Source organism: Hyperolius riggenbachi, chromosome 8 (genome assembly GCF_040937935.1).
Source record: "Hyperolius riggenbachi isolate aHypRig1 chromosome 8, aHypRig1.pri, whole genome shotgun sequence".
Lineage (NCBI taxonomy): Eukaryota > Metazoa > Chordata > Amphibia > Anura > Hyperoliidae > Hyperolius > Hyperolius riggenbachi.
The window spans coordinates 150203220-150275308 of record NC_090653.1 but is presented as its reverse complement, the minus strand read 5'-3'; the positions used below and the strand labels follow the sequence as shown (position 1 = coordinate 150275308).

At 43.8% G+C, this 72089-nt stretch overlaps 1 protein-coding gene across 2 annotated transcripts; it reads right to left on the bottom strand.

The window, feature by feature from the left end:
* Positions 1-25783: 25783 nt before the first annotated feature.
* Positions 25784-57024, bottom strand: ZC4H2 (zinc finger C4H2-type containing). Of its 2 annotated transcripts, XM_068249628.1 has the most exons (5): positions 56813-57020; positions 46907-47078; positions 31600-31772; positions 28002-28164; positions 26185-26383 (listed from the first exon to the last, which is right to left on the bottom strand). In XM_068249628.1, the coding sequence occupies exons 1-5, from the start codon at positions 56863-56865 to the stop codon at positions 26270-26272; spliced, it is 675 nt and encodes a 224-aa protein (XP_068105729.1). In that variant the 5' UTR covers positions 56866-57020; the 3' UTR covers positions 26185-26269. The 2 variants fall into 2 exon arrangements, with proteins under 2 accessions (XP_068105730.1, XP_068105729.1); XM_068249629.1 differs by lacking the exon at positions 28002-28164 and having other exon boundaries at positions 25784-26383; positions 56813-57024.
* Between the last annotated feature and the right edge of the window lie 15065 nt (positions 57025-72089).

The window sequence follows — 72089 nt, the reverse complement described above, 5'->3', positions numbered from 1 at the left end:
AGGCTGGGAAACTGAGTTATTTTATAATGATCACGCTGCTTCTCGTAGAAGCATGCCGATCATTGCGGGGGCAGAGATCAACGAACCGGAATGGATTTTCCCGTTCATTGATCTCCGGGCGAGCGGGCAGCGGCGTGCACGATCGCGGGAGTCCGACCGGGAGCGCGGACAGCGGCGGCAGCGGCGGTAGCGGTGGGGGGTGCGTATATCTACGCTCCGGGCGGGGAAGTGAAGTCCAAAGGAGCGTAGATATACTGTACCCTGGCGGCAAAGTGGTTAAGCTAAGCAGCGCAGCTTTATTTGAAGGAGCGCCCCTGCTCTCCCTGCCTTAGGGCTACACTAATTAATCAGTTGCTCTCAGTAATAACTGAAAGAAAACTGATTTTCAAAATTATGTCCATGTTTTTCTATGGCACAGTTCCCACGCGTTTTAACTGAAATCTTTTTCACAATGTACTGCTATGGAAAAAAACGCGTACTAACCCATACTAACGTATTAAGTGTAAAAGGGTCATTACATAGCAGTGCTTGCTGCTATGTAAGGAGCACGCCTTCCTTAGTTGCGTACATAGCAACGCACGTAACTTTAACTGTGGGCCTTCCTTTGAAGTATCGTTACTTTACTAAGGGCACGTTTCAACTGCTAAATGATGCAAATGCGGCTAGCTAGCCGCATCACTTCCTCCGCCGGCCGCATCACTTCCGCATCTCCCGATGCGGAATTCCATGGAGGAGATGGGACGCGGCAGATGCTGCCGTGCGATAATCTGCAGCATGCTGCAGATTCACAGATCGCACCGCTCCGCACAACATGCACGCAGTGGAAACTGTTCCACTGGCGTGCATGTGTTTCAGGACACCTGCGGTGCGATGTGGCTATGTAGCCGCATCGCACCGCTCCTAGTGGAAACGGGTCCTAACAGCTACTACTATGTTAAATTACATAGTTGTAACTGTGTAATTGTAATTTTGCGTAAAATGGCCTTTGCCCTGCTATGTAAGAAGCGTGCCTTCCTTAGTTATGTGCATTGCGTACATAGCAAGGCGCGTAACTTTAACTGTGGGCATTCCTGTGAAGTATGGTTACAGCCATACATCACTAATAGCCGCTACTAAGTTAAATTACATAGTTTTATGAGGTGCCCAAACTTCCACGGTGTCCAATATTTCTCGTATATAGCAGCGAAGGCAGTGGCAGGTTCAGATAGGGTTAGGCATCAGTATGGAGGAGTTGGTTAGGGTTAGGCATCAGTAGAGGGACTGTAAGAATAGGGTTAGGTTTAGCGATACAAATATTGGTATTATAATCGGAATTACTACTGCCCAACATTAGAATATTGTTAATTTTGAAAGCCTCATGGATGATACTACTATCTACTGACGCAGAGAAGGCCTTTGACCATGTCCGGTGGGAGTTTATCAGAGGCACTTTGCAACGCATTGGGTTATCATGTAAAATGTTGGCATATGTTATGACATTATACGGAGCTCCATCAGCAAGGATTAAGGTCAACGGAGAACTCTCAGAATCATTTGGTATCTCCAATGGCACGCGCCAGGGGTGCCCTCTCTCCCCTTTCATTTTTGCCCTTTCCCTTGAACCACTATTCCGCACTATTAGAGCATATACGACCATTAGGGGATTACGATTTCCCTCGTCGGAACACAAAATGGCAGCATATGCCGACGATTAGCTTTTTTACATCACCTGCCCACATATCTCGATTCCCAATCTTATGCATGAGTTTTTCATGTACGGTAAATTGGCTAATATTAAAATTAATTACAGAAAATGCGAAGGCCTTAATGCAGGTTTAAAGAGAATCTGTAATGAAAAAAAAACCCTCTGCACCTGCGCAGTAGAGCGGATACAATCGGGCTCAACTATTTCCACCTTAGCCCGACAGAAGAGCCACTAGTGTGCCTGCGTAGGATTGCGGTAGATAAATATATCACAGCTTGTCAAACCTTGACGAGCCAGCGCTGGATTCCCCCGAGATTCAAAGGATGGGGAAGCCTCATTGGGACCCTGAGGCTTCCCCCTCCCCAGGTAAGTATCCTCCAGAGAGGGTTTTTTTTGGTTACAGAGTCTCTTTATGTCCCCTGCAGCAATCTCAACTAGAAGCTAATTTTCCATTCAAGTGGTCGCCTAAGGCAATTACCTACCTTGGTACTACAGTCTCAACTAATCCGTCAGAGATCTTCTCTCCTAATTATGCTCCCCTCTTATCAAAAATTAAATTAGATCTTAAGACGTGGAACGTTACCAAATTTACCTAATTTGGTAGGATTAACATTATTAAGATGAATGTGCTCCCCCGATTCCTTTATGTCTTCCAGGCTCTTCCGATATTGGCACCTCTTTCTTACTTTAAGGAAATAAGGCAATGCTTCCAGAGATTCATCTGGCTGGGCTTTGACTACTCTGCTGAAGGAGCATAGAAGGATAGCGTTTCCGAATCTGATGCTATATCATGCTGCTGCAGTTTTCATTCGTGTAGTCGATTGGCACAGACATGGTCCCTATAAGTGATGGGGTGAGATGGAGAGAAATTAAAGGAGTCATCAGGGAAAATGTAATAAAATAATTGCTACTTACCGGGGGCTTCCTCCAGCCCCAAGCTTCCAGCATGTCCCTCGCCGCAGCTCTCCCAGCAGCCGTTCGCCGCAGCTCCGTCCCGCTCCCCAGCGATGACGTCAGGGTAACCTTCAGGTCGGCCTGTACTGTGTCTGCGCGAGAGGCGCTGTCAATCACCGCCACGTGGGCCGGAGCGGATTGCGCAGGCTGCGCAGTCCGCTCCGGCCCACGTGACGGTGATTGACAGCGACGCCTCTTACGCAGGCGCAGTACAGACCGACCTGGAGGTCGCCCTGACGTCATCGCTGGGGACTGCAGAAAATGTTGCCGGGCGCTGGCGCTGCTTGTCACATTGGGCACCATGTTGCATAATTTCTGGGATTTCCTATCACTGGTGCCCTTCTGGGACTTAGTAAATTATGGGTGTTGATCCCTCAGACAAACCAGCCACTGGCGAACTCAGGGGGCTATTCCGTGTGTCTGGAACCTCCCCCCTGCACTGAGCTGTGTATTCAGCCAGGGAAGCCCGCATAATATAAACAGCCTCATTCTCCCTCCCTTCTTAGGGCTGGTGCACACCAAAACCCGCTAGCAGATCCGCAAAATGCTAGCAGATTTTTAAACGCTTTTTTTTATTTTTATGAGGCGTTTTGCTAGCGTTTTGCGGATTGCTGCTGCGGTTTTCAGTATAGTAGATTTCATATATTGTTACAGTAAAGCTGTTACTGAACAGCTTCTGTAACAAAAACGCCTGCAAAACCGCTCTGAAGTGCCGTTTTTCAGAGCGGTTTGCGTTTTTCCTATACTTAACATTGAGGCAGAAACGCATCCGAAATCCAAAAAATGCCTCACCCAGGCATTTTTCGTTTCTGCAAAACGCCTGCCGCTCTGGTGTGCACCACCCCATTGAGATACATTGACCAAGCAGATCCGCAGCCGCAAGCGGATCTGAAAACGCCCAAAAAGCCGCTCGGTGTGCACCAGCCCTCACTTCTGGTGCTTCCCTCCAGCTAATAGAATGAGAGAGGCAGCCGAGCTTCCCTTACAACCCTCACAAGAAGATGCAGCCTGCAGTGAGAGAATGTTGATTATGGAGTCCTGGACTCTCCACAGCACAGATGTGTCAGACATGATGAAATTAGAGTGCAGGCAAGCTGGTAAATATGCACAGCATGATGCAGAGCTTGCCTGGACTCAGGGACTGTGGGCAAACATCTGTCTGGTCTCTCCCCATTGTTATAATGACTGCATGTGTGGATAAGGTGTGGATAACAAGCTGAAAAGTTGTTGACAGTCCCTAGACTCCAGGAGGGCTTCTTTCTGACTTGTGTGAGAGACTGACAGGGACAGGAGTCCGATTACAGGCAAGTAGCCTGTGTGATGTGGGACTTCAATACAGATAAGTTATCTGCTCCATCTCAGGCTATTCTCAATTTCTCCACTCCTCTCTCTGGGCTAGTGCACCGCCAAAATGACAATAGCAATCGCTAGCAATTTGTGAGTGTGATTTTGTGAAGTGATTTTCAGAGCGATTTTTGAATGAATTGCTCAAAAACATGCTACATGCAGTATACCTGCGATTTTGAAAAAATCACAACGCTGCTGTGAGAACACCCACATAGGGTAACATTAGCCAAGCGCTTTTCAAATCACTGTTGATTTGAAAAACGCTCAGAAGCACTCTTGGTGTGCACCAGCCCTCCCTCATTCACCTTTGTTTCCCTCTTCCCCTAGAGCTGACTGTGTGTTCTTGTCTTACAGGAAAGCTAAATAAAAGTGCAATCCTGGTGAGGCAAAATATTATTATTTAGTATTTATGTAGCGCCGACATCTTCCGCAGATGCATATATCCCTGCATCATATGGGTATCGCTTGCACTATGTGAAACTATGTAGCATATTCCACTGAATTGTCCGAACTAAGTCTATCTCCTGTTCCTCTCTTGGGGAGTTGTTCCAGCGCTGTACCCCGTTCACATTTGCTGCTACCAGAAGCCCTCAGAAACACTAGTGTCCTTGATTACTTCCAAAGATAGGCAGCTCCGTAATACGCCAGCGCACTTTTGTGCATGGGCAGTATGGAGCCACCTGTATTCGGAAGCACTCGGGGACATACGTGCTTCTGGACCTTTCAGGAACCCCCCCCTTAAAAATCCTGCGTTTGCCCCTGAGCTTACTACTTGTTAGATAATACGCCAAGGAGACTGGGCAAGTATAAGAAATCTCTCTCCAAACACATGATCAATGCTGCTTGGCTGCTCATCACACATCATTGGAAATCTACTCAGGCACCCTCGATAGTAGAGTGGCTGAAGGTGATCAAGCATATTAAACAAATGGAGGACCTGATCCTGATCCTGATCCCACCTTCTTCGGCCCTCCCCCCCTGGACCTTTTTTCTTTAATTGTCTTTTCATTGTTCCTTTTCTTTCTTTTCTTTCTCTCTATACTATTTCCCGTTCTTCCCTTCCTTACTTATGTGCATATGCCTATAGTGCCGGGTATTCTCATTGCTCTAAGAGACCACTCACAGTCAAGGAATGGTTTTTGTGCACCCAGACCGCTTTTTGCCCATTACATGTAGGAAGTGTCCCAGAGATGTGTTCCCTTTGGGCTCTGGAACCTTCTATTACCTGGCTGCTCGATGTGGCCTGCAGCACTGGTTCTGGTCTTTTGTCACATAGAGGCAGCTGTGTGTTCATTTCAGTTTCTATTACTGTTTATAGTATTTTATGTTTATCGCTACGTCATAAGGTATATTGAGTACTGACATGTTGCTAAGTGATCCTGATGTTTATACATTTTTACCATGTTTGTCTGCTTTCGTACAGCGCTGATTGGCCATGAAGTATATCTGTTTTCACTGACTCTGTGGGACATATGTACTGTTTATTTGTTGGCACTGTTTATCTCTTTTTGTAAACTGTAAAATGCCTTAACCCTCCTGGCGGTTTGCTAAAAAATCGGCAGGGGGCAGCAAATCTTTTTTTTTTTTTTAATTTTTTTCATGTAGCGAGACAAAGTCTCGCTACATGATAGCCGCTGCTCAGCGGCATCCCCCCAGCCCCTCCGATCAGGAGATCCCGTTCAAAGAACAGGATCTCCTGGAGGGCTTCCCCCATCGCCATGGCGACGGGGCAGGATGACGTCACCGACGTCATCGACGTCGTGACGTCAAAGGGGATTCCTATCCACCCCATAGAGCTGCCTGGCACTGATTGGCCAGGCAGCGCACGGGGTCTGGTGGGGGGGCGGCTGCGGCGCGACGGATAGCGGCGGATCGGCGGGTAGCGGTGGCGATCGGGCACTGCACGCAGCTAGCAAAGTGCTAGCTGCGTGCAGCAAAAAAAAATTATGCAAATCGGCCCAGCGGGGCCTGAGCGGTGCCTTCCGGCGGCATAGCCCGAGCTCAGCTCGGGCTTACCGCCAGGAAGGTTAAATAAAGAATCTTTAAAAAAAAAAAGCATATTGTTAATTTTACAGACATTCTACTAGCTGGTATCTCTGGTGCCCATTTTTCTAGGTGACTTTGTCATGTATGCATTTCAGTTACCTGCATTTAGACATTCCGTTAATTTTTTTTTTAATTAACTATAAGGGCTCAAACCCACTAAAAGCTCTTGCTAATGCATTGCTATGGGGGATTTTTATAAAATCACATCCCTCTAGTGGGATCAGACCCATAGCATAGCACCCATTGCATTACATTAGCAAGAGCTTTTCAAATCAAAAAGCACTCAGAAAAGCGCTCCTAGTGGGTTCCAGGCCTCATTTATAAATATTTTGTATCTCTCAAGACACTGAGAGATATATGGAGGTTTAAAAGATAATAGAGGCTACTCCACAGGATTAGATCCTATTTTGGATACTTAACCTCCCTGGCGTTCTATTAAGATCGCCAGGGCGGCTGCGGGAGGGTTTTTTTTAAATAAAAAAAAAACTATTACATGCTGCCAACTGAAAGTTGGCTGCATGAATGCCCACTAGAGGGCGCTCCCAATGCGTACTTCTGATCGCCTCCGGCGATCAGAAGTAACAAGGAAGGCCGCAATGAGCAGCCTTCTTTGTTTCGCTTTCCTCGTCGCCATGGCGACGAGCGGAGTGACGTCATGGACGGAACTGTCTGTTCCGGCTGCGCTGGGCTCGGGCGACTGGGGCGCTGCAGCGGCGATCAGGTAGCACAAGCGGCTGGCAAAGTGCCGACTGCGTGTGCTCATTTTTATTTGAATAAAATCGGCACAGCAGGGCCTGAGCGGCACCCTCCAACGGTAATGGACGAGCTGAGCTCGTCCAGACCGCTAAGGAGGTTAATAATAATAATTCCAATATTTGCATAGTGCTTTTCTCCTGTTGGACTCAAAGCGCTTATGAGGCAGCCACTAGAGCGCACTCAGTAGGCGGTAGCAGTGTAGGGAATTTTGTCAAAGCATTTCTTACTGAATAGGTGCTGGTTTACTGACTAGGAAGAGCTGAGATTTGAGCACAGGCCTCCTATGTTAGATGCTCTTTAACCCATTGATCCCCATGCCGCCTGGCATATCCAGGATGCTTGAGCTGTACAGTGTAGGGGTTCCCCCTTACTAAACCATTCCTATAGTAATTATTTTAGGAACCTAAACAGAAGCATCCTTGAATTTGCTGCAGGGTTTTACTATTGGTCTATGCACTGACCAATGGGATTCCTCTACAGCAAGGAATTCCATTGGTCAGTGCATAGATCGAGAGGCAGCAAATTTAAAAATTATTTCACCAAGGTTCCTTGTAGTGCCGGAATGGTAATGTATAGCAAGCCCTGGCATAAAACATCTTTTAATATATTGCCAAGGCCCTCAATTGGTCGTTCTGATCTGACCAATGCAAATCCTCCTGAGAGATTATTCTTACTGATCCAAACATAGGTCCAAAGGGGATCTATAGCAGTAGATTTAAACATGCTTTTATTTAGGTTCCCTTCTCACTCTTAAAGCTTGACTGCAATGATAGTATTATTGTTTAAAAGAGGGCACTCCCACTCTGGGATATGGTCTGTTGGAGCATCGTTTTTTGAAAGTGTGCCTATTTGCTTCTTAATACAGGATCATGTTTGTTTTCTGTTTCACAAGTATTTATAAATTGGATGCTCTGCTATTCTCTACAACATAGGGGGTACATTTTATTTAATTTACTGTGAAATGGAAAGCTTTTTATATATTGTACAGAATGACTTTTATTTCATTTATTTTAGTAATGAGACAGGTGATTATTTTCCAGGCATGGCATTGGGAAGGGATCCGTATTTTCATTTAATGTTTGCTTATATGAAGACAGGTAGTTTATTAAGGTTAGTACTGCAATGCGTATTCTGCTGTACCTACTGCAACAAAAAAATGACTTTACTTTTATTTGCTATTAAGTCCCCATGGCTTCAATATTTTATTTGCTGAAATGAATGTTAAATATTGTAAAATCCAGGTGAGCAATTTATTTGCTGTCAGTTTGAGATGAGAAAATTACCTTTTCATATTTGATGTTAAAAGACAAATGTTTCTTTTAACTATAATTGTACTATTCCTAATCCTTTGATCAGCTGAAAAAAAACACAGGCATCGCTCACCATTTCTGATGCTCCCTGCATGCTTCATGTGGAGCCAGCAGATCCTGCATGGGTGTGTAAGTTCAGGAGCAGGCATAGGCCTGTGCAGGCCCTGCAGCTGCACAAAGGTCCCATGACCTTAGGAACCCTGCAAGACTGGATTACCATGAATTCCAACTGATGCCCATCCACCTAGTGTGTATTCAGGGGTCCTGGGTGTTAGACTTTAGAGTATATGAATTTAATAAAATGCCCCCTTCTCAAAATGCTTCTTCTCCATGACCCACTTTCACCACTTTCTCTGCCAATGTTGAAGAGTACATACTTGTGTCCATGCTGCCAGGACCCACAATATAAGACAAGATGATGTACATGGGAGGGGATCACAATGGGGACAGTACACAGTGGTAGTGCTAACCACTGGGACAGGTCCACAGTGTGAAAACTAAAGAGATGGGGTGGGAGGTTGGCCATAGTGGTGATACTAACTAAAGGGAGAGGGTTACTGGGAGTACACTAATTACATGGGAGGAACTCGGGTAACTAAGTGATGGCCAAGGTCCATAGGGGTAGCCCTTAACATAGTAAGGACATTAACCACTTGACTACTACAGGTTGTTTTTCCATGCAAAAAATACAACGATAGGGAACATAGATACATATATTCTTGCAATCATGCACACCAGCGGCAAAACTTGTCCTTGCATGGTTCGAGGTGATCACTGTTACTGGTTGTAACAGAGATCATAAAACAACAAGCACAGAATGGCTTAGGGAACACATGCTCCCTTCAACTAATCAGTTCTGACTTTAGATCCACCACGATGCACAGGCATGCAGAAGGCATTAAAAGCAGAGTAAGAATATCTCCCACTGTGGCATGTGCCAGTGTTTGGTGGTTTATTCAGGTACAGGAACTTGCATGTGCAGATATCAAGTTAGGTGCCAATAGACCTTATAAAATCCTGACCTGACAGAAATGTTCTATATACTGTAGATATTTTTCCTTCCAATTCTTTTACTGATTCTTGCCTGTCTGCCTGCTCTGTCATTGACCCTTTGATCATCTGACTACCCTTTCTGTTACTGACCCCAGACCTGCCTGCTTACCAAAACTGTTGCTGAACACTGTTTGACTGTCTACCACCTATACTGCTGACCACATTGTCTAATTATCCAAACTGTTCCTGAGCCTGGTTGAATACGTACTTGTTGCTGACTGCTGCCCTGCTCAACAACTGTTCAAGCACTCTTGCCCCTCAGTTTATTGGCACCCTGTCTCAGTTTCAGAGGCCTATGACCTTGAATTGCAAGAGAGACCATCCTCATCACTGAGTCTCCCACCAGGTATCTCACACAACCTTAACTGTGAAAGATAGCTTGTGATCTTCCAGCAAGTACATGGATCCCTTCTGCTGATGGAAGTACCTTCTCTTATTCCTAACAGTAGAAAAGTAGTTCTCAAGCAACGGAAGACCAGACGCTGTTTGCATCTTGCTTTCCAAAATACCCTAATTTCACCTGTTTCACTGGTACAAAAGCCTGCAGAAAACAATCTAAAATGTATGGCTCTTTTGCTTCCCTTTTACCTGTGTTGCATTTGGTGTACTGCAATGACACATTCATTTCACAGAGTTAACAGATCTCATATATGTGTGGATTTTGGAATAAGGTATAAACTTTATTTGAGAGTGATCGCACATATCGAAGTAACAGGAGAATCAGCCAATGCAGTTTTTTGAGTTATTTATGCAAAAGCGTACAAAGAAGTTCAAAGGAAAGATCAGTGAAAACATTAAAGTAATTACAAATACGTCTTTACCAAAGACAGGTCCTATCTCACCAACATTCTCAGTAGAGAATGCAATTTTAGCTCTCTTTTTCTGTTTTTTACTTCCCAATATTACCTCAGCTTCAAAGGAAACAACCTTGACCACTGTCACTGCTGTGAAGTTTTTGAGGAAACAGACGAATGCCTGGCTAACGCTGTTTGCTAAGACACCAGGGCTCATATGCAATTAACTTTTTCTCCTGAGGGAGAGGTGAAGGAGATCTCAGTGATGGCACAGTGAGATGGGATGAGGGAGCAGGAATCGCACAGTGGGATGGGGAGAGGTGAAGGAGGTCTCAGTCATGGCACAGTGAGATGGGATGAAGGAGCAGGAATCGCACAGTGGAATGGGGTGAGGTGAAGGAGGTCTCAGTGATGGCACAGTGAGATGGGATGAGCGAGCAGAAATTACACAATATGATGGGGTGAGGTGAAGGAGGTCTCCGTGATGGCACAGTGAGATGGGATGGGGGAGCAGGAATTGCACAGTGGGATGGGGAGAGGTGAAGGAGATCTCAGTGATGGCACAGTGAGATGGGATGAGGGAGCAGGAATCGCACAGTGGGATGGGGGGAGGTGAAGGAGATCTCAGTGATGGCACAGTGAGATGGGATGAGGGAGCAGGAATGGCACCGTGAGATTTGGTGAGATGAAGGAGGTCTGAGTGATGGAAAAGTGAGATGGGATGAGGGAGTGGTGAACGTTATCAGTGATGGCACAGTGAGATGGAATGAGGGAGCAGGAATGACACAGTGGGATGGGGAGGTGAAGGAGATCTCAGTGATGGCACAGTGAGATGGGATGGGGGAGCAGGAATCGCACAGTGGGATAGGGGAGATGCAGGAGGTCTCAGTGATGGCACAGTGAGATGGGATGGGGGAGCAGGAATTGCACAGTGGGATGGGGAGAGGTGAAGGAGATCTCAGTGATGGCACAGTGAGATGGGATGAGGGAGCAGGAATCGCACAGTGGGATGGGGGGAGGTGAAGGAGATCTCAGTGATGGCACAGTGAGATGGGATGAGGGAGCAGGAATCGCACAGTGGGATGGGGGGAGGTGAAGGAGATCTCAGTGATGGCACAGTGAGATGGGATGAGGGAGCAGGAATGGCACAGTGAGATTTGGTGAGATGAAGGAGGTCTGAGTGATGGAAAAGTGAGATGGGATGAGGGAGTGGTGAACGTTATCAGTGATGGCACAGTGAGATGGAATGAGGGAGCAGGAATGGCACAGTGGGATGGGGAGGTGAAGGAGATCTCAGTGATGGCACAGTGAGATGGGATGAGGGAGCAGGAATCGCACAGTGGGATGGGGAGAGGTGAAGGAGATCTCAGTGATGGCACAGTGAGATGGGATGAGGGAGCAGGAATCGCACAGTGGGATGGGGAGAGGTGAAGGAGGTCTCAGTGATGGCACAGTGAGATGGGATGAAGGAGCAGGAATCGCACAGTGGAATGGGGTGAGGTGAAGGAGGTTTCAGTGATGGCACAGTGAGATGGGATGAGCGAGCAGAAATGACACAATATGATGGGGTGAGGTGAAGGAGGTCTCCGTGATGGCACAGTGAGATGGGATGGGGGAGCAGGAATTGCACAGTGGGATGGGGAGAGGTGAAGGAGATCTCAGTGATGGCACAGTGAGATGGGATGAGGGAGCAGGAATCGCACAGTGGGATGGGGGGAGGTGAAGGAGATCTCAGTGATGGCACAGTGAGATGGGATGAGGGAGCAGGAATGGCACCGTGAGATTTGGTGAGATGAAGGAGGTCTGAGTGATGGAAAAGTGAGATGGGATGAGGGAGTGGTGAACGTTATCAGTGATGGCACAGTGAGATGGAATGAGGGAGCAGGAATGACACAGTGGGATGGGGAGGTGAAGGAGATCTCAGTGATGGCACAGTGAGATGGGATGGGGGAGCAGGAATCGCACAGTGGGATGGGAAGAGGTGAAGGAGGTCTCAGTGATGGCACAGTGAGATGGGATCGGGGAGCAGGAATCGCACAGTGGGATGGGGAGAGGTGAAGGAGGTCTCAGTGATGGCACAGTGAGATGGGATGGGGGAGCAGGAATCGCACAGTGGGATGGGGAGAGGTGAAAGGAGGTCTCAGTGATGGCACAGTGAGATGGGATGAGGGAGCAGGAATCGCACAGTGGGATGGGGGGAGGTGAAGGAGATCTCAGTGATGGCACAGTGAGATGGGATGAGGGAGCAGGAATGGCACAGTGAGATTTGGTGAGATGAAGGAGGTCTGAGTGATGGAAAAGTGAGATGGGATGAGGGAGTGGTGAACGTTATCAGTGATGGCTTTGTAGTGCATATACTACAATATACAGAATATCTCTGTCACTCTCCATCATTGGAATTTCCACTTTATTACACATTTGCGTTACCATATACAGTATGACTTCCACCACAAATATCCCTAACCTTATATGTTATCCATCCCTGCTAACTGGAGAGAGCACCCAAATATAGACCATTGCAAAACATAGAGGCTTCCATCCATTAGCTTCCATATTTTCATTATAAGATTTAATTATTGCAAGTTCTCTAATCTCTCTGTGTGTACACACTGAAATTGAACCTGTTCGCACATCTATTTCTAAAACGAATCACATTTTACAGTACATATTTATACTCTGTTAATTTCTTTTTATATGATGCTTGTGCATCAACCAGCTGTTTTGCTACAAGTTTTAATTTACTTTTCATCTTTTTTTAACTTTTAATTGTGCTCATTACCTAGTTAATCTGTTTCAGTGCTTACAGGTCAACTTTAAATGTATTTTTCCAGGAATTTTTGTACTTTAGAGTTCCAATTTTAGAAATATATATAGCAAAGATGATAAATTATGTGTGATCTCCATCTAGAGCTTAAAGTGTGAACTGCACTACACAAAATATGGAATAAAAAAGATGCTGAAGCTGTGAATGTGTTAGAAATGCAGCAAATTAAAAAAAATGCCATCAAGAATGTCCTGCTCTTAGCGTTAATTGGAAAGTACTGAATTGGGCCAGGGCTGTAGAGGTGCTCTGAGTAGACTAGGTATACACTTTTACTATAAACTGAGTATTTTAAAGCTAATCTGAAGTGAGGAAACTCACTTTTGGTATAGGTGCCCTCAGTATAGGAAGCCAAGTATAGGTGCCCCCAGTATACGTATCCAGGTATAGGTGACCCCAGTATAGGTTAGCCAGGTAGGTGCCACCAGTATAGGTAGCCAGCCTATCCCCACCTCTCTCTACTGGCCGTCACTAATTTACCTACTTGGATGGTGCCCCCCTCCTCCACAGAGTCCCTGGATCCACTGCACTGCCCGGCATTGGCATGGCTTACAGCGACCTCAGATCAGTTGTGACCCACAATGGAGACAGGAGAGCGGAGTCCCTAGTAGCGGTGCCGGCGCATATACAGGAAGTAAGCACTTTCAGTATACACAACGCTACTAGGGGCACCACTCTCCTGTCTCTGTATGCCATGCCGGTACTGGGCAATGCAGCAGATCCATGGACTATTTAGAGGAGGGGGCCATCGGAGCAGGTGGCGATCAGGGAGGAAGGTGGGGCAGGTGTGATGATGGGCGGGATTCCTCCCCTTGGATGACGCTGCCTGATGCACATGGTTCAGGCGGCATCATACAAGGTCCGCCCCTGCTTCTAGTTCTTTGGTACTCCTTGGGCAATGTTCAGAACTACTCACAGCCCCAAGTAGTTGTGAAGACAAGCGCATTCATATTGCTCATTTGCAAGCTTAGACTTCCACGTCAACAGTATGGATACACTCAACTTCAGAACTACTCAGGGATACGAATAGTTTAAACTGCTGCCTGAGAAGTACCGAATAGCTATTCAACCTAGTAGGTCAAATAATGTCAACCGTTGATGAATGATGGGGTGGATCCCGAACTGGGAACCTAGGTTCTATGGTATCCAGAGCCTTCCCTCTACTTAGGTATGGATCACTTGGTCGTTCCTCCATTGATCTCCTGGCCACAAGGTGTGTCCTTAACCTCTTAAAGGGAACCTAATCTGAGAAGGATATGGATTTTTCCTTTTAAAATAATACCAGTTGCCTGACTCTCCTGTTGATCCTGTGGCTCTAATACTTTTAGCCACAGCCCCTCAACAAGCATGCAGATCAGGTGCTCTGACTGGAGTCAGACTGGATTAGCTGCATGCTTGTTTCAGGTGTGACTCAGCCACTACTACAGCCAGAGAGACCAGCAGGGCTGCCAGGCAACTGGTATTGTTTCAAAGGAAACATCCATATCCCTTTAAACACCGTAGGCTTACACCCCCCTAGTGACTAGGCAATTTTTTACCATTTAATGCTATTTTACAATTTAATGCTATGCAGCTTTAATAGCTCGCTGCAGAGCAATCCAACTTAGCACACAAATGAAAAACCCCTTTTCTGCCCACCAACAGAGATTTCTGTTGGTGGGCTCTGATCGTCGCTGCGGACTGTTTTTTTTTTTATAATTTTTTTTTATAAAAATGCATATTATTTGTATTTGTTTTATTACCCCCCTCTCTCTCCGCACCAGCCAATCACAGCGATCGGCTCTCATAGACATCAGCCTACGAGAGCCGATCTCTCTCTGTGCCTCCCAAGGGGACAGCTGAGCTTTCATGGCTGGTCCCAGTACAGCAATGCCGTAGATCGCAGCACTATACTATATAAATAGATGGCATAACAACGTAAATAGAAGTAGACAATGTAAATAGAAATCTCACAGTCTGTTAGACTGATGACAGAACTCCGCCATTCAAGCGGAATGCGTGCGCATCAGCACGCATGATCCCCTGCAATCTCCGCCCCCAGGACTTCACACCAATTGGTGCTGAGCGGTCTTGGGGGAGCCACCGCGTTCATGCCGATTGACGCTGAGTGGTCGGCTAAAGGTTAAAGGATACCAGAGCCGAAAAGATTTGAAGAAATGGGGGGAGCTGTCCTGATGGCCAGCAGAACCAACCCCCCACCCGGAGTTGGGCATTACGCAGGTGGCTTACGTGGTTATTTATGATTCTGATAGTGATTTGGAGGCTGCAACTGTGCAGAGCGCTGATTGTGAGGGCAAGGTGAATGTTGACTCTCTTTTTAAAAAACACCGTAATCTGCTGGTTAAGCAGGTTAAGCGTACTTGGAATATAAGGTATCTTGAGTCCTATTATAGGGTGGGTATAGTACCAGAAGGTCTGCAAGATAGAGTTAGACCTGCAGAGAATCTTTTAACAGACAGGTTTCTTCCTAAATGGAAAGCTAAGATGAAAGAAAGGGTTTTGGAGAATGTACAGATGGTCATTGATGAAGAAAAGGCACAGCTGTGTGAGCTTAACTCAGCAGTTGATGAAAGTGTCAAAAATCTTAATCAACATCAAGACCATCTAGACTTCAAAAAATTAAATGATTCTTTGAGGACTTATATAGAAAAATTACAAGAGAATGTTAAAAGAACCAAATCCCAGAAATTTCAGAAAGATCGAGAAAGATGGGATGAAGAGACTGCCTTTGACCCCACGACTCCATATAATAGAAGAGGTAGATCTAGGAGCCGTGGTAGGAAGGGCCCTAGATGACCTCAGAGTAAACCCAATAGCCCTCAGGTTCTCCTAACAGTTCTAAATCAGTTTTTTTTTTGAAAATTCAAAAAAAGATATATATAAAAAGAAGGAACACCAGAAAATGGAAAATAGGCCCAATAAGAATAATAAAATTAAGGTCCACACATCCACCTCCAAGGGGGAAAAAAACGGGGACCAGACAGAAGTCTCGGACTCGAGTGGGGAGGAGGACATCAGACAGACGCGCAGTCGGTCCAGCCGTCAGCAGCCATCGAGCAATTCCCAAAACAAATGACAAATAATATTATCAATCTATCCGATTTTGCCCTTGAATCCAGACATATAAGTCTCCTCGAAAGAGGACTTAGCTTTGTTCCAACTGCTTTGGGGGACGAGTTTGTCGTCTATAAAGACGTGCTATTTTTGAGGAGACTTCTTTTAAAATTAATGTTTGGTAATTCTTGTGAACAATCTCGGATGACACAAAGCTCCTTAATCCCATCTGTTATTGACAGGAGGGCCATAGTTGAGCTAGAATCTTTGAAGGATAAGCTCGGTGACTGCGTGGTGGAGGACGATGAGCCCTGTGAGACCAGTGCGCCCTCGTTTACCAACCTTAAACCGAGATCAAAATTTATGCCCTCAACCACTACCAATAAATACGTCTCGGTGTTTCTTGAGCTGGTAGAAAATGACCTCAGAGGAGTGAACTGGAACATTGCCCCCCTGTCCAGAATATCTCCATGGTTGAGAGAAAGGCACTCCAGGAGTTACAGAATGCTCCGAAGTTGGTGATTAAACCAAGTGACAAGGGGGGCAATGTTGTCCTTTTGAGAGAGGACTACTACCTGGGGTAAATTAGACGGCAGCTCTCAGACTCCGAGACGTATAGGAAGTTGAAACATAACGCCTTTGAAACAATTAAGAGAAATCTCAATTTGTTGCTGGATTCTGGACGCGATCAGGGGGTACTTACAAAAGAAGAGTGGGAGTATCTGGTGATCTCTACCAAAAGTACATAAAAATCCGGTCACTCCCCCTGGTCGCCCCATAATTTCAGCAATTAATGGTCCCTTGGAGAGGGTTGGGAGGTTTGTCGATCTTAAGTTGAAGGATATTGTTGTTCATTTGCCCTCTTATGTACGTGACACCACAGAGGTTCTTAGGGTCATTGAGGAGGTTGTGGTGCCCCCTGGCTCCCTCCTCGTGGGGATCGATGTGGAGTCACTGTACACCTCGATCCCACATGAGAAGGGGGTCGGAGCCACACGCTTCTTCCTTCGAGATGCATATCCTGGATATCGTTGTCACAATGATTTCGTGGCTGAGCTGCTGGAATTCATCCTTGGATTTAATTGTCTTCTGTTTGATGGGTCTTTTTACCATCAGATTCGGGGTACATCCATAGGGGCGGCGTGTGCTCCTGCCTATGCTAATTTACATCTAGGCTATTGGGAACGTAAGGTGGTATACCAACATTCACTTTGGCAGGAGCACGCCTCCTTGTGGATAAGATATATAGAGGACATCATGATGGTGTGGACAGGTAGCTTGGGGGAACTTCAATCGTTTCTCAGGGATCTTAACGATAACTCGTTCAACATTAAGCTCACCTATGATGTGAGCGATGTTGGATTGAATTTTTTGGACCTGAGAATCAACATCGTTGAAAATAGGTTGGTCCCCTCAAGCTATAGAAAGCCAACAGCTGGCAACACTGTCTTACACGCCACGAGTTGTCATCCCCAATGTCAAATTAGGTCTATTCCCATTGGTGAGTTCCAGCGCCTAAGAAGGAATTGTGGGTCTGATGAGACCTTTTCCAGGGAGTCAAAAGAGATATATCTCCGTTTTAGGAAGAGGGGTTATCCCCATAAAGTTTTGAAAAAGGCCCTCAAGAGAGTCTGATCCCTTGATAGGGGCCAATTTCTTTGCCCTAGATGGCAGAGAGACCTTTAGGGTAGTGATTTTGAGAAGGGAGCTATCCTTAGAATTCCTACTCCTTATGGCAGCCACTGGGAATCTCTTAAAGAAATTTTGACAAAACATTGGCCAGTCCTAACGACCTCTGGGGATATAAAAGCCATAGTTGGCGAATATCCACATTTGGCCGCAAAAAGGGCTGTGTCTTTGAGAAATCATTTAATTCAAAGCGAATATATAAGAAGCACTACAACTACATGGCTTGGAAAATCTATTCCCAGTGGCATATATCGGTGTGGGAGTTGTCAGGTGTGCCCCTTGGTAGATCGAACTGCATCCTTCAGTGATTCCCTTGGCCAGAGAACTTATAGGATAGAATCCTTCATCAACTGCGCTACTGAAGGAGTTGTATATATGCTCACCTGTCCTTGCGACTTGCATTATATCGGTAAGACGACGTGCCCTTTGCGGGCGAGGATAGGTGAGCATATGCGCAATGCAAGAGATGAAGATTATACAACTCCCCTTGCGCAACATTATAAAAAGTTTCATGGAGGTGACCTAGTTGGTTCAAAAGTTAAGGGAATCTACAAGCTTAGCATTTCTTCCCGTAGAGGCGATTTTGACAGGATTCTCAAGCAGAAGGAGTGCAGCTGGATCTTTAAGCTTCGCACTCTAGTCCCCACGGGATATAATGTAGATTTTGGATTGCAATGCTTTCTATAAAGCCCCTTCCTTGTGACTGGCTGCACTCTTCTCTGCTTGGGACCTGCCTTGGTCCTAAATTACATAGATTGGGGCTTATATGTAGAGTTTTTTGGTTATCCTCTTGTTTGAGTGCTTTTGGGGACTTTGTTTGCTCTATGGTAGGACTCAATGAGGACTATGCGCCTTTAATGGAATTATCATGATACATTTGTAGATTTCCTTATATGGTTGATATTTGGCATGAGGTAGCCTTCTCTTGCTGTCTGCATCGGCGCTCTGCACTTTTGCATATGCTCAGCCAATCCCAGCCCGCCCTCTGGGTGGAACTGGAGTGATTCGAGTATTTAATGTACCTGTCAGCCATGACTTGACCACACCCTGAGGAAGCGTGCATGCGCGAAACCAGTCGGTGGGCGGAGCTTAAGGACCTGAAATCCACCCAATGTGAATCGTGCTTGTAAACTGCTACGCGGAAGTGTACGCGCGGAAAAGATCTCTATATACGGAGGACTCGTGTATTACCAGCGGGTTGGCGTCCCGCAGCTATCTGCACAACAGGCTGCTCAGCATCCGTTCAGCATGGACTTCACACTGCTGATATGAGGAGAGGAGAATATGGGCAGGCCATGGAACTGTGAGTTTAACGCAATATGGACTGACTGCACTGCATGGCTGATAAGGCTAATTTTGTCTGTTCCCATGAGTCGTCTGCTGAACATTTGCAGTTTCAGTCGCTTTTCTGCTGCTGCTTGCTTTCTCAACTGCTAGCCCTCGCCTCTGCCATCTTTGCTGTGCATATGCCTGTCTAACCAGTGAGTCTGCGAGTGGGACTTGCCTTGTGCTTGGAGATTGTCCATATATTGGGATAGGATTTTCCTGCAACATTCTAAGCTGTACTGAATTGATCTTCGGTGTTAAGGTGGACTGTCCTCCAGTTTTTTCCAGTAGGATTCACATAACTTTAATGTTTTAGGCACATTATTGGGAAAAGGGTCCTGGCTCCTTGGACTTTTGGGTTTTATTGGTGGGTGGGTGGGATTTTTGTGGTATGTCTGACATCCAATTTCTCATATCGTTTTTATCAATTTTTTATAATAAAGTGAAGATTTTTGTACCGACTACATAACTTGTCAAGTTTTGGTCATATCTTGCTTGTTGCACTATTCCCCTCCTTTTACCTATTACGCAGGTGCTAGCCCGGTTGCATGCAACCCTTAGTGCGCAACCGCATGATGAAATCATGACATCATGCACAGTCACACCCTGCCATGGTTGCGCACTGAGGGACGCCCAACTCCGAGGATCCGGAAGAGGCTGCCAGAGGGGCTTTAATAATGAGGAGGGGGACAGAGGAGAACGGAGGGGAGCGGTGGCCATCAGGACAGCTCTACATACAAACCTGCTCCCCCCGTTTCTCCAAACCTTTTCATCTCTGGTATTCTGTGCTTCTGTCAAAGAAAGTTGCAAAAAATAAAAATAAAAATTAATCTTGGGGGAAAATACTTCCTAAAGAAAGACTAGTTTCTTCCCACAAAAACAATACATGTATCACTTAGGCGTCTTAAGTAGTGTTAAAGTGAAATGCTGATTAAACATGGACACAGTTATAATGTCAAAACTGCTCAGATCCATAAAGTGTACCCAGTACCAGTTCTAGACCTTTCGCTGCCTGAGACTAACTTGTGAGGATGTCCCCTCCCCCCCCCCCCCCCCCCCCCCCAATTTGGAAATATCGCACAGCTCCCAACAATTTGTTTGCACTGCACACTATAGCTGCGGTGCAACCAAAGAAAAACACCCTCAGTATAGGTAGGTAGCCAGGTTCAGGTGCCCCCAGTTAAGGTCAGCCATGTATAGGTGCCTGTATAGGTAGCCAAGTATAGGTGCTCCTTGTATAGGTAGCCAAGTATAGGTGCCTCCAGTATAGGTAGTGAGGTATAGGTGTCCCCAGTAAATGTAGCCAGGTATAGTTTACCCCAGTATAGGTAGCAAAGCATGGTGCCCCCAGTATAGGTAGCCAGGCATAGTTGCCCCCAGTATAGGTCAGCCAGGTACACTCATGCTAGGTACACACAATGCATTTTTCTGAAATTTACTGTCAGATCGATTTGATTTCCGATCGATTTTCCATAGTGAAGGGAAAATCGATCGGAAATCAGATCGGACATGTTGGAAATAATCAATCTGACAGCAAATTTATCAGAAAATTGCATCATAAGTACCTACCATTAATATACATGAACTATTGACCTTTTTATCTCTTTCCCCTGACCTCAGAAGTTGTATTCTTCCAGAAAAACTTTTATGACTGTTACAGTAAGATGCGAAAGTTTGGGCAACCTTGTTAATTGTAATTATTTTCAATTGTTGGTTGTTACCATAAAAAATGTCAGTTAAATATATCATGTAGGAGAGACACACATTCTTCTTAACAAAACATCTCTAGTAGTGATGTTCAAATCCGGATCCGGGAGACACCCGGATAGTTGCTATCCGGATATCTCACAGTAAACCTGTGTGCGGGGGGCTGGGGGGGTCAATCTTACCTGTCAGACGTCTTCTTGGTCAGTCCCTGGCGCTTCCCACGATGCTTTCCATGCGCATCACGTGACTACAAACACTTCCTCGTTCAACCCGGAAGGAGGAAGTGTTTGTAGTCACGTGACCACCGCGTGGACCGCATCGTGGGAGGCACCAGGGACGGACGAAGAAGACGTCAGACAGGTAAGATTGACCCCCGCCCACCCCGCACAGGTTTACTGGGAGATATCCGGATAGCAACTATCCAGGTGTCCCCCGGATCCGGATTTGAGCATCACTGATCTCTAGTTCACTCAGGTTTGATGGCTTCCGAGAATGGACAGCTCTTTTTAACTCACACCACAGATTTTCAATTATATTCAGGTCTGGGGACTAAGATGGAAATTCCAGAACATTGTACTTGTTCCTTTGCATGAATGTCTTAGTGGATTTTGAGCAGTGTTTAGGGTCGTTGTCTTGTGGAAACATCCAGCTCTGGCGCAACTTCAGCTTTGTCACTGATTCCTGGACATTGGTCTCCAGAATCTGCTGATACTGAGTAGAATCCATGTGTCCCTCAATTGACAAGATTCCCAGTCCCTGCACTGGCCACACGGCATGATGGAACCACCACCAATTTTTACTGTAGGTAGCGGGTGTTTTTCTTGAAATGCTGTGTTGTTTTTCCTCCATACATAACACCCCTTGTTATGCCCAAATAACTAAATTTTAGTTTCTTCAGTCCACAGCACCTTATTCCAAAATTAAGCTGGCTTGTCCAAATGTTCTTTAGCATACCTCAAACGGCTCTGTTTGTGCTGTGGGTGGAGAAAAGGCTTCCTCTGCATCACTCTCGCATAAAGCATCTCCTTGTGTAAAGTGCGCCGAATGGTTGAATGATGCACAGTGACTCCATCTGCAGCAAGATGATTCTGTAGGTCTTTGGTGCTGGTCTGTGGGTTGACTCTGACTGTTCTCACCATTCGTCGCTTCTGTTTATCCAAATTTTTCTTTTTCTGCCACTTCAAGCCTTAACTTGAACTCTTCCATTTCTTCAATATGTTACTAACTGTGGAAACAGACAGCTGAAATCTCTGAGGCAACTTTCTGAATCCTTCCCCTAAACCATGATGGTGAACAATATTTGTCTTCAGGTCATTTGAGAGTTGTTTTGAGACCCCATGTTGCTACTCTTCCGAGAAAATTAACCACATAAGGACCACAGTCTTTTCGCCCCTTAAGGGCCAGAGCCTTTTTTTCCATTCAGACCACAGCAGCTTTAACATGTGGTATTGCCATACTCAGGAAAAGTAGTAGCATTGATGGGTGTCTCAGGGGGTGATAAGAGGGAGAATAGATGCAATCAATGCACTGGGGAGGTGATCGGAAGGGGGTCTGAGGGGGATCTGAGGGTTTGGCCGAGTGATCAGAAACCCACACGGGGCAAATTAGGGCCTGATCTGATGGGTAGGTGTGCTAGGGGGTGACAGGAGGTGATTGATGGGTGTCTCAAGGTGTGATTAGAGGGGGAATAGATGCAAGCAATGCACTGGCGAGGTGATCAGGGCTGGGGTTTGAGGGCGTTCTAAGGGTGTGGGTGGGGTGATTGGGTGCCCAAGGGGCAGATAGGGGTCTGATCTGATGGGTAGCAGCAACAGGTGGTAACAGGGGGTGATTGATGGGTGATTGATGGGTGATCAGTGGGTGATTAAAAGGGAGAACAGATGTAAACAATGCACTTTAGAGGCGATCTGAGGGAGGGTCTGCGGGCGATCTGATGGTGTGGGTGGGTGATCAGATGCCCGCAAGAGGCAGGTTAGGGTCTGATATGATGGGTGGCAGTGACAGGGGGTGATTAACAGGTGATCAATGGGTGAGTACAGGGGAGGATAGATGTATACAATACGCGGGGGGGGGGCTGGGGAGGATCTGAGGGTGTAGGGGGTGATCAGGAGCCCCCATGGGGCAGTTTAGGACCTGATCTGAAAAACAGCGTTGACAGATAGTGACAGGAGTGATTGATGGATGATTAGGGGGGGTGATTGGGTGAAAACAAGGGTCTGGGGGAGGGCAGGGGGGGGTCTGAGGGTGCTGGGGGCGATCAGAGGGCAGGGGGGCCGGATCAGTGTGTTTGGGTGCAGACTAGGGTGGCTGCAGCCTGCCCTGGTGGTCCCTCGATCACTGAGACCACCAGGGCAGGAGGCAACCTGTTATAATACGCTTTGTATACATTACAAAGCGTATTATACACTTTGTATGCGCTGATCGACGGGTTAATAACCCACCGGGCGCTTCCGAACGGCCGGCGGGTTAGAGCAGCAGGTGGGCGGAGCCTATCGCCGGCGGCAGATCGCGTCACCAGTTACGCGATCGCCACATAACAACACCCCCTCCCGCTGGTCCGCCGATCGGCTGCCAGCGGTCCTTTGGGCCCAGCCGCTGCGTCAGCCAATCGGCTGTCAGCGGTCGTTAAGTGATTAAAGAGGGGAAATTTACAATTGACCCCCTTAAATACTCTTCTCATAATTGGATTCACCAGTGTATGTAGGTCAGGGGTCACTGAGCTTATTACAACAAAACACGCCTGATTCTATACATATAACACAAATGAGTGTTATATGGTGGGGGGGGGGGGGGGGGTACGTGTCAGCGGTCAAAAAACCATCCTCCCCTTTCCCATTCCTAACTTATTAACTCTACACAAAACTCGACATGTTTCATTTCCTAAGTTGGAAATCTTGTCAGGAGTGAAAGTACTCAGTGCTAGAGTGCCATAGTGCTAAAAACGAGTTACATTATACATATTACATATCTAGTACAACAAACAAACTGACAGAGTAACGGCCGGCATGTCGAGTTTTGTGTAGAGTTAATAAGTTAGGAATGGGAAAGGGAAGGATGGTTTTTTGACCGCTGACACGTACCCCCCCCCCCCCCACCCACCCATTTATAACCAAGCAGCTCAGGGTGACCCAAACTACTAGGAATGTATAGGGGAATAAAAGGGACCAAAAAGCCCTCCTACTAAAAAAGCAAAGCTTGGTGTAATTGCCTTCTTAAAACAGAAGGAAATTTGCAATAATTCAGTTATAAATGAACATTTGTGGTTACCCACAATGCACTACCACTAAATATGCAAATTATCCCTTTTCGCCCTTGTTAAGCCAAGCAAGCATCCAGAACCGCTGGTTTATAGCAAGCCTATAGCTTTAAGTTTTACACAGCCATATCAAACTCACATGTAGACAGCCTGTTTCGGACTTTTGGTCCTCATCAGTACATGGCAGGGCTTGATAAGGCTGTATGAGATAGGGCTATATCAATAACAAAATAGGTCTTTTTTAGCAGATTATTAAAAGTTAAGTTTTATTTATCAGTCCTCTTCGAAAAGGGTTCGTTTGAGTTATATGTCACTGAGCTTACCAAGCCAATTTAAGTTCCAATAATTAGTTCTAAAGGTTTTAGAATCAATAAAATTACAACAGTGCCCAAATTTATGCATCTGCCTAATTTTGTTTAAACAATTATTGCAAACTTTCTGTAAACTTAATTTCACTTTTCAAAATTCACTGTGTGTGTCTCCTACATGATGTACTATATTTAACTGAGATTTTTTATAGTAACAACCAACAATTTACACAGGAAAATCAAGACAAGTAACAAGGTTGCCCAAACTTTCGCATCCCACTGTATTTGTCAGTAATATAGTAAACATCACTGATAAGCAAAGTACCAACAAGACAGAAGTTGTCACTTCCATGCCTAGAAATTAACTCTTTCAGGCAGCAAAGTAAAACAAGTAAAACAGCCTAGTTATTACCGTATTTTTCAGACTATAAGACGCTGCTGACCATAAGGTGCACCTAGGTTTAGTGGATAAAAAGCAGGGGAAAAAATATATACTAACCTTGGTGCATTTATGGTGAAAGGGCATCTTGTGGATTACCCCTCTTTGTACCTCATGCCTACTTGTACCTCGTGTCTCCCTGTGTCTTCCTCTGTCCCCCTAGTGTTCTCCTGAGTCCGCCTCTGTCCTTGTGACCTCATCTATGCCTCTTTGTGTCCCCTTGTGTCCTTCTCTATGCCCTTTTGTGCCCCCATTTCCTCCTCTGCATGGACACAGTACAGGGAGTCCCCGACATTGCGGCAGGTTGAAGGTTCGCAGTGGCAGGCGTCCACAAATCAGGAACTCCCTGCATTTGGACTATAAGACACAGTGATTCTCCCCCCCCCCCCCCCCCATTTTTGGGGGAGAAAAAAGTGGGTCTTATAGTCCAAAAATTCAGTAATATATTTTTGTACTGTACATATATATGATTATCTCATCATGTCACATGTTGACTCGGGTACACTTTAAACAGTTAGTCAGCACCAGTAAGGTAGTGGTGATGATTACTGTATATCAGTGTAAATAAGCTCTCGTAAACACGTATGAGAAATGTCGCCAGAGAGGATTGGGAGTTGATTCCTTTGGGCAACATTCGAGGCCAATGCTGTTCAGACGCGTTGCATTCTGAGGAGAAGAGGGCTGATGGAAGTCCAATAGACCAGTAAATGTCACAGAGCTGATTGCTGGACAAGGCATCAGGGACCACTGTGTTCACCCTAGGATCCTCAGCAAAGGAAGCTGTCGCCTTGGCCGAGTTCCTTTTAGAGTGTGTAAAAAGGTTTTAGGCTCTATTGCAGTGTTGTCAGTCCATCTGACATGGATATATATTGTAAGGACTTGCTAGCAATGCGTGGTCCTAATGCCTTGTCATTACGACTGAAAGTTTCACTGACAACAGAGTAGTGATGTGTGCAACTAATATTTCAGCTCTTAATTGTGTTTAGAGTCATGATTTTGCAGAGGAAACTGGGGATCCCTTTTTGTTTTGAACTTGTACCTATAAATCAATTTGATTTCCACCACTGTATTTAAAACATTGAAAGATGCAGTTTTAAGAGCTACTACATTTTGTAATGTAATACGAAAGGTAATTGTACTATATTCCATATGAAAAAATAATAAAAAAAAACAAAAACCATGACTACGGTAATTGCGCCAGCTGTCATTAAGGTTTGTACACATACAGACACCATCCAGTTTCTATGAACAGTTTCCACTTTATTTAAAGGATCCATTTTCTTTCTAGAGGCCCGAAACTGAAATGCTGAAAAATATTTATTTGCAGTGGTCTTCTTTTAACTGCAGATATCCTCTGAAAGCAATGAAAATCTTTGTTCAAAGGGCAAAAAGTGAAAATAGCACCAAGATGCAAATAATTTTATGGTTCTTTTTTTTTCTTCCTATTTTCGAGTCACAGATTACATCAAACACTGGGAATGTATGATTGTAGCAGAGTTACAGTTAAACAGCCACATTAATCTGCCTTTAATTAGCAGCTTAGTTTTATACTGCAACTTTGCCATCATAATGGAACAAGCCCCTTTGTGCTTACAATACATGAAATAGAAAAACACCACACATTCAGTTCAAGATTGCACAGGAATTGGGGCAAGCACAGTTACATTATTACTAGAAAGGGAGCTGGGGTCAGGGAGTATTTGGGTTTCAAAAAGGGAATGGGTTCTATTCGTCTTGTTTCCGCTTTGGCTTCTTCGGATTCCGAGAACGGCTTTTGGCTTTGCACAGTGGACAGATGGGTGCATTGCGGTGTATCTGCTGGTGGCAAGATAAGCAGGCCTGAAAGACAATAGACACCATAAGTATGTAACATGTGTATAGACAGATGCATACAGCTATAAACGGATATACACAAAGAGAAAGACAAATAGTGATACCCTGTTTGTCTGAAAATATGACCTACCTTGAAAATAAGCACTAGCATGATTTTTCAGGATTTTTAAGGATGCTCTAAATATAAGTCCTACTCTAAAAATAAGCCCTAGTTACAGTTCTCAAAAAAGTATATTTACAGTAAGTAGTGTCGAGGCAGCTATGGTATATATGGAAAAACTAAAACCAGTTTGCAATAGAAGACATCAAGACAGAAGCCCCTTCACCAAGGAAAGCAGACACCCTCAAAAGATTTGCACTCAAAAGACCCCACAAGACCAAACACAATAAGGCCTGGTTCACATTGGCGTTAAGTGGCAAACGGATCGGTGAAGACAGATCTGATTACCAGTTGATCGGATCCATTTTCCCACCGTTGCTGTTCAGCTGCTTCCGTTCCGTTTCCCCACATCCCCCACAGACCCCCATCACCAAAAATGGATAGAATGCTCCTTTTCTTCACTAGTGTGAAGACATTTTTAGTTTTCTCATTGCCCTCAATGCAGAGCTTCAGCTTCTGTTTCCGTTCCACTGGGCTCAGCAGTCCGAAAAAATTACTCTAATCAAATTTGCGGTCCGTTCAGCGGATTGTGCGGAATGGATCGGTTCTAACAGACCAATGAGAACAGATCCATAGGTTAACATTGGATCTGTTCGCATCCTTTAGGATTCGTTCCGTTAGGGTCCAAGAATGGACAATTTTTTTCTGCAAGTGTGAATAGAGCCTAATGGTGCCCATACATACATAGATTTTTTTTCCAAGAATAAATGTAGATAGTTTTTTCATGAAAAATAAGATATTCCCTGAAAATAACCCCTAAAGCTTCTTTTGGAGTAAAAATGAATATAAGACCCTTCCTTGTTTTCATGGAAACAATGTGGATAAAGAAATGAAAAGAAAGAGAAAGGGGGAGTATGAATACTAAAAGGAAAGGGCAAAGAACAAGTTGATACACAGGAATAAGGGGGGGGGGGGGGGAGAGATAAGTAGAAGAAGAGGAAGGCTAGGTTCACACTGGGGTATTGCATGCCCTGTGAAAACAGGATCTCAGCGCAGTGGTGGGGAAAAGTCAAACTATGTGTTATGAATGCGTTGCAATGCATACAGAGAAGCATACAGTCAATGAAAAGCATGCTTCACTGAAACTGTAAACATGAGTTATGTCCACCACACTGCTAATGCGCCGATGTGATTGTACTACTACTATATAACTGCGTTGTGTTAGCTATTCCAAATCTATTCTCCAACGCAATGCACCGCAACAGACCAGTATGAGCATAGCCAAATGAAGAAATAATGAGGAAAGAGACTAAATACAGTATATATATATATATAACTAAGTATATACACTAAACATTGGTAGGACTCCCTCTGTGGCAGGATGAGTAAAAAGCATGAGAGCTACTTTGATCAATTAAGCTGTTCTGTAAAGCTTATTTACACATTCTACAGAGTGGGGTGAAGCACTCAGCAGTGTCTCATAATCCAACATTTATTGATGAAGAGTATCATGTTGGACCTTACCTTCATGGGAGGTGGTTGTTGCCTGAATGTGGCCGTCTGTCTGGTGTCTTGCTTTCTGGCTACTTGTAGCTGTTGTGCTGCTGCAGCCGCTGCCGCAAGGGACTCTGGTATAGGGGGCTCCTGAGGTTCTGTTTGCCACTCAGCTTTCTGTTTTTCAAAATAGCTGCAGTGAAACAGGAAAGTCATAGATTAGATCAGGTGAAAAACAACCTTTTTATAATGCTGTCTTTTAAACTGCTAGTAATTATAAGACTTTATAAATTGATGTAGGGATGTTATGGAGGACAACAGTCCAGCAGATGGTACATTTAGAAGATGACAGTAGAAACACATGGGAGGGGGTAAAGCAACAGGGTTTGGAAGGATGATTGAAAACAACAAAAGACAGGAAAGGAAGCAAACATGGAGAAAAGTAGAACAGCAGGGGGCAAACAAGGGGATCAGGAAAGGCAGCAAGAGCTTTGGAAGGAGGCAAGCAGTTGGATGTGGAGAAGGACAACAGAAAGGTATACATAGTACACAGGAGGAAGTAAAGATATCACAAATGTATGCAAAGTAGCCAAAAGAAGTATGTGAAAAGCAAATGAGGCTATAGAAAAGAATGATTCCCTTCTAAAGATTCACATTCTGTTGCTTTGCAGGCTAGAATGAAAATGCACATGCAAAGAACAATGTTACTACCTGAATTTATAACAGACAAGTTGAAACCCACATCATTACTCATCCTTGTCATTTTTAGAACCAATAACCTCTGCATTAATGAACTTATCACTAGTGCATTCCTTGATAATTATGCCATGTTCTCTACACTCTGAGGTTTGGTTGTGGTTATGCCGCAGCCAACGCTGCCATGTGTATGAATGTGTTTCCACCTGATAAAAAAAAAACGCAGTTTAGTGGAAATGATTATTAATTCCACATGTAGTGGAAATGAAGCCTAAAGGTGGCCATACACTGGTCGATGTGCCATTAGATCGACCAGCTGACAGATCCCTATCTGATCGAATCTGATCAGATAGGGATCGTATGGCTGCCTTTACTGCAAACAGATTGTGAATCGATTTCAGCCTGAAACCGATCACAATCTGTTGAGCTGCTCCTGCCGCCTGTCCCCCCCCCGTATACATTACCTGAGGCTGGCTCCCGGGCGTCTTCTCCGCACTGCACCGCACCGCTGTTCTTGCTCCATCCCGGCGCTTCCTTTGTTACTCCGTGACCAGGAAGTTCAAATAGAGCGCCCTCTATTTCAACTTCCTGGTCACCAGAGTGACACAGGAAGTATAAGCGTACACTGGGACATGCGGAAATGCGGTGCAGCGAGGAGAAGAGGACCCCGGAGCCAGCTTCAGGTAATGTATACATGCTCGGATCGGGCCCGAATCGTACGCCGCAAGCGACGCGCTCCTACCGCCGGGCGATCGAGGGTAATTTCCCGCACGGCGCGATCGACAGACCGATCCGATTTCGGGAGGGAATCGGATCGGCGGGTGCGTTTAGCGCAAGCGATTGGCAGCAGATCCGATCCCAGGATCGGATCTGCTGTCGAAACGGCCGTGAATCGAGCCAGTGTATGGCCTGCTTTAGGGTTATACACTCTGGTCTCCTCTATCATCCTAAAGTCCTATAACGGGTGCAACCCCCGGTATGCTCTTTTTTTTATTACGAAGAATAAGTTAAAAGAAGTAAAGAGGTCGTGATATACAGTAAACCTGTAACCAAAATGCGTGTCACAGTGTTATACATAGCAACACATACTATACTTAAAGGAGAACTGAAGTAAGAGGTATATGGAGGCTGCCATATTTATTTCCTTTTAATCAATACCAGTTGCCTGGCAGCCCTGCTGGTCTATTTGTCTGCAGTAGTATCTAAATAACACCAGAAACAAGCATGCAGCTAGTCTTGTCAGATCTGACATTAATGTCAGAAACACCTGATCTGCTGCATGCTTATTCAGGGGCTATGGCTAATAGTATTAGAGGCAGAGGATCAGCATGGCTGCCAGGCAACTGGCATTGCTTAAAAGGAAATAAACATGGCAGCCTCCATATACCTCTCTCTTCAGTTCCCCTTTAAGGGTACAATAGAAACATAAAAGGGGGGGGGGGTAATAGAAGCTGGTCCATCACCACCGGTAATGTATAGGTATGCTTTACATTCACAATTAAGGATCAAACAGTCTTAGTCAGCGATGACAGGTATCAACTCCCACAGTGCTGTACCAGATACCCACACTAATTGTCAATCAACAACCATTAAAAGAATGACACACTTTAGGTAGAGTGACCAGATTTTTGTGGGTCCAACCTGGGACGGGGGGGGAGTGAAGAATGGGGGGGAATGTGGCACGCACAGCGACGAAGACTGGGGGTGGGGGGCGGGGGTCTGCAGCGCGCTAGCCGCGGCAAAAAATGGGCGTGGCCATGACATTGTATGGGCGAAGCTAACGTAATGATGTAACAGCGAGACATAAGAAAGCAGTGTTTACGCCATGATGTGGTCAAACGAGACTTCGCATCATGGATGTGCAGAAACTGTGTGATGCTAATAGAATACTGTAACCCCAAAACAGCAAACATAGCCAACTATGACCTTTAAATAATAAATGCAGCAACAGTTACCCCAGACACCACAAAATAAATGCATTGTGAGCAACATGTTAGCACAAAATAAACGCAATGCGGGCAACCCATCAGTACAAAATAAACGCATTGTGAGCAACATGACAGCACAAAATAAACGCAATGCGGGTAACATGTCAGTACAAAATAAACGCATTGTGAGCAACATGACAGCACAAAATAAACGCAATTTGGACAACTTGACAGCACAAAATAAACGCATTGTGAGCAACATGCCAGTACAAAATAAACGCATTGTGAGCAACATGTCAGTACAAAATAAACGCATTGTGAGCAACATGCCAGTACAAAATAAACGCATTGTGAGCAAACATGACAGCACAAAATAAACGCAATTTGGGCAGCATTTCACCTGGAAAAAAAAGCATTAACTCACCTGGCAGAAGTCTTCTCTCGCTCCCGGGCGGACTCTGGCATGCAATTCCTCGGACGATCCTCCAGCCTGTGTCTCCCGCGCTGACAGGCAGAACAGGGCTACGGCAAGATGGCGCCCGAAGCCCTGTACTGGAGACACAAATAGTCTCCAGTACAGTGCTTCGGCAGCTATCTTCCCGTAGCCCTGCTCGCCTGCCGGAGACTATGCAGGCTGGAGCGGGGCTGCGGGCTATGAACTGGCGCGGCATCTATTAGACGCTGCAGCCAGTTCATGCGATCGTACGGTGGCCAGCGTCCCGAGATCGGGACGTCCCGCAGCTAAAAGCGGGACGTTTCCCGGGACCTCATGCAGCCTGGGACAGCGCCCCCCGAAGGCGAGACGCATCCCGGGCAATGCTACGTACTTTAGGACCAATCTTTCCATTTATCCCATATTAGGTGAAATTGCTGGGCTTGTTTCCTGTGCATGTATATCAACTTTTTGGTAAGTTGTATACCAACTGCTGAAGTAAAGATAGTCAAAAACTTTCACACCAACAAATACAGTCAAAGGACACATGGCCACAATCTGCCAAACTTACTCCAGGGACAGCTTTTCCTCCTCCTCGCACAAGTCTGGCAGTCTCTGCAGTCCTAGTGTCATCCTCAGTGCATCCACATGCTCCTTCAGAGGCTTGTACTCTTCATGCAGGCGACGTGTAGACTCCAACAGTTTGTTCAAGTCATTCTCTGACTGTTTAATCGTGTTCTCCATCTGCAAGTGAGAAATGTCATAATGCTAATCAATAACAAGTCTCAGATGTAGAAATAGTTTTATGTCATAAACCAGCTAAGAAGTGAAATACTAGTTCATAGAAGAAATATGCTATGGTTAGTGAGCTTTATGGCCACTACCCTTCTGAACCTCAGTGTCCTTCCTGCAGTATACCTGCTTTACCATAAAACCTAAACTGGCTACAGACATGATTATCATTATTATTATTTTTGACACAATAGGTGTGACATATTTTGAGCACTCAGAACCCCTCCCTATTACAATCTGCAAAACACACTGTGTATTTGCATATGCTCTTGAACCAAATTTGAGTAGCATCTGTGTGAGAACATGCAGATTTTTAATTGTAATGCATTGAATGAATTACATTTGTGCACATTTTAATGAATTTTTATATGTGTCAATAGACTCCAATGGAAGTGCAAACCACATTGAAATGTGGCATGCCTTGCAATCGCATACTGAAAAAAATGCATAAGTGGCAAAACACATGGGGCTCGATTCACAAAAGGGTGCTAACGCAGCATGCCTAAAAGCTTTGGGCGTGCTAACTATGGTACTAAGCAGTTATCACGCCTAAAGCTTTTATTGATCGCACGCAAAGTTTAGCGCTGCGCGATGCGCGCAAAACATTGCACCGGGACTCGACCAAAACGTCACACCGGGTGCGCCCGAAATTTTGCATTGTGCAACATTTCGGGTGCACCCGGTGCAACGTTTTAGGCGCACCCGGTGCGATGTTTTGCGTGCAGAGCTACACTTTGCGGGCCATAACTTAGCGCGCGGAAACTTTGCGCATCCTAAAGGGCTTTAGATGTGCTAATGGACTTTAAGGCGTGCTTACTAAGTTAGCACCCTTTTGTGAATCAAGCCCATGGCCTTGCAAACTACAAAAAGGCATTTGTCCCCTCCCCTCTCCCCAAAAAAAGAATAGCAATCAACCGTTAAACAATACTAATATATTTTTTATATATGCTCAATTATTTTTTCCATAGGTTTTGATACAATACGAGTCTATTTAAAAACAGTCAAAGAACAAGTTTTAAAGGATACCCGAAGTGACATGTGACATGATGAGATAGACATGTGTATGTACAGTGCCTAGCACACAAATAACTATGCTGTGTTCCTTTTTCTCTTTCTCTGTCTGAAAGAGTTAAATATCAGGTATGTAAGTGGCTGACTCAGTCCTGACTCAGACAGGAAGTGACCACAGTGTGACCCTCACTGATAAGAAATTCCTCTTTTTAGCTCTTTCCTGCTCTCAGAAGTCATTTTCTGCTAGGAAAGTGTTTTATAGTTGGAATTTCTTATCAGTGAGGGTCACGCTGTAGTCACTTTCTGTCTGAGTCAGAACTGAGTCAGCCACTTACATACCTGATATTTAACACTTTCAGACAGAGAAAGAAAAAAAGGAACACAGCATAGTTATTTGTGTGCTAGGCACTGTACATACACATGTCTATCTCATCATGTCACGTCACTTCGGGTATCCTTTAAAGCTTTCCGTAAAAGAAATGCTCACAGTTGGCGACTGGTGAACATTCTCAATATGCCGTGTTAGAGAGTCAGATTTACATCCAAGCTAAGATTCTATTTGTATGGGGGTTGTGTGTTCTCCCTGTGTTCGAACTGGGTCTTCCACTTTCTTCTCACTATTAAAGTTTTCTCCAGTTTCTTTCCACTATCAAAAAATATAGTTATTAGGGTCCATTTCCACTGCACGGGTTTGTCACTGTGAGCTGAATTTGTTAGTATTTGCCAACTGAAATCACACCATAGAAATGTTGGGAATCAGAGCAGGCCGTTTCCATCAGTGCAATGCAATTTCGACAGAACAGCAAATGTACGGTGTGATGGATTTGCCTGCGTCAGCTGGGCCATTCTCACAACAGTGCGCGCACTAAGGCTTGCTTCAGAGGTCCCCACCAAGTAGAGTTTTGCTTACGGTATATCTGTAGAAGGTTAGTCAGGAAAGTGTTTACACTTCCAACTACACATTTATGAAACTTCCCCTGTCCAGGGGGGTAATAAACCCCTTACTTCCTTCTGGCTTGCCAAATCTACATTCCTAGATCCGATTTTCAGAGAATTGAGATAAGTCAGGAAACAAAATACCTACATAAAACATTTGTTTTATTTGACAAAAGGTCACAGGCATAGTGTATTTAACGGCAATCAGCAAAAATTGTGCTTAATTTCTCTAGTGTGCACCCCTAGCACTATTAAAGAGACACTGAAGCGAAAAAAAAATTATGATATAATGATTTGTATGCGTAGTACAGCTAAGAAATAAAACATTAAGATCAGATACATCAGTGTAATTGTTTCCAGTACAGGAAGATTTAAGAAACTCCAGTTGTTATCTCTATACAAAAAAGCCATTAAGCTCTACGACTTTCAAAGTCGTGGAGAGGGCTGTTTTCTGACTTTTATTATCTCAACTGTTAGTTAATTTTTTTACTTTTCCTCTGCCAGAGGAGAGGTCATTAGTTCACAGACTGCTCTGAGAGAATCATTTTGAATGCTGAGTGTTGTGTAATCTGCACATATTATAGAATGATGCAATGTTAGAAAAAACACTATATACCTGAAAATAAAAATATGAGAATATTTTCTTTGCTGCTAATCTTCTAGTAATTATTCATAGTACACAACCAATTTTTTTTTTTGCTTCAGTGTCTCTTTAAGAAAAGCGATATGGCTCCTGGCCTAAAAATTTTGGACACCCCTGCCTTAGATAAAATAATGCTAGAATGTTGAAGAAATATCAGTTTCGAGCCCTATTCTAAGAAATTTGTTAGGACTAACTAAATATGTAATAATATATAGGTATATATTTTTAATTCAACGATATGTGTTATTCACTTTAATCAAGAAACATAAAAAGGTTAACAATAAGACTATTAATTATCGTTATATTCCTTTTTTCATTTCATTCTGTATTACTTCTAAATTCCCATTTTCAATGCAATATATCTCCTCTATAAAATCTTTTTTATTTGTTTGTATTAAAATGCCATGACACGAGAAACAAGAGGTATAACACAACAAACCTTTAAGATATTTTCATCTGATCCTTGAAGTTTTTACAGTTATTTTGATCATGTTAATGACAAAACATTGTGACTCAGTTTAGCGATGCTATTGTAAACATGCTTGTTCCATTTATTCTGCAGTTGTCATAAAACTAATGGAGTGGTGGATGTGAGCAGAGGCTGCAATTTCAATAGAGCTGGGAGACAATCGCTGTCATTGGCTGGAAGACACAATGACAAGGTGATATAAAAAGTACCCCCTCACCCAGTTCCCTGAGTAGGGCTGAACTTTCATACCTATGATTTAGCCAACGGGAAATTAGGGCTCAGGGTAAAGCTGACAAATGGCTCACCTTGCTCCTGCACAAGTCTTGGCGGCGAAAATTAATATTCCCTCTCCAGGCTGCCATGGATAAAGGGAGAAAGATGTAACTCAGCTCCCAGCTATTGCCTAATTAGTGTTTTTGTAGTAATTTGTGCTCCATCTTTTAACGGTGCCCAAATTACTCACTGAGCGCCACTATAGCCGTTATTCCTATGCTGGCGCCGGCTGCACCCCAAACTCCGGCACTGTTTTTACAGCACTCGCTCTAGTGCCCCTCCTCTCTCTGAACATACCTCCCAGTTCACACATAAGTGATGCAGCATTAGATGTTGCATGCCCCTAGGCTGCCAGGCTGTGGGCTCATATCATCAAAGCCTAAGTACAAATGAGAGGAGTGTAAGCACTATAATGTTAGGGAGCAAGAACAGAAGTTGCAACCATGTGTGCTGTGGGGGTGGGGCTTCCACTGTATTTAAGCTCTGCTGAACTGGTACCCACAGAAAAAATAAATTCAGAGGAAGGAACCATGAAGGGAAATAACTTCCATTAGGCAAGTATTGAGGTTTATTCCCGAAGTTTGATGTGATTTACCTTCAAACCGCCTGTTTACTTGTCAACAAACAAAGGTAAGTAAGTAGGGTGAGCTCTTCATCATTGTGATCTTCACAAAAAAAGGTTCCTTCTTATCCCCAGAGGAAGCTTGCAATTTTATGTTTTGTTGGCAAGAGCTGGCAAGAGCTGCATGGAATCGGTATACTCCCTGTGTCAACATGGATTTCCTTGGAATACTCTTATAACCTAAAAACATACTGGTACAGTCATTGGCTTCTCCGAAATTGGTCCTAGAGTGTTGATGGAACATTTAATTATGAGTTCCTTTATGCCTGGTGCACACCAAGCAATTTCCCATCAGATCGACGCGTCAAATCGATAATTTCCATCAGGTCCCACCAGGTTTAAAATTGATTTTGTACAGATGTGATGGGTAAAATGATCAGATATCTTTATCAAACGTGTCAGAAATTATCGTATTGACCCCTCGATCTGACAGGTAATTGCACGGTGTGTGAAAACTGACCAGCAACTTCCACCTTTTAGCAGTCAATAACTTACCTGTACAAAATTATACAGCCATTGATGCCTTACTGTCCTCTTCGCAGTCATTTGACTGAAATTTACTGTTCAGTCTGATCACACTTTCAATCAATAGTTTGTCCAAAAATGATCTGGAGTTTATTAAGAGGGCTAGTGAAAATCACTAGATCACTGGCAGATTCAATCAAAGTGATTTAATCCGTCATAACATGTATCGGTTGTCTGGCCATAAGGAAGGACAGTTAGTGATGTCCATGTTCCATGTAAAGCAGTTCAGAAATGTGTCAGTACTATATAAATGTTTGCATGGTGTTCCACGAATGCTGGATATGCACAATCTAATCGACGGGTAATCTGACAGGAAGTTTTACCGTGTAGACCATTACTTAAAGGGATTCTGTGGATTATTAAAAAACAAAAACTGACACTTACCTGAGACTTCTATCGGGCCCCTGCAGCTGTCATGTCCCGCGTCGTCCTCCTACGATCCTCCGTTCCCCACTGCTGGTCCTGTTCCAATTATCCGTCTGACGCAACTGCGGCTGAGCAGCCACGCGCGTGCGAAGTAGGCGGAAATACCCGATCGCCGTCGGGTCCGCTCTACTGCGCAGGCGCAAGTCTCCGGCGCCTGCGCAGTAGAGCGGACCCGACGGAGATCGGGTATTTCCGTCTATTTCCGAGCTGAATGCAGCCACAGCGCCCCCGCTGGAGCCAGCAAAGGTAAATATTGAAATTACAGTCGGGCCTGTCGCCGGCTGTTCAGAGGGCTGCAGCGAGACCCCCGTGGGACGCAGGACGGCGTGGGAAGCCTCATTAGGATCCGGAGGCTTCCCCCACCCGAGGTGAGTACCCCCCAGGGGATCTTTTTCAAGTTACAGAGTCTCTTTAAGTAACCATCCTTATGGTGGCCATACATGGTACAATTTTTCATACAATCTTACCATTTCTATGTAGTATAAGGGTAAATTAAGTGAATATACTGAAAGGATAATTTAGGCAGTTCCCTTATATTACATAGAAATGGTAAGATTGTATCTTGAAAAAATTGTACCATGTATGGCCACCATTAGATTCTCAATAACTTTCCCTTTCTGGTAAAAGTTATTGAGAAAGCTGCATATCTCCAACTTGAAGCCAGCATCTTTAACGCCCTATACTCTGGCTTCATGAAGCACCACAACTGTAAAACAGCCCTTGTCCAGATTTGGAATTACCCGTTTATGGCCAGAGACAAAGGTGAGTGTTCCATCCTGCTTGATCTCTCAGCAGCTTTTGATACAGTTGATCATGAAATCTTGCTTAACAGGCTGCAAGAGTACTGTGGCATTGATGGTTTAGTCCTCCAATGGTTCTCCTCCTTCATGGCTGGCAAAACGCAAAGGGTAACCTTGAGGACTTTCCAGTCCTACCCTGTACCACTATAATATGGTGTGCCCCAGGATTCAATACTATCCCCCATTTACCATATATGTGCTGCCATTCGGGAAAATCATCCAGAAACACCGTCTGACATACCACTGCTATGCTGATGACACCCAGCTATATATGTCATTCAAACCTGACATGACAGACCCCATTCCAAAAATAAACAGATGCTTAGCTGAGCTTCAGGAGAGGATGAATTAAAACTGGCTTAACCACTTGAGGACCCACCCTTTACCCCCCCTTAAGGACCAGCGCTGTTTGATGGGATCTGTGCTGGGTGGGCTCTGCAGCCCCCAGCACAGATCAGCGGGCACGCAGAGCGATCAGATCGCCCCCCTTTTTTCCCCCCTATGGGGATGATGTGCAGGGGGGGTCTGATCGCTCCTGCTGGTGGCATGTTGCGGGGGGGGGCACCTCAAAGCCCCCCTCCGCGGCGACATTCCCTCCCCCTCCCTCTCCTACCTGTCCCTCCAGTGATCCGGGCTGCACAGGACGCTATCCGTCCTGTGCAGCCAGTGACAGGACGTCCTCTGTCACATGGCGGCGATCCCCGGCCGCTGATTGGCCGGGGATCGCCGATCTGCCTTACGGCGCTGCTGCGCAGCAGCGCCGTACAATGTAAACAAAGCGGATTATTTCCGCTTCTGTTTACATTTAGCCTGCGAGCCGCCATCGGCGGCCCGCAGGCTATTCACGGAGCCCCCCGCCGTGAACTGACAGGAAGCAGCCGCTCGCGCGAGCGGCTGCTTCCTGATTAATCAGCCTGCAGCTGGCGACGCAGTACTGCGTCGCTGGTCCTGCAGCTGCCACTTTGCCGACGCACGGTATAAGCGTGCGGTCGGCAAGTGGTTAAACTAAATGCTAAACTGAGGTAACAGCAAAGCAGCTCCAGACACGGTCAATACCACTGAGGGTAGGGAACTTAGACCCTATGGGAACTCAGACCTGATCAGGAATTACACTTCAAGAATTTAGTTTCAGCTATTGTGAAACATTCCTTCTTTCACCTAAGGAATATTGCAAAAATTAAGCACCTTATTCCCTCAGGCTCAGAGGATCTTCCAACCCTAGTTCACCCCTCATCATGTCACGGCTGAACTATTGCATTGCCCTCTATGCAGGCCTTCCAAATAAATACCTACACCGCCTGCAGCTAGTACATAATGATGCCACAAGACTGTTAACAAGCCAACCCCACCATTGCCACATAGCACCAATCCTTTGCTCACTACACTGACTACCCATAAATTGGACAATCTTTTTCTAAATTGGCATGCTAACATTCAAATCCCTACATGACCTAGCCCTGGATACCTGAAGGATTTGTTACAACTGCATCACACCTCCCACAACCTCAGGTCCAAAGGATCCAATAGCTTGACCACTACCAGAGTTCAAGTAAAAACCTTTGAAGCCAGAGCTATCTGACATGCTGTCCCTACACTGTGGAATGCCTTGCCAAACTAAATCAAGACAGCTCCAACCCTGGACACATTTAAATCAAAACTGAAAAGCCACCTGTTTAGTGTGGCTTTTATAATCACATGACGTTCCCCCCTATACGCATCACTGTGTACTGATCTGAGACAAGCTTATGAGCTTTGGCTTTTACGGGAGAAAAGCGCTTTACAAATTTTTCATTTTGTTGTTATGTGTACACGTCCACACTGCTCCCAGTCGATAATGGGATCAATTTTCCCATGATGACTTCGGAAAATCAATCCCATTATCAAACGGGAGCCCATTGGACATGTCGGAAATAGTCATCCACTTCCCGTCAAGCGGACAGGAAATTGGATCGTGGGCATAAGAGGCGAAGTGCAAATGCTTGTATACAAATATTCTTGGGAACGACTGACCATCTAAGAAAATTAGTTTGCATTTCTGCTAATACAGCCAACTGAAAAACCTGATACCGTAGGTAATTCTCCTTTATATGACAATGAGGAGTGTTTAAAATAAAACTAAAACATAGTACAATGCATAACAATATCCCAAGAGCGGGAGGTTACTCATTCATTTAATCATATACAAGCACTTTTATTAGGTGTCTTCCTCAGGGAACATCCCTGGAGGATTGTCGGTTTACATTAAGGAGGATTTATAGTCCCTATCCCAACTGGCCTCATTGATCAGGACATGCTGGAGCTGTTGGAAGCATGCTTGGGGTAAAAAAAAGTACATAGCTTTGCTAGCTGATGCAAAGAAACATAGATGTCGTTCACCACAGAAGCAGAACAGTTAAAAGTTCCAGGGATATATATCAAGACACATTTTTATCAGTAATGCTTTGCACACATATTTCACATTTCTCTGAGGTGTTGGCACAGTGCAGTAACTCTGTTATTGTCTTTCTTAAAATAATTAAAAATTAGCAATCAGGAAAGGTTTTCTAGCCTGTCCAATCAGGTTTTCCCAACTACAATTACCTGATGAGCCCTCGGATGATGCTGCAGGGCTGACACTGTACAGATTGTTTGTTAGCTAGCCGGTAGGCTATAGACGTGTCTTGTTGCTATGCAGAAGAAAGGGCTGTCAGGGCAGTGCAGGAGTGATGTCACACAGCGGGCAGGGTGAGTGGGGAGAAAAATGTTCTCTGCTGATACTCTGCTGAATTGATCTGCTAGGGAGGACCACTATACACACACTAAATTGTCGTCAGAGGCAGTCATTATCTGCCATCCCCAGAGTTTCATCTAGTGAGTGTACAAGGCTTTAGGTCTACAGGTAATTTACTGTTCTTTAATTGTCATGCCTTTATTATTTCTCATCTAGACTACTGCAACTCCGCACACTGATGTACCTGCTAACCGTTTGTCCCCACTACAGTCCATCATGTACTCTGCTGCACGACTCATCCACATCTCCTCTCACTTTTCTAGTACTACCCCCGCTCTGTCATTCCCTTCCCTAGCAGCCAATCACACAAATAGTACAACTCAAAATCCTGTTTGTTGCCTACAAAGCACTTTACAACCCTAGCTCCTTATCTAAATAAACTTATTTCCAGACAACATCCCTCACACAATCTTGGCCATAGTAACAATATTCTGCTGTCTCCCTTTCTAGTTGCTCTTTTTACTCCTGCTTACAAGATTTCTCTTGATTCTCCACTCCTCTGGAACTCCCTCCCTCAACACATCCGCCACTCACCCAAACTTGCCCTTCTTAGGTAAAACCTAAAAACGCACCTTTTCAGGCAAGCATACTATCTCACTTAGGACACTTTGGCCTCTGATCACCACTCTACCACCTCATACTCTGCTTCCCTTTACCTACTGTCCTATCCCTTAACCCTTTAAGGTGTCCAGATTGATCAAGAGACAGATCTCTCTCTAATCAAATCTGATCAGAGACAGATCTGTTGGCTGCCCATACACTGCAGACTAATTCCCGAACAATTTCAGCATGAAATCTCTCAGGAATTGGCCTTGTGACGCCGCATCCGTCATCTCTGTCACTGTCTCTCTCCGGTAACCATGCATCAAATCTTTCACCTGTCCAGCTGCCACGAGTCCAGCTGCTCCTTCTTCCTCATTCACATCCCACGTGCCGTGCATAACAATTAGCACGTGTGTGACATCACACATCCATTATTGTCTTGCATTGTTGAATTGTATATATGTGTATATATTATATCACATCCATTATTGTTTTGCATTGTTGAATTGTATATATTTGTATATATTATATATTGTAAATATTTAATTGTTATACTTTATATTCTGTTCTGTTGTACAGTGCCACAGATGATGCTGGCGCTATATAAATCAACAATAATAATAATAAATAGTTGTCTGCAGCTGCATTTTGTCTGCAATGGCGTAGCATGCTCTTCTTCAAGGTCAACCAGCACCATTTACTATTTCAAGTGGCTTAACGTGCTTCAAAAGCACAAGGCTGTTTATTATTGTAACAGACCACTAAGCGTAACGTTTGCCTTACCCCAAGCTGCACTGCATTGCAAACTGTACATGACCTGCAGGGTTTGATGTCATCATGAGAAAAAAAAATGTAATTACCTTAATAGCATATTCATGAGGAAAATGACTTGACTAAAATTGAAGATACTAAATCAGAAGAAAAATGACCTATTCTAACAGCCATAAATGTGACTATTGACCTTCATAATTATATTAAGACTGTGTATCCTTTAGGTAGCACCAATGATATTGTATTCTAGGAAGATTTGTTTTTGTTTTGTTTTTTCTTTTTAGTCACATAGTAAAGCTGTAACTGTAAACCTGACCTTTTCTTCATAGCCCATTTATCATACGTGAAAATCAATATGTCTTTCAGCAGTACAGCTTATTCAATCCTCAGGTCCCAGGGAGATTATGTACAAGACCCAAATCTGCACAGAGAAGGAAAGCTTTTGGCAAACTCTACAAGGTGCAATCAGTTTCCAACTTTGCAAAGTTCTATAGTAATGTGATGAGGATATCTACATACTGGAGCTTCTGCCCTGCAGTAATAAGTACCCAGCCTGCTACACACGGGCAACTGCAGCTAAAAGTACAATGTAAGATCCAGCTACAGAAAAATCACTTTTTAAAGATCTCTGCATGAAAACTCTAGGGAGTAAGATGATGGTTCACCTTCAAAAAGGCACAAAAACACAGGGAGGCGAAATGGTGCAGTAACTGATGAGTAATTGTCACAAAATCAGGTTGCTAAGAAGAGCAACTAACCAATGCTCACAAGTGGAGAGATTACAAACTTGTCTCCCAAGATTCTCTTGCATTGGCCGTTCTCTTAAAAAACAGGATACAAGCTGAACAATGAAAAGGTTGGAGCTGGAAGCATACCAAGGAGGGTGAACAGTAAGAATAGGGGAAAGAGGCTCCCAAGTTGGTATAAAACTAGGTTAAAATAATGAGGAGGAAGCTTACCTCAAAGGATGACACTAATTGTTGTGATAGAACAAGGTTTTTATTTGACAAAGGCGACGCATTTCGTGGGCTCAAAGCTCGGCTGCATTATTGTGTTGGCACGAGAATTTACCTTGAGGAAGTGGGTTCAGCCCACGAAACACATTGCCATATCAATAGTGAAGTTTGTAAAATGTAAAGTGACAGTACAAATTTAATTTAACAGTTGAAAAAAAGCCTGCCAGCAAGGGGCCCTGCCTTCCAGAAATACCACAGACTTAACTTTTAAAATGCTTTTATTAATGAAACTTGGAAATAAGCAATTTCCAACTTTCATGTTTAAAATCGGAAATACTGAATTCTGAGCTGAAATTCAGAATTTTGTGGAATTCAGAAGCTAATCCCTAAACTGCAGAAACATTCCATATAATGGGTGGCAAGACAATAATGCCCAAATCTATTAAACTCATTTGAATGTGTTACAGTAGCAGGTTGGTATTGATCTAGGGAGGGTCCAAGTTATTTACTGGAATAAGAAGAGTGTCAGCTTTTCTCTGGAAATGATTTCCCAAGGCTTTTCTTTATGTTGATTCAAGAATAGCTACTGCTTTACACACCCATACATTACCTTTCATCTTGTTCCTGTAGGTCTCATTTGCTGCTATCTCAAACACAAGAAAGGTCATTGACTGGCTGGGCAAAGAAATAACCCCGGACATATCTATAATACCAGCCCACGCTTGTAGTTGTGACAAAGTTTAATGAAACCCCAATGGTATGATAATTTTCATTAAACATTTAGGACCAAATTCATAGCCTAAAGAACAAGGCTGTTTAATTTATGGACTTTGGTACAAAGTACAACGCCCGATGGAGATTTACCTAGTATCCAAGCGACCTAAGTCTACATGCAATCCTTTGTTGTCGAAGTTATTAGCAACATGGAGCAGAGTTAAAAGGAGTTGTAACATCCAAAAATAAATAATTGTCTGAAAATAGTTAGTGACCCACAAATACTGTATATGTAAACCCCTCTTTTTCCTAAAATTATTATCCTTAATTTTTTTTTACATGCTCTGTGTGCCTGTGCCGAACTGTTCAGTGCCAACAGGATTGTCGGAAGATTTGGGTTTGTTTTTTTTAGCTACAGTAACATGCTTATCTCAACATGCAAATTACAGAAACTTCCAATTCTAGATAAGATAATGGCACTATGACCAGAAGGCAATTGAATCTCCACTCCCTTTGAAGAGTTTACTTAGTGATGTAAGCCTGTAATGCTGGGCATAGACGGTTCGAGAATGCACCGGTATCGAGCCAGCGGCTCTATGCCGGCGCGTCACTGCTCATCCGCGTGGATCGATTCCCGCTCGTCCCTGCGGGCAATCTTTATCAGCCGCTTGAATCCCGGCTATTGTCCGCCCGCGGCGAATCTATCCGGCGGGTCATCGGACCTGTTGGATATTATCAATCGAGCCATCAGCGGCTCAATTGATAAGGACACAAACGAACCGTCTATGCCCAGCATTAGATAGGTGATGATTGCTGTGAGAGGGACAGTAAGCAGTACATTACCACTAAGGGCTCTTTTCCACTATGAAATGCGATTACGTTTCAATTTCCACCATGCGATTGTGATTGCGATTGAGCTACTATACTCATTATAGTACAGCTCAATCGCATACAAACGCGGCAGGACGACGATTGCGTTTTCACCAAAATCGCATCGCAATCGGATCGCACTAATAGAAGATGCTGCTGCAGTTTCCATTAGTTTAATGTACCTTGCGATTTGCGATCAGAATCAAATCGCAAATCGCAGGGTAGTGGAAAAAGGCCCTAAGCTGTTTTTTTGGTTTTTTTTAAAGTGTTGGCATCACAGATAAACAGTAAGGATGGAAACTAGTAGAAATATTTTTTTTCTTTTTACATCACATTTCTCTTAAATCTCACAGTGAACACTAAAAACCACTGCATAATTTATTATTGGATGATTTATTTATTTATTTCAGTTAATAAGGGGTTTCATCTCACTTTAAGCATCATTCACTCTCTTGAATTCTGTTGATCAAAATCATTGTTCATTAGCAGCATGTGCTGTCCTGGGGAGGGGAGGAAAATGAGAAGCAGTGGGTTCCCTGGAAAGTTTAAAAGGAACCCGAGGTGTGAGACCTATGGAAGCTGCCATATTTATTTGCTTTTAAACAATACCAGTTGCCTGGCAGTCCTGCTGATCTTTCTGGTCAGCAGTGTCTGAATCACACGCTTGAAAAGCATGCAGTTAGTCTTCTCAGATTTATCATAGGATCTGATGGAAATGCTTGTTCAATATGGCTTAATGTATTAGAGGCAAAAGATCAGCAGGGCAGCCAGGCATAATACCTTATTTAAAAGGAAATAAACATGTCAGCCTCCATATCTCTATCACCTCAGGTTCCCTTTCAGGAAAAAGCAATAAGCCCCCAAAATATTTTGCAGCTATCTGCTTGTCACCCATGTTTTGATTAGCGCAGAAGACATATAGTAGACTCACATCCAAAACTGTCATGATCAGTTTAGTCTTCTAACTTTTATTTCTGTGCATGTACCTTAACCACTTTACCACCCGCGGTGCGGATATCTCCGTCCCTTTTTCCATCCTTTCACTCCAGGGACGGAGATATCCGCACCTCCCGCACTCCCGCCGCTGTCCGCGCTCCCACTCGCTCGTCCGTGCACCCCCGCGCTCGTGCACGCCGCCGCCCGCTCGCCCGGAGATCAATGAACGGGAAAAGCCATTCCCGTTCGTGGATCTAAGCCCCCACAATGATCGGCTGCTTCTACGAGAAGCAACGCGATCATTGTGAAGAAAAAAAAAAGTTTCCCAGCCTCATAACACTTCCTGCAAGCGTCCTTCCGACGCTTGCAGGTCGCATAAACAAAAAGTTACTGTGTCCATCTTGTGGCCAAATAGTAAAACTACACCCTAAAGCATTTTTCATATACAAATACAGTAGTTTTACACTAAAAATTAACTCATTACCTCCCACACTCCCCAATTTTTTAATTTTTTTTGTAATAAAAAAAAAATTACAATAAAAAAAATACATAAATAGTTACCTAAGGGACTGAACTTTTTAAATATTTATGTCAAGAGGGTATAACACTGTTACTTTATAAACTATGTGCTTGTAATTAGGGATGGACGCAAAAGTGAAAAAAAATGCACCTTTATTTCCAAATAAAATATTGGCGCCAAACATTGTGATAGGGACATAATTTAAACGGTTTTATAAATGGGACAAATGGGCAAATAAAATTCATGGGTTTTAATCACAGTAGCATGCATTATTTAAAAAATATAATGGCCGAAAACTGAAAAACAATGAATTTATTCCCACATTTTTTCCTATTTTCCCATTAAAACACATTTAGAATAAAATAATTCTTGGCATAATGTCCCACCAAAGAAAGCCTAATTGGTGGTGAAAAAATCAAGATATACTTCATTTCATTGTGATAAGTAATGATAAAGTTATAGATGAATGAATGGAAGGAGCACTGAAAGGTGAAAATTGCTCTGGTGGTCAAGGGGTAAAACCCCTCAGTTGTGAAGTGGCTTAAGAGGATGCAAAATCTAATGTAAAATTGAACTTCATCTAAATCAAGGACCAATACCCCCTTTGCCAAAGGAATCATTACCTTTACACGATTAGATCATCAGGGACATTTGCGTGGCTGATATGGAGGTGAAACCCCTCCCACAGTGTGATGTCATTGCCATGAAAGTTTCTTGTCCATGTACCTCGTTGCATTGTGGAAGATAAGAATGTTGCCAACTGCCAAGCAAGCTGTATTTTCCTCTGTGCATATGTATATTTTTTAAAAAAAAATGGCATGACGTCACACAGTTTTACCATTTCAAAAGAGATAAAACTGTGGGACATCATGTCAGATTGAGCCTACAGACTCATATATAAGTCTCTCTTTGTTACATTTACTTTTGTATAGTTCTGATCCAGTTCTGAATAATGCCTGATGAAGAAACTTAACATTTTGAAAGCTTGCAAATAAACCTTGTACTGTTAGTTGTTAAAGGTATTACCGGAATCAACGTTTGTCAGTTTGATGACTACATTTCTGCTCCATGACCAACACCGGACCATACTTAACTTACCTCCCAACGTATTAGAAATATTTTTTTAATGAAACTCCAAACAAAGCTATCCTAGGCTAATAATATTAATGAAGTAAGCAAACCCCTACACTAGAGGAAAATAATACAATCCGATGAGCTGGAATTAGTCTATTGGGATAAAAAAGATTGAAGTCATATAATAGTACATGAGTTGTGACTGGATTAGGTGTTGCGGTACATACCACATTAATGTCTGCATGAATAAGCCTCAGCTCTTCCACATGAGCCATCTTTTCCTGAAGCAAAAGGTCCATTTCTTGCTTGTACTCCTTTAGATGTCTCTCCTCTGATTCCAATGATTCAAATTCTGCTTTCAGTCGGGCTTTGATCTTCTCCATCTGTAGAGTCTTGTTCCTGAAGGACCAACAAAGCTGCAGTTATCAGATATCTCAAAGTTTAAAGTAGAACTCTAGCTTCTTCTGTAAGTTTTGAAGAGAGTTGAGAATGGCTGAAGCCTCTATGAAATGTATACTGTTGTATGTGCCACCAATATCTTCTGGAACATTAACGTCTAGTTGAAACCATCTTTTTTTCAGCTATACCATGACCTGGATAATTTAAAAGCTGTACAGAAAAACTTTACACAAGGACAAACTAACAAAATATATTGAGCCACTTTAAAATATTCAATCAGTTAATAAGAATTATGTTCCCCCACAGAAATATTACTAAACAAACCATCAAAAAGTATACAGATAGTTTCATAACAGACAACTAAACAGTAAAAAAGTTTATGTAGTGCGCATAGCAGGCATAACCTAGGTAACATGGGTTGTGCTAATTGCTCAACCTGCACAATGTTAAACACCTAAGTACTGGTTAAATTGCCATGCATAGGCAGCACACAGCAATTATAACATTAGTTAGTGAACATCCCCAGTGGCCTTTATTTAGTTAACATCTCTCCTAAGTTTTCTGCCAGGAGATACTTTTACTACAAAATAACTTTACAGCACTTATCAATGAAAAAAGTACTATAAAGTAGGTAAAAATTACTATCAAACTTATTTTGAGTTTTACTTGCACGTTGGGGGTAAAAAGGGTATTTTATTTATTCAGTGTTAATTACAGTACCTCCTGGAAAAGAACTCAAGTGAATAGTGAATTAAATATGTGCAAAAGTATAATCTAAGCTGTTATTGCAACATGTGTTAGAATAGACTGTAGAAACATAATATACACTCAATAGGGTCCTAAAACAAAAGCTACAGCTATAACAGTGGCATATAGTGCCATATATATGGACCTCAGGAGCCAGTTTGTCCAATACAGTGCCAAATAGGGTTAGATTATAGGAGTCAGCCCCATGACAATAATTACAGGAAAACTCAAAAGTAATTTTAAGGAGCCTCGGCTCCCTGGCTTAAGAATATTTTCCCAGCCCTGAAATTAATATTATTTTAAATATTACTAATCATTAATATTATTTTAAATAATACTAATTATGGTATTTAATTGTTGATAAAGATTATTTAACTAGCAACAGCTGTCTCTGCATAAGTTACAATCTAATATCCTCACCATTCACATTTATAAATAAGAAGGCAAAAGGAAATCTGTTTTATGAACCCTTGCCAAAATGAATGTTATTACGTGATTGGGTGGTTTGTCATGTACTTCTATTGCTTTATCATACACAAGCGAAATACATGATAGTATTAGTTTTGAAATCTATACAAAAATACATTCTTATAACACTGAAAAATACTGACACTCCTAATATGTGGTACTGTTGGATAGCACATAATGGCTAAGAATCATGGGTAGATGTACAGAATATGTACAAGATAAACGTATACATAAAGTTGTGAAAATGCTCACCAGCGAGAGAAATGGCCACATTCCTCCGGTGCACAATGGCCACAATTCAATTAACTCCTCTCCTGTCTTTAATAATGATTCTGTGCTATTTTTACTGTTATCACCATGGTGATAAAGCATTTAGTATTTACTAAGCAATTTACCTCAGGCGAACATTAAAATAAGGATTACGTCTTTAAGTTAATGAGTGATTTCTAAAGTTAAGGTTTCAATCCTTAACCTCTTGAGGACTGCAGGGCTAAACCCCCCTAGTGACCAGGCAATTTTTAGTTTAAAAGGCCACTGCAGCTTTAAGGCCAAGCTGCAGGGCCGCACAACATAGCACACGAGTGATTCCCCCCCCCCCCCCCCTTTTCTCCCCACCAACAGAGCTCTCTGTTGGTGGGGTCTGATCGCTCCCCCATGTTTATTTTTTTTTTAATAAATATTTGTGTTGCTGTTTTTTAAAAAAAAAAACCTCTTCCTTCAAATCCCTTCCCTCCCTCGCTCCCTCCCTCCCCACAGCCGGCCAATTACGGCGATCGGCTGTCATAGGCTTCTGCCTATGAGAGCCGATCGCTCTCTTGTCCCCCAGGGGGACAGCCGTGTCACACGGCTGTCCCCAGTGCAGCGCTGCTGCTGATCGCAGCGCTGCACAGGGTAAATAGACGGCGATCACGCCGTCTAACAGTCTCCCGAGCGGCAATAGCCGCTCGGAGACTGAAGGCGGGGCGGAGCTCCGCCCCCCAAAGCAGGAGATGCGCGCGCAGCCTGCGCGCGATCTCCTGCAAAACAGAGCCCCAGGACTTTACGCCAATTGGCGTTAGGCGGTCCTGGGGCTGCCGCCGCGGCCACGCCTACTGGCGTGACGCGGTCGGCAAGAGGTTAAAATAACAGCAGAATTCTAAATTAAGACAGAATGTTAATTCACAGAGAGGAAGGGAGAGAGACAAAAAGCATATCTATCTATCTATCTATCCATCCATCCATCCATCCATCCAGCTAGCTAGCTAGTTATATACACACACAGACACACACAAAAATTCACACAGAGACACAGAAACATACACAGAACCAGCCACTAGAGTTGGGCCGAACGGTTCGCCTGCGAACGGTTCCATGCGAACTTCAGTGGTTCGCGTTCGCGTCCCGCAGGCGAAGTTTTGCGGAAGTTCGGTTCACCCCATAATGCACCATGAGGGTCAACTTTGACCCTCTACATCACAGTCAGCAGGCCCAGTGTAGCCAATTAGGCTACACTAGCCCCTGGAGCCACTCCCCCCCTAATAAAAGGCAGGCAGCGGCGGCCATTAAGCTCACTCGTGTGCCTGCGTTAGTGAGAGTAGGGCGAGCTGCTGCAGACTGTCTCTCATAGGGAAAGATTAGTTAGGCTTAGCTTGTTCCTGGCTGCATACCTGTTCTGTTTAGTGAGCCCACCATACCTGTTCTGTTCAGTGAGCCCACTGGATACCTGCATACCTGTTCAGTGAACCTGCCACTGCATACCTGTTCTGTGAACCCACCACTGCATACCTGTACTGTGAACCCACCACTGCATACCTGTTCAGTGAACCCACCACTGCATACCTGTTCAGTGAACCCACCACTGCATACCTGTTCAGTGAACCTGCCACTGCATACCTGTTCTGTGAACCCACCACTGCATACCTGTTCAGTGAACCCACCACTGCATACCTGTTCAGTGAACCCACCACTGCATACCTGTTCAGTGAACCCACCACTGCATACCTGTACTGTTCAGTGAACCCGCCACTGCATACCTGTTCTGTTCAGTGAACCCGCCACTGCATACCTGTTCTGTTCAGTGAACCTGCCACTGTATACCTGTTCTGTTCAGTGAACCCGCCACTGTATACCTGTTCAGTGAACCTGCCACTGCATACCTGTTCTGTTCAGTGAACCCGCCACTGTATACCTGTTCAGTGAACCTGCCACTGTATACCTGTTCAGTGAACCCACCACTGCATACCTGTTCAGTGAACCCACCACTGCATACCTGTTCAGTGAACCCACCACTGCATACCTGTTCAGTGAACCTGCCACTGCATACCTGTTCTGTTCAGTGAACCTGCCACTGTATACCTGTTCTGTTCAGTGAACCCGCCACTGTATACCTGTTCTGTTCAGTGAACCTGCCACTGTATACCTGTTCAGTTCAGTGAACCCGCCACTGTATACCTGTTCTGTGAACCCGCCACTGCATACCTGTTCTGTGAACCCACCACTGCATACCTGTTCTGTTCAGTGAACCCGTCACTGCATACCTGTTCTGTTCAGTGAACCCGCCACTGTATACCTGTTCAGTGAACCTGCCACTGCATACCTGTTCAGTGAACCCACCACTGCATACCTGTTCAGTGAACCTGCCACTGCATACCTGTTCTGTTCATGACTGCCTAATTTTTCTGGCTGCACTGCGGGCAGCTGCAACAACAAAAGAAAAGGCATGTACATGCGCCCATTCCCCTTCGTGATCATTACCTTGCCGTGGTGAAGGGGCTTGCGTATCACAATGAAGCAATGACCGGCGCCTAGATGAGTGTCTCGGGGGGCACACCCACGATAATAAGGTCATTGCCTCATTGTGGTCAGACCAAATTTGATCAGCTGGACAGTCACTGTTCTGTCATTCAGCTACATCAGCCAGGCGACCATATGGGCTGTAAAGCCACCAAAACCTGCATTCTCGCCATGGTGCGCACCAGTCCAGCACGGCCGTCACTACACAAACAGCTGTTTGCGGTGCGTTACACGGTGAGTTTGGTGTGTCAGTGTGAAGCAGTACCTTAATTACACTACCTGATTGATGTATACACATGCAAGATGTTTTAAAGCACTTTAGGCCTGTCATTTAGCATTCAATGTGATTTCTGCCCTTAAAACGCTGCTTTGCGTCAAATCCAGATTTTTCCCGGGGACTTTTGGCATGTATCCCACTCCTCCACCTGGGGGTCCAGGTGTTAGACCCCTTGAAACATCTTTTCCATCACTTTTGTGGCCAGCATAATTTTTTTTTTCAAAGTTCGCATCCCCATTGAAGTCTATTGCGGTTCGCGAACTTTTCGCGAACCGAACCTTACGCGGAAGTTCGCGAACCCGGTTCGCGAACCTAAAATCGGAGGTTCGGCCCCACTCTACCAGCCATACACACAGCTTCTTCTCTCTCTCCTTCTCTTGCTGTCCTACACAAGCTAGCTGTAATCATCTTGACAGCAGGAGGAGTGAAGCTACATCCTGCCTATGTGTGCTCCTCCCTATCTACTGCATTTTAGAATAACTACAATGGTGATAACTTAAGAGCGCTCCTGGCCATGCGCGCCTGTGCGCTACTGCCTGACTTCGGCGACCTGGACTCAGACTGCAATCTTCCAAGAAAGATTAGGTTTGTGCCTTCCCCATGCACTTTGAGTAGCACATCTATGTAATCCAGGGACCAGACACACAATAGATCTTGAAACTTGCTTCTGGTTATGTGATCAAAATGTTAAGCTTTTTAGATGAAGAACCCCTGTTTCACACAAAAATTGTAACATTTTTCCAATGTAATCTTTAGCGAGATTTTTTTTTTAGGTCTGTGTCTGAAGATGGCTTTAAGTCATCTCCAGCAGAGCCTAATAATGTTACATTAACAAATTTTAATGCATGAACTTTAAAAATTAGTAAAGGATAAGAGAACTTATGTTGTAACACTCAATTATCTGATTTGCGTGCCCTGCTGTGACAAAAACACAGCAGCGGTTCCTATGCTTGAGTAATTGTCTCCTCACCCCTCGGGTATCTATCTACACAGCTTAAGTTCTGCTTTAAGATCATTATAATTCTCAATAGTGTTCAGTGACCTTTATAAATGCATCAACCGGAGGCATTATCTATTTATGCCGTATGAACTACAGAGTAACCTTAATATCATTATAGTTTCCAGAGGGTTTCTATCTTGCTGCAGGACACATGCACTTTCAAACATGAAGAATACAAAATTGTGAGGGTTTTTATTTATTTATTTATTTTTTATTATTAAAGTGGACCTGAACTCTTGCACATGGCAGAAGGAAATCCGAGAGAAATGCACCCTGTATGTATTTAGAGAGTTTAGCCTGTTTAATTACCACTCATTTGTTGTAATTTGATATCTACCCTCTGTCACCTGACTGCCATGGCAGAGATTGCAGATAAGCTCATTTCAAAGAACAGGAAGTTAAAAATATGTCTGCTTCCATGAATCAGGAAGTAGAAACACTGGAGATTTATTTTAGGATTTGTATCAGCTGTAACCTGGGGCTTCTTCCAGCTCTCCGTAGGCGGCGAGGTCCCACGGAGTCCTCCTGGCTCCTCTCCTTGTGCCTCCACCGGCCCCCGTTACTGGCGTCACCCAGTGACACCTGGCCCAGGTGTCGGGCCAGCTCTTCCTGGTTAATGACGCATGGCGTCATCACGCCAGCCACTTCGCCGGCCAGCGTGACAGCTCTGCGCATGCGTGGGTTTTCTGGGCAGCGGCCGGCATGATGACGCCATGCGTCATTAACCAGGAAGAGCCGGCCCAACACCCAGGCCGGGTGACGCCGGTAACCGGGGCCGGAGGAGGCACAAGGAGAGGAGGCAGGAAGACGCCAGGGGACCTCGCCGCCTACGGTGAGCTGCTCGGAGTCCCTTTAAAGGTTATTATTTTGTTGTGTATCTTTTAGAGCAGAGAGGACGTTCTAAGTTCAGGTCTGCTTTAAATAAAAAAAATGAGAAAGAGAGAAAGAAAATAATATTCAGGTTGCAATCACCATTAGGTTCTGATAAAATTCCTGTTAATTGAAATCAGATTGAATCTCGGTCCACGCTGGAGGCAAAAACGCAATGTTTTCTGAATCAGAGATGAGCAGAGAAACAGACAGGGAGGAACCACTGACATTCAATCGCTTTAATGAATCCATTCATTCCAACCTCCATAACGTAACGCAAAATCCCAACCTGCACAATTTTTCCAGATAAGCGTATGTTTCCCACAGAAGCTTATGTTGGAAACGCATCTGCTCCAGGCCCAAAACGTACACCAACAGACCACCGGAGCAGATCTTGCACTGTCCACTCCGGCTGGCCATTTGTGATCCAGCTTCAGTGTGACCGAGTCTGATTTGTAACTGATTGCTATAGGCTGGTACACACTATGCAATTTTCACTTCAGATCCTATTTCTGATCGGAAAAAAAATCCACCCTACTGTATTTTATATTCTGTATTTTGTATTGTTTTGTATTTTGGCTCTAATTATGTATTTTGTATATTGGTGTATTGACATTGTCTATATTATTATTATTTACCCCATGTTCGGTTCTTACTTTGTGCAGTGCCACGGAATGTGTTGGCGCTTTAAAAATCAATAATAATAATGTCATCTGTAGTCTAAAGCATTAAACACATCGTAAAACTGATAGCTGAAACATATTATTGGTTTCCAAGTTCCTGGAAGGGTTAATATTCAAGCGTTTCACTTCACTTAGAAGCTAATTGAGAAGATTGAGAGTATACTAAGCAGTGTATACAATGCATACAAGTTTCTCCTGTATCCAAGGGGGAAGCAGAGAATTGTTTCTCCTTTATTTGCTCAGTAATTACTTAATTACAAGTCAACCTGAAAATCTGCCCTGAAACCAGCAATGTTATCATTTAGCTTCAATAAAGTGTAAATATGCCTTCAAATGCCATTAGATCAGTCTGTTTCACATTCATTTTTTACTTTGTTTAATGTTTAAAACTTAATTTTGAGTTTCGTCCAACTTCAAGAGGCCACCAGTAGCGTTCAAATTGGACAGCCCTGTTCTATGTAAACCTGTCTTGGAGCAAATGTGAGCTCTAATTTATTCTTTACTAATACAAGACTATGCAGTTTGTTTTTTACAGTAAACCTTCAAATGAAATGAAATATAAGAACAGAGCTGCAGATAACATAAAGGGAATGTTAGATATACATATCAATATGAGTCCTGTGGCACATTCTGAAACTGCTATTATATTATAGTATGGCAATTATGTTACATTAACCATTAAATAGCAGTAAATGTGGTACAAATAATAGCAGATTCTTACTTTGGAGAAGGAGAAGCCTTAGATAAATGTTACTCCATTGCAAGTGAGGGACAAAGCTGGCCATTTAATTACACCTATGTTCCAGTCATAATGCAGATCATACAGTAAACAATTATTTTAACTGACTAGTGGCCATCAAACTACTGCCTGCAGACTGAATATCGCCCTCACTTGGCCAGTGCATGCCTCATATGTCAGTGTGAAACCCATGGTCTGCTGCTCTCTTCAGGCTGGTTGCAGGTGAGTTGATGCCTGATAACATTTGTAAGACAACAAGAATGCCACCAGTACTGGATACACAGTACTGTACAAATAAGCAGCCTGGAGAAAATGAGGAATAATGTGAACGTAAACAAAAGAAATTGCAGTGTTACCACTTCCACTTTGCAATGACCGATAAAAGTATCGTCACAGTCCTCCCACAGGATTGTACGCACTCCTCGGTTTCTCTCCCCTTATTAGCGATGGCGCTCCTGCTAGCGTGTGGAGCGCAGAATAGGCTACTTTCACTCAGGGCTGTGAAGTCAGAGTTGGAGTCGGGGCAATTTTGGGCACCGGAGTCAGAGTTGGAGTCGTGCAGAAACTGAGGAGTCGGAGTCAGGAGTCGCGTGATTTTTGTACAAAATCCACAGCCCTGTTAAGTATTAGACTAAGGAGTCGAGGAGTCGGAGTCTGAGCAATTTTGGGTACCCGGAGTCGGAGTCGTGGTTTCAGAAACTGAGGAGTCGGTGTCGGAAGATTTTTGTACCGACTCCACAGCACTGCAACTTGTAGTGCAGATCAGAGCAGGCCTACTCGCTGCAAACATGAGTGTACAGGAGAGCGCTAAGTTCTGCCTGTGGAGGTATTGGAGTCACTTGCATTACAGATGCATGTGGCTTATCACGATTGGCTGCATGTTGAAGAGAGGCTTCATGTGTGAGTGGAACGTTTTGCAGGACACATGCTGCAAGTCTAGCCCTTGGAGGTATCAGAGCCACTCGCAGGAAGCAAGTGGCTGCCTCTATTCAATGACTTCTGCAATATTTAAGGAGCCCTGGATGCTGGTACCAGCAATTTGTCCTGCCTGGCAATGCAGCCCTAAGGTATACCTAACCTTGCAGTCCATCAAATGTGCAATTGTTTGTACTGTATACTACCTCCAATGGGAGGACAGAGTTGCTCTTTTGCAGCAGAGAATGTACCAGGGAATGCTGGGCCATTTTTAGGCCAATTTCTGATATAGTAAACCACTTTTCCTGGTCCCATGGAGTTTACTATAACAAGATTATACTGTATAACACTGTTGCCTCTGTCAGACAAATACATTGTATAAAATTGCTACCCAGTATTATAGTATTAGTATGTACTAATACTATAATACAGCACTGAGTAGCAATTCTATACAATGTATTGTGTGACTGAGGCAACAGTGTTATAGTGTAAGGTCCACTGGAACACAGATCAATACAGTACCTTCTACATGCTGTATTTATGGATACAACAATAATATAATGCAATATCCTGTAAGTTCAAGCTACTACTACTACAATAAGTAATAATAATAATAATAATGTTGGAAGCTAGAGGAAGGGGTAATTATAGTCAGGGCACACACAGGGAATCCATTTAAAGCAATATTGCTTCCTCTTTACACTATAGGAACAGTTAATGCTTTGCTCTCATTGGAAATGCATCTAGCTATTGTGTATACAATAAGCTTCTGAATGAATAGGAGGAGAACCTTAAATGGAATAAACACCCCACTGCTTTCACTGTTCCTCTGTTTGTCATTAACTTCTGGACACTCAAGTGCCAAGGACTAAAATGCCTACACAAAACACATTAAAAAACATAATTTTGCACCAGATCTACAAGTGTATTTGCTGTTCCACGACTTAAACCACAATACAGAGAGGTCACTAGAAGAAAGTAGCAAGTGATGCCTCCACAGATCTGCGCATATTGATGTTACTAGTAAATGGGCAGAATGCACCAGCTTCACCCTTATATCACCCACTTAACCACACTTGCATTCCTTTTAATATGAATCTGTGGAATTCTGGATATAATTTTAAGTAATTGCGATACAATCTGATCACCTATGCAGTGCGCTGTAAGCTAGCTTCCCCGTAACAATAGTCTGCATACAGAACAATATATAGCTAGCAATGTACAGAAATTTCCCACACTGGCTATACAGATCTGTGCCCATACCTGATTTCCTTGATGCTCTCCAGCTTACACATGATCTCCTGCTCATCACCCATGCTCCGCACTCTACAATTCAGCGTCCAGCGGAATGTGAAAAATAGCAGTAACACAATACAATGGATTTAGATGTAAGTACAGCTCCGATCGAGCAAAGTGACGCTCCGTGGTGCTGCTGGGAAACACAGTCCGCTCTAAAGTCCTTCCATAGCTCCTGCAGCCCTTACGGACTGCATCTCCCAGAAGACAAAGCGCCCCTATTCTGCATCCACTTCCTGCAGACTAGCTCTTGTATCCAGTCTTAATCAATTTGCAGAAGCTAATGATGTGAGAGGCTGTCAAGAGAGGGAGGGCAGCACTCTGTATCCAGATTAATGGCAGGCAGAATATCAGAATATATGGCTCTCCCTAATGAGTGTGTGTGGCCCTGCTGGGGAGAATGTTAATATCTCTGTCCTCGCCTGACTGCACCTTCCATTCATCAATGGCTTATTAGTGGAAGCACTGAAATTTATAGGCTAGAGCTAACAGAGGACTGGCAGTATCTTGCTGGTATTTAACCAAACAATGATTACACATAAATGAGGGACTGTGTAACACAAATGTTATAAACAACTACAAATAGGAGGTTATTATTATACGTTTTATTATTTGAATAGGACTGACATATTCTTATTTTTTTAAACATCTAAACGCATTTACTTTATCATTTAAAATTCAGCTTTATTGTACTCTTACTTACCTACTTTGAATCTATTTCTAAAGATGAGGACTGGAAAAATATAAATTAGATATAATGTGTTGTAATTGCTTTATTAAGGGAGGAATCACACTTGACGATTCCCTGCAAGCGGTTTGCCGCACATTATGTACGTTTGTCTTCCATTGAACAAAGGCAATTTTTTTAGAGCAGCCAGTGAATTTCAATGAGGAATCGCAACCAAATGTAGTGCAGGTTGTATTTTTTTTTTAAACGCTGTACAGAATGGCACATGGCTCCTGAAAATGCAGCATCCCCATTGTTACATGCGATTTAGCAGTGTGGCAAAATGCCTGCGATTTCAACAAGTGTGACCCCTGCCTTAGGCCTTGCTTAAATGAATGTTATTTTAAACTCTTGGAAGTATGGATTTGTCCAGTTGTCTATTGAGTGGTTGGTACTGTGGGCATTTGATAGCCTGAAAATGCTTTAGATATACAGTGGAGTCATTTGATGACATTTATACATGTTTCTCATTCATGTATGCTGCATGCATCATTTATTTGACACCCCTGAAATGCGACGCCCTGTCACCACTTTTGTGTCCACAGTCATGCTGTCATGAGTGAAAGACCATCCGTGTAAACAACAGCTTAAAGATACCCTGTATTGAGTCGAATTTAGGGACTGCTATCTTTAATGTCTGAAGCTAAGTACACATGGACCAACCGGCAGCCTGATTAATCAGGCATGTGTACGCATGCGAACAACTTCATAAGCAACTGATAACAGGTGGTTTGATCAATCCAACTGTTGGATCTATGTTAGTCTGACATCATGCAGTTGGTGCGTGTGTACAAGTTGTATGAAAGTCTTGTACTTGTTTTGAATGTGTAGGCCGTCAGTCCTCTTGCGTGCGCAGTATGTTAATTGAGTTGGTTGTTTAGCCGTCTAGGCGTGTGTACGTACATGTCATGTGATTCGTCAGGTTGTGTGGTTTGTCGTGTTGGTCATGTGGTGGTGTGCTTGTTATACCACACTGACCACACTTTCAAAAAGAAAAAAAAAAGTCCACAGAGCACCACAACTGCACATTCCACTTCTAAAGGCCCTTACACATGCTCAACAAAACTGCCTGATTGTCGTCTGACTTTAGTCCGTTTTAGACTGTTGGACGACAATCAGGCATGTGTACACGTGCGAACGCCTTGATGAGCGACTGATAACAGCGTTGTGAACAATCCAACTGTCGGATCTATTCACACGACTGGTGGTATGATATAGTACATTGATGCATGTGTACAAGACGTTTGAACAACTGTTAAACAACTTGTATTTGTTTTCAATGTGTAGTCCGTCATTTCATTTTCATGTACAGTATGTAAATGAGTTGGTTGTTTATCCGTCCGGTTGTGTGGATATACAGGTCGTGTGGTACATCAGGTCGTGCTGTTCGTCAGGTTGTGCAGGTCTTCGTTTGCACGTTGTGCGCTTGTTGAACTTGTGTATGTAGCTTAATTCTTTCTCCCATCTTTTAAAGGACACATTCGAGCTGCATTAAAGGGGAACTGAAGAGAGAGGTATATGGAGGCTGTCATGTTTATTTCCTTTTAATCAATACCAGTTGCCTGGCAGCCCTGCTGGTCTATTTCTCTGCAGTAGTATCTGATTAAAACCAGAAACAAGCATGCAGCTAGTCTTGTCAGATCAGACTTATAAGTCTGAACCACTGAAACACCTGATCTGCTGCATGCTTGTTCAGGGGCTATGGCTAATAGTATTAGAGGCAGAGGATCAGCAGGGCTGCCAGGCAACTGGTATTGTCTAAAAGGAAATAAACATGACAGCCTCCATATACCTCTCTCTTCAGTTCCCCTTTAAAAAACAAAAATCTACTTACCCGGGGCCTCCTCCAGCCCCTCGAGGCCGTCCTGTGCCCTCACTGCAGCCGATGGCCCTTTGACCTTCCGGTGCAAGATGCCTACTCCGCCTTCGTGAGCGGCTCTCGGAGTCGTGCTGACGTCATCAGGACTGTACTGCGCAGTAGTTTGATACATTATTATTAGATACATGTGTTGACCTAGCCTTATCAATTTTCTAGTAAATTTGAAATACGTTCTCTTCCCACCTGCCAATTCATGGGGGACCGGCAGGTAAGGAGTGACAAAGCAGTCCACGGCATGTCCTTTTAAATTACACAGGATAGTTAGTTGGAGCACCAGACTTGAGCATATAGCTGCTAGGGGCAGTTATACCACTGTTATATGATAAGAAACTGTTTAATAATTTTGAAGAATTAATTAAAAATGTACAATTAACTTTGAATACAAAATGAAATTTAGTAAGTCCATGCTTGCACAAAAATACTTACTAGTTATGATTACTAATGCTGATATTTTACTGGATCACCTCACCCAGTACTGGTGGAAGATCACAAGATCCGATGTTTGTGCAATAAGATGAGGCACTGCACGTTTTTCTACCATAAAATAATTGACATACCATATATAGGTAGATGGGTTGCTTTATAATAAGATGATTAAACCATAACCTCAGTCAAAACATTTTTTTTTCACTTTTGGATAATGTGAGGAAGGGTAAGATTTTTGTGTATTTATTGCTTTCTGGTTTCAGATCGAAAGATTTCTCTTCGCTTTCTGTTCTTGCTAACAGCGCTAACTGAGACAACGAGTAACAGGAAACCTCTCTAGTAGGAACCTAAACCATAAATACAATGATAAAACTACTTCCAACTCTTCCCATCCTAGTACTGCATACCTAGAGCTGTAGCAGTACAGTACTGTACCATGTTGGCCATCAGTTAAAGCAGGAAGTTTTTAATCAGGTTGGTATAAGGACAGGGGTAGCCGAATCTCACCTAATCTGTTCCATATAAGTAGAAGGCCCAACCCGCATTCCAGAATAACTCCATGGCATTTTACTGGAGGCAGGGTTACAGCTTCCACAGCCCAGCCTCCAGCAAGAACAACAAAACATTTGTAAGGTGATTTTCTCCCATAGGAACCACTAAGCTTGTCTCAGATCAGTATGTAGCGATGTGTTATGGGGAAAATGTTATGTGAGCTCTGTAGCTGCCCAAAGCTCTGTGGCCCCAGAGTAATTGCCTGCGATTCCTCTCTTCCCAAAGAAGGATCTTGTGCAATTATGCTGCAGCCACAGAGCTAGAAGCTGGCTACAGAGATGGAGGCGGGCCTGTGGAAGTTGTTACCCCCCCCCCCCCCCTCCAGAAAAACGCCATTATTCTGGAATGGGGCAGGACCTTCTTCTTATATGGAATAGAGTGGATAAACAGGTGAGTAAATTAAATTGCAGCTATTCCAATACATATAGAGGTAGTGCCCCTGCCACTAATGTTAAGTTACACTTGAGGTACACTCTAACTTTAAAACATAAAAGATTTAGCTTTCAATCTTCTAACAGACCTATTAAGACTTTATGGCCCATATCCTATGAACTTTTCTCTTGAGCTTTCTCTAAGTAGATATTTTCAAACCTTACCAATAAAATACCTTGGAAGCTCCCAACATGCAAGAAATTACTAAAAAATAATAATTTTGATATTACTTTTTTACTTACTTTTTAGTACTTTTTCAGTTGCTTAGTATTGAAAAGTTATTTTTAAGATAAGATAAAAAAAATATCTCCCAGGAGAAAACTCAGGAGAAACATTAATTGGATATGGGCCTTACATTTTTTGTTCTGAATAAAATTAAAGAAAACACACCTTACTGTATGTACATTTGGACATCAGAAACAACAATAGGTTTCTTTGTTAATGTACATAAATGTTATAAAGATGTATTAAATGCAACTGGGCAACACAAAGGTGCAAAGGTATTTATGAGAAATAGATAAGATGTCTTGTAAACTTCTCACTTGCCTAGGAATGTATCGCCTGGCCTAGAAGGATCATATATCCAGCATTCACTTAGGTGGGTTAATTAAGCAGAGCAGATACATTAATATTTCAAGCAGAAAGAGAAGCATGTCAATTAAATTCAGTCAAAAACATACATAAAAAAGAGTCTGAAAGAGTAAGAAGCTTATTCTTTGAGTCTTTTTAAAGTTAGCCTATAAATGTTATGATCTTGATGCATAACATCCTGGTATATTCAAAGCAAAATAAAAGTTTTGGTCGAAGTATTGATACATTGATGATGATACATTGATCGTGGCCTCCTTCAAGTTATGATGAGAAATGTTGGTGTTGGAATTTGGGAGACTGAATTTAGAAACCAAGGGTTAACAGATTTCAAATACTTTGAATAAATTGTGTAAGTCCTTATATTCCCTGGAAGTGGTACAATTGGCCAATCAAGATTGGATGTGTGTACCAGGTTTAACATGGTTGACATTAAAGCCATGGAGGTCACTGGTTTTGATTCAAGGCATAGGGAGTGAATATTAATCACCCCAATTCAGATAACGCCATACATAAGTAAAATATCACTTGCGGTTCAGTTCACGTTGTACACTATTGTAGGCACTGCTGTGTAGGGTTCAATGAACTACCGAATGTGATTAGCTTCGCTGAACTCCTGCTCAGGCTGCACTCATCATTGGTGTTGGCATTTGAATTCAGGAAACTGAATTTGGAAACCAGAATTCTTCAGCACACCACACTTCAGTGGCCAAAGCAGTGGACAGTCTCACAATAGTTCACTTACTTCCAAGCCAGAAAAAGGAAGTGAACTGCAAGAAACTGAACTCCCTCTGACCCTGTCCACTGCTCTGGGGTGCTGAAGTTTGGTGTGAGGGAGAATTCGGATTTCCAAATTCAATCTCCCAAATTCGAACACCAACACTAATGATGAGTGCAGCCTGAGTACGAGCTGAGAGAGGCTAATCACAATCGGTAGTTCACTGAACCCTACACAGCAGTGCCTACATTAGCGTGAAAAGTGAACTGAAGCACTAGTGGCATCTGAATTGGGGTGATTTTTATTTGCTTCCTGTCCCTGGAATCAAAATCTGTGGCATCCATGGCTTTAATGTCAACCATGTTAAACCTGGTACACACATCCAATCTTGATTGGCCAATTTTAAATCTAATCAAATGATCACATCTGAGGTAAAACAGTTAATGGGCACCTTTAAAGAAAGGAATTGAAATGTAGCAATGAAACAGAGTTATAAATATGCTATAAATATGCACATTCGGTAGTGCAAAAATGATTTTACTTGTACCTTTCTCTGTCCCTGTTGCCTGTTCAATTTGTATTATGAAAGTTATTAAGATCCTGCTTAACTGGCATAAGTCACCATAGCTGCATGCAGAGATATTTACTAAACAGTCATTCCCTTCTTCCTACTGAAAGAGAACTATCAGTGTAGCCAGGTTAAGGTAACTTTCAGGCTGTGAGGTGCATTGACCATGGTGATTATTATTGATACTCTGACTAGTTCCGACAGTTTTCTAGTAATCATTATTCCAATTTTTTTCATGTTCTTCATGTAAATTAACAAAAATATGTGATTATACCACATAATAGTCAAAATAACTTTCAAAAATAAAAACTGTGCAACTGCTTTCCTCTCAGAAAATTAAAGCAAGTGGATTGCTTTGCACTAAATCCAGCCTAAATAGCAATACAATACAGTATTGATAAACTATAGTAAATGACATTCATTTTTATCTCCATATTTTCAGCATACTAGTAAGTTCTTCCACAGTTGAGTCCTGAGAATAATCTGACTGCTTATAAAGACTGAACTTGGGCCACATTGCATGTGTAGGACAACTTGATTACATGTGTGGAGTCTTTTCAGAAAGGATAATTAAAATGAATGAATGCTGGACCAACAGGGCCTGCTGTACATAGTATCAAGCAGCTCATTGTCATTCTCAGATTCTGCAATTAGTAAAACAATAGCAAACACAGGAAGCTACTCAAGAGAGAAAAGGGCTGCATACTAAATGCAAACCTACCAGGTGTACAGCATGAGAATTCACAGCTGGGAAATTGTAGATTTGTGCAACAAAGATGATTAGGCAACATCATGAAGAAAACAGTAAAAAAAAAAATCCTTTTGTAAGCCATAGAATGGCTTGTCCACTGGTCATAACTGATCACAAAACCTATGTTCACAGTCTCTTTTATATTAGGATAATTTTTACAGGATTTTAGGGCATAGAAATTCTCTAATACCAATTCCCCTTCAGCACCAGGGTTTTCCCTGTTCTTTTTGTGTGTGTGTGTGTGGGGGGGGGTTACAAATGTAGGAACAGGATATCACACATCTCAACATTCTCACATAAGAAAGAGTATTGTCTTTTAGTAGAGACATATTTAATCAAAGGGCAGGCAGGCAGCCACCACATCTCCAGTAAGACATGAGTGAAATCCATGAGTAAAATTGTATATATTTTTTTTCATCTAACATGGTCACCTTCAACCAAAGCAGAGTTCCCACAGAAAAATAAACTACATTCAAAAATATTGATACAACATTTTAGAACTTGGGCATACATTTTAGACACAGGAATTCCCATTTACAGTATTTATTTTATTTTGATGTATATACCATATAATGCTTCAAAGAGGGACAGCTGAGGAGTAAAAAGGGACTGGGATTTGGTTCCGCTATAAGGAATCTCTTTCCAGAAGAGCCAGAGGCACATATGCAATTAACTTTTTCTTCTGAGTTCTGTCCTGTGATATAGTTTTCCTATTCTCTTTAAAATAACTTCCAACCATTTTGCAATTAAAAAAGTACATAAAATTGGCGAAAAGTAAGTACTTACTTCCTGTATATGCGCTGCTACGGGAGCCGCTCTCCTGTCACAGCAGCACAGCGGGTCCCTCTGATCTGAGGTCTGTGTAGCGGCGGCATGCAATGGGCCGGGGACTTTTATAGCGGAAGAGGCCACTGAGAAGTTAAGACAATCGCCCCGGGAGGGAGGTGGGGGGGACTACCTATCTGGCTACCTGTACTAGGGCAACTATACTGGCTACCTATACTAAGCTTGGGGGCAACTATACTGGCTACCTATACTGGGCCTGGGGGCAACTAGACTGGCTACCTATACTAAGCTTGGGGGCAACTATACTGGGTACCTATACTGGGCCTGGGGACAAATATACTGGCTACCAATACTGGGTGTGAGGGCAACTAAACTGGCTACCTACACTGAGCCTGGGAGCAATTATACTGGCTACCTATGCTGGGCTTGGGGGCAACTATACTGGCTACCTATACTGGGCCTTGGGGAAACTATACTGGCTACCTATACTGGGCTTGGGGGCAACTATTCTGGCTACCTATACTGGGACTTGGGGCAACTCTACTGTCTACCTATACTGGGTTTGGGGGCAACTATGCTGGCTAACTATACTGGGCCTAGGGCAATTATACTGGCTACCTATACTGGGAGAAACTATACTGGCTACCAACTGGGGGAACCTACCTGGCTAACCTTTACTAGGGGCAACTACACTGACTACCTTTACTGGGGGCACCTGGAGCTAAAACGTGCAGTGCAAATTATCGGGTGCTGTGCGATCATTCCAAATCACAAGTTTGTCTCAGACCGCTAAAAGTCTAGACCAGGCCCTGCCTAGGAGAAAACTAAGAAGAAAAAGCGAATTACATATGGGCCCGAGGCTGACATAAGCGATTTTCCTAAAATTTTCATGATAAAATCTACTTTGCTAAAAAATGTGGAAAAGTCATAGAAAGGGTCAGTCTGTGGAAATTCAGGTGTGCCTGCTGTATTTTTTTAATTATTATTTACATGAATGCATTCGGTAAAACTTGTTCCCAAATGAATTATTATGAAACCAAATCATCCATTTGAACTAGTGGTTCCCATCTTGACAAGTGCCTTCTGTGTGTCATTCAGAATCCTCCCCTCCATTACTTAAAAACTCAGTAATACAAAAAAAAAAAACCTCTGAGGGATATGTACCTCAGGAGGGGGAAGCCTCAGGGTCCCAATGAGGCTTCTCCCTCTGTAGGTTCAGGGAATCCAGCGCTGGCTACCCCGAATACTCCACCAATCCTCCCCAGTCCCCTGACAATGATATATTTACCTCGCCAGGATCCAGAGCAGGTGCAGCAGCGGCTCTTCGTTCGGGCTAGGTGGAAATGGCGAAAGCCAATCATATCCGCTCTACTGCGCAGGCGCAAAAGGACTTGTGCCTGCAGAGTAGTGCGGATCGATCGGGTTGGGCTATTTCCGCCTTAACCTGAATGAAAAGCGGCTAGTGCGCCTGAGCAGGATCGCAGTAGATAAATATGTACAACGCCACACTACGGGAGACCCTTGAACAGAGGAGGACGGGAAAGCCTTGTTAGGATCCAGAGGCTTCCCCCTACAGAGGTAAGTATCCCCCAGAGGTTTTTTTTCCATTACAGGTTTTCTTTAACACTTGTCAACCTCCCTGGCGGTAAGCCCGACCTACGTTAGGGCTAGCCGCAGGTGAGGATCACATGGCCTCGAAGGATTTTTTTAAATAAAATGTGCATTATATGGTTAAGCTAACACTTGGCTAGCCAACCATGCCCCCCATGTTTCGCCACTCTGCTCCAATCCCCACGATCGCCACCGTTATATGTACGTCCCAGGGATCCCGCGATGGCGCAGCCTCCCAATCAGCTCCAGGCTTCACTATTGGGAGGATCGGGACTGCGCATGACGTCGATGACGTCAGACGTCATGTCCGATTGTCGCCATAGCGACGAGTGAAGCTAAATGGTGAAGCTGCGGCTCCTGCAGGATCGTGGAGGGGTAAATATTGCTGGCGGCGATCGGGGGGTTTAGTTAGGTCCGGCGTGGGCTTGGGGGGCATAGTTAGCTAGCGAAGTGCTAGCTTAAGCATTTAAATTACATTTTTTTTTTGAATATAATAGTTTTTATTCAAAATTTTGTATAAACAAGGATACAGACATGGACACATGAGTATATACAGTGGGAACATGAGGATTAGTTAATAGGACATATATTGAGCATTTGGCAGTTCACATATACAATGCATTGGCTACCACAGAAAACTTCGTGTGTGCTGTTGTAGTTTAGCTAAGATGGGCCGCTTAACCCTAAAGACTCAGTTGCTTGAGCTCCTCACCCAGCAGTCGCACACCCATGGGGGGTCGATGCTAGGGGTTGAGGGGGAGAATAGTGTCATGGGTCTCGTGGATATGCATAGCTTGCTACCAACCCGGACGACTCTGGCCCAGATGGCTGGACTAATATGCTTGAACTGTTTTAGTTAAATGAGTCTATATTGTCGCAGCCTAATGACAAATTGGTGTATTTAAAAGGCATCTATGAACTTAGCCCAACTATACATAGCTAGTGTCAGGGGGAAGAAGGTGGGGGGGGGGGGGAGGAGGGGGAATGGTGTAGTAGGGTAGAAAATTAAGAAAAGAGAAAGAAAAGACGCAAGAGAGAACTGTGGGTGAAATCACAGCCACAGGACTCTCTGCTAGGTCATGTCTCGCCTGAAGCCACTCCAGAGAGTAATTTTTAATTTAACATGGGTCAGTCATCAGCAAAGCCTGGCCTTCTTCGGACAATGTGAATATTTCCCATCTTCTCCACAGTACATTAAATTTCTCCTCTCTGTCCGAAGCCCAGAAAATAACTTGTTCTGAATGTTTTAGTGATTCGAGCTCAGCCTTCCAATCTAAAATAGACGGGGATTGGGTAGATTTCCAAAATTTTGGAATTGTAAGGCGTGCGGCGGCGAGGATATGGCGAATCAGTGATTTTTTGTAGGCTTTTATGGGGCAATTTATGTTTAAAAGTAAAGTATGAGCTGGGTCATTGTTGACTTTAATGTTACTGATAGCTGCTATAATTTTGCAGATTTTTTCCCAGAATGGAATAATTTTAGAACAGCTATGCCATATGTGTATCATATCACCTACCTCGCTGCCACATCGCCAGCAAAGATCTGATATATCGGGATTATATTTATGGAGTTTATCTGGAGTCTTATACCACATTGTCAGGATTTTGTAGGCGTTCTCCTGTGCCCTGGCCGAGATGGAACATTTGTGGGCAAAGGTACAGCACTTTGTCCACTCTGTCTCAGAAATCGGAATTTTCAGTTTATTCTGCCATTGGGTCTTGAATGAGGGGGTATTGTCACAAAAGTGTGAGAGTAAGGGGCTGTACAGATTAGAGATTCTGTGCTCCACCGGCGGGTGGGAGAAGCAAACTTCCTCTATCACTGTCTCTGGTCTGACAGAGAAATCTTTATCTGTCTCTTTGCTAAGGAAGTGAGATAGTTGTATATATTCAAAGTACACCTCATCTGGGTTACCTGATGATCCTATTAGGGTAGATAATGGTATTGTTTTACCATTCTGCCATACCTGTTTTAGTTTAAGTGTGGGAGAAGTAAGTTTGCGGAGTCTGTTCGATTGGTATAGACCAGGTGGGAATAAGGGATTGTCCCATATGGGGGTGTCAGGCCCTAGGTAAGTAGCTATACGATGTTGTGACAGTAAGTTGTCCCAGACTTTGTATGTTTCTCGTGTCAGAGAAAATCTACCAGGGAGGAGAGATGTGCGGCGCCAAGGCCAAACCCATATTCCTGCTCCCGGGGTATATCCTAAGATGTCTCTTTCCAGCTCTGCCCATTGGGTGTTCCTCAGATTATGGGTCCACTCAATGATCCGATTGAGGTGCACTGCTGAATGATATGCTTTGGGGTGGGGCAATGCTAATCCCCCTTCTGATTTGGGTTTCTGTAGGGTGCTCAGAGCTACCCTTGGCTTTCTAGATTTCCACACGTAAAGAGACATCAATTTAGAGAACTTCCTCCAAAATACTGAAGGGATTGTAATTGGGATGGTCTGCAAGAGGTATAATAAACGAGGCATACAATTCATTTTTAAGATGTTCACTCTACCCAACCACGAGTGGGCCAAGGATCCCCAGGAGTCCACATCTTTTTCGAGAGTCTGGAGCAGGGGGACGAGGTTAAGATCGTATTTAAATTACATTTTATTTTATTTTTTTAAATCCTCCCGCAGACGCAGCCTCTGAAACTGCATACCGCCAGGGAGGTTAATAACATAACATTCTTGTTAGTAAAACATTTTCTTTTCTTTTTAATGTCTAAAGGGTCAGACCCTCATATTTCAGTTTTGAACAGATAGAATACCCACCAGCTTCAAATTGCTCTTGTTGACCTTGGTGAGGAGATCTACATGCTATGACCTACTAGCTACAATGGGGTCTCAGTTTACCTGTTAGATCTTCCATGAATGTTATAATGACTGCATTAAGAGGACTTCTGTTGCTACACCAAGTGGTCTGAGGCTTTATTGGAAGTAGTGGGGAAACAGATAGACCCTAACCAGGGCCGGCGCTTCCATACAGGCAAAGGAGGCAATTGACCCGGGGTCCCCGCATCCATGAGGGTCCCCAAGTGTCCCCCTTCACCTCAATATAAGGGCTGGTTCAGACGGACGTTTGCAGAGCGTTTGCTGCCAGCGTTCGGGGCTTGGCGTTAAACGTTCCCATTCAAGTGAATGGGAGCGTTTGTACCAAGCTTTTACGCGCGTTTGCACAAACGCGGCGTTCGGGTCCCGATTTTCACTGGCGTTCAAGGAGCCCCTGGAAGCTACATGTTGCTTCCAGGGGCGGTTAACCGCGACGGGTAATGTCCCTCTAGGGGAAGAAAAAACGCGACCGCATCCGAACGCAATGCGAACGCTGCTGAAAGCCTGAACGCAACGCAAACGAACGCGACGCCTCCAAACGTCCGTCTGAACCAGCCCTAACTTCATACGGCTTCCGGCCAGATCCCCCTGCATGCTCCCCCGTAGCTGCCGCTGGCCAGATTCCCTGCATCATCCGGATCGTGTAGGAGGTGAGTGTGTGTCTCTCCAACTGCCTTCATTAGACTGCGGGGGGAGGGGGCAGCAAGCATGGAGAAAATGAGAGAGAGCGGGGGGGGGATCTGGCCACCAGCAGCCACAGAGAGGGGGGAGAGCAGGGGGGCCTTTGGCAGGTGCAGACCTGGAAGCTAATTTAGTCTGATGGGGGCATATCAGGCTACTGTACTGGGGTTGGAGGGGGGGTACTTCTGGCTAGTTGGCAGGAATTAGGAGGGAGCACATCGGGCTATCATGGGGGGGGGGGGCTACTTTTGCCCCAGGGCCATATTGTGGCTAGAACCAGCCCTGACCTTAACAGGAAATTGTCATCTCTACAAAGCGGCATGTATGAGCTATCTCGTAGCAGATAATATCGTGCAGACACAAGTATACTCAGAATGCTGTAAGGTCACATGATTGTGCAATCACCTGACTTTAGGCCATAGAAGATTTGATAGCAGAAATCCTCTACTTTCTCGCAAGCCATCCAACACTGCCCTCTAGTGGGAGATAGAAAGTACAGCCACTGGCTACTACAGTACTTTTTTTTTCAGTCTTTGAACTTTAGCTTGAGAATCTTAATTATTAAAACATCACATTTGACTGTGTAATATTGCATTACTGTTAGTGCTTCCTGTGCTCAACCATTCATTTCTTTCTGTTATTTTGTAATTGCAGAAAACTATAGCAACTAGAAGTAGCAATGTGCGCGGTATGTGGTAGAAAAAGCAGAAAGTTGTTGATTTTTTTTTTCTTTTACATGGCGTGAATGCAAAAATGGAAACGCAAACAAATGGAGAAAAATCGTGATTCAAAAGTCCATTGACTTTCATTATATGTGCAACAGTGGGAGTTTCAAGCTATGCAGCAAAACACACACAACTTTGTGAGCCTTCCCTAAATGTGCTAATTAGTTGCTGAAAAAATATCACAAATATGAAATAAAAGCTTGGAGGTGAAAACTGATTGTTTCCTGTAGCCTAGCTGTGGCTGGAACACTATAAGGCCTGGTTCACACATAAACTTGCACATTTCCAGTCCAGTCCAGTCCTGTCCTTTCAGTTTTGCATCAGTTTTCTATCAGTTTTACCTGACTGGACCAGAAATGTAAACCTTTTTATATGTGAACACAGCCTTAGAAACACATACAATATGAATGGAAAACTGACAGGACAGGTCTAGACATTTTTTTGTGTGGAACAAGCCTAGGCCTCTTTTCCATAGGTTGCTGAACTGCTTGCTTGTTGACCCAGTCACTAGGATAGGAAGTGAGGAAATATCTACTCAGCCTCTTTACCCAGGCAGCATTCATAACCAGTAAGCAGATCAAATCTTTCTACAAAACCACTTCTGAAAGTCTTTACATAACACTGTTGAAAAAAGACCCGATACAATTCATTTTACTCCCGAGTCTTCTCACAGGAGTTTTTCTCATACCTTATCAATAAAATAGAAAAGGTGGTCACCTTGGGGATACCTCAATCACCTGTATGACAAGGAGAGACCAGGAGCCAAATGGTGCAGTATTGTGGGGTATTAGATGTTAGATTGTAGTACAAGAGTATTTATACTCACAAAGGTGGGTTGCTTTCCCTGCAACCACTGTATATCGCCAACGGGGAAATAACCATTCCCGGTAGGCATTCCAGGTCCTACTGGTACTGTATGGTGGCACTCCTGGTTGGTCCTTCTTGGTTGTAGAAAACGTCACACCCGGAAGGTGACCTCCAAAGGAGATGTAATGTATAGTACTCGGGGAGGCGCCCAAAAATAGGTAATGTAATGAAACAAAAAAAAATACGGTGGAGGGAGGTGTCTGTACCACTCCAGATGGAAGAACTCAAACCACAGGGTTAGTGTAAAAAGATTACATTATTTACTCAGCACGATTAAAAGGACAATGCATTTCACGCGTCTCAGCCCACTTCTTCAGGTCAATACAAGTGCCTTTAAAATATGGTCACAAGCATGGACGCCAGAAATTTTATCAATAAAATACTTTTTCACCCACTAGCAAATAAAAAAAAGTACATCAAATAGATTGACATTACTTTTCTAAACTACTTTTTAGTACTTTTTCACTTGTTAGGTGTGGAAACCCCATTCTGTAGATAAAATAACCCAGTGGCGTAGCTAAGGAGCTGTGGGCCCCAATGCAAGTTTTACAATGGGGCCCCCCAAGCACTCTATACATAACAATTTATACGGCGCACCAAAATCTGCCAATGGCAACTACAGTGTCAGAGGTGCAAGAAGGGGATGGGGAACAGTTTGTTAATGATTACCACTATTCAAAGTATCTACAGAAGTCATTATTATGAGCATAGGACCAATACAGAGCTAATTCTGTAGTTAAGGGAGGGCCCTTCGGGGCCCCTCTGGCCCAAGGGCCCCGATGCGGTCGCTACCTCTGCACCCCCTATTGCTACGCCCCTAAATAACCCCTCCCTTGAGAAAAATCAGGAAAATGAAAAATAAGCTGAAAATGTGTTGTTTTATCTGGAATATACAGTACTTTATTGGATAGCCTGTCTCCTGGACCACACCACATTGGTTCCAGTTGATGATACCCAGCTCCTACCAGAAGCGTTCGAGCTGGCAGGCTGTTAGGGAACAAAAAAACAGCTATTTTCTTTTGTACAGTGCTGCGATCTAGCGCAGCGCTGTACTGGGGACAGCCCTGTCACTTGGTTGTCCCCTGGAGTGACTCACAATTTTAAAAAAAAA

Excerpts from the sequence above, each read along its gene's own strand:
- ZC4H2 (XM_068249628.1), bottom strand. The coding sequence starts at position 56,865 with ATGGGTGATGAGCAGGAGATCATGTGTAAGCTGGAGAGCATCAAGGAA. Across the intron at positions 47,079-56,812 it reads GAGAGCATCAAGGAAATCAG|GAACAAGACTCTACAGATGG; the intron begins GTATGGGCACAG and ends TTGGTCCTTCAG. Across the intron at positions 26,384-28,001 it reads AACAACCACCTCCCATGAAG|GCCTGCTTATCTTGCCACCA; the intron begins GTAAGGTCCAAC and ends ATTGTCTTTCAG.